Source organism: Tarenaya hassleriana, unplaced genomic scaffold (assembly GCF_000463585.1).
Source record: "Tarenaya hassleriana unplaced genomic scaffold, ASM46358v1 Cleome17, whole genome shotgun sequence".
Taxonomy (NCBI): Eukaryota; Viridiplantae; Streptophyta; class Magnoliopsida; order Brassicales; family Cleomaceae; genus Tarenaya; species Tarenaya hassleriana.
In genome coordinates, this window is record NW_010965122.1 from 2717825 (window position 1) to 2785470 (window position 67646).

General features: G+C 35.4%; 12 protein-coding genes across 19 annotated transcripts; 5 read left to right on the top strand and 7 right to left on the bottom strand.

Moving 5' to 3' along the window:
• Positions 1–3834: 3834 nt before the first annotated feature.
• Positions 3835–4851, bottom strand: LOC104810089. Its single transcript, XM_010536277.2, has 2 exons — positions 4219–4851; positions 3835–4021 (listed from the first exon to the last, which is right to left on the bottom strand). The coding sequence occupies exons 1-2, from the start codon at positions 4622–4624 to the stop codon at positions 3903–3905; spliced, it is 525 nt and encodes a 174-aa protein (XP_010534579.1). The 5' UTR covers positions 4625–4851; the 3' UTR covers positions 3835–3902.
• A 491-nt stretch (positions 4852–5342) lies between these two features.
• Positions 5343–7167, bottom strand: LOC104810186. Its single transcript, XM_010536384.1, has 4 exons — positions 7138–7167; positions 6951–7017; positions 5569–5757; positions 5343–5485 (listed from the first exon to the last, which is right to left on the bottom strand). Exons 1-4 carry the CDS (start codon positions 7165–7167, stop codon positions 5343–5345), a joined length of 429 nt encoding a protein of 142 aa, XP_010534686.1.
• Positions 7168–8094: 927 nt separating this feature from the next.
• Positions 8095–9249, bottom strand: LOC104810090. Its single transcript, XM_010536278.2, has 5 exons — positions 9188–9249; positions 8991–9057; positions 8761–8901; positions 8431–8622; positions 8095–8288 (listed from the first exon to the last, which is right to left on the bottom strand). The coding sequence occupies exons 1-5, from the start codon at positions 9215–9217 to the stop codon at positions 8131–8133; spliced, it is 588 nt and encodes a 195-aa protein (XP_010534580.1). The 5' UTR covers positions 9218–9249; the 3' UTR covers positions 8095–8130.
• An 8222-nt stretch (positions 9250–17471) lies between these two features.
• LOC104810091 lies at positions 17472–18420 on the bottom strand. Its single transcript, XM_010536279.1, has 3 exons — positions 18220–18420; positions 18057–18123; positions 17472–17829 (listed from the first exon to the last, which is right to left on the bottom strand). Exons 1-3 carry the CDS (start codon positions 18247–18249, stop codon positions 17534–17536), a joined length of 393 nt encoding a protein of 130 aa, XP_010534581.1. The 5' UTR covers positions 18250–18420; the 3' UTR covers positions 17472–17533.
• Positions 18421–27547: 9127 nt separating this feature from the next.
• On the bottom strand, positions 27548–28775 carry LOC104810092. The gene is made up of 4 exons (XM_010536280.1): positions 28659–28775; positions 28493–28559; positions 28279–28419; positions 27548–28193 (listed from the first exon to the last, which is right to left on the bottom strand). The coding sequence occupies exons 1-4, from the start codon at positions 28686–28688 to the stop codon at positions 27892–27894; spliced, it is 540 nt and encodes a 179-aa protein (XP_010534582.1). The 5' UTR covers positions 28689–28775; the 3' UTR covers positions 27548–27891.
• A 2347-nt stretch (positions 28776–31122) lies between these two features.
• On the top strand, positions 31123–34546 carry LOC104810094 (protein yippee-like). 4 transcript variants are annotated; one of them, XM_010536287.2, is made up of 7 exons: positions 31126–31207; positions 31333–31428; positions 32167–32210; positions 32391–32499; positions 32591–32646; positions 32787–32911; positions 33120–34546. In XM_010536287.2, exons 1-6 carry the CDS (start codon positions 31178–31180, stop codon positions 32869–32871), a joined length of 420 nt encoding a protein of 139 aa, XP_010534589.1. In that variant the 5' UTR covers positions 31126–31177; the 3' UTR covers positions 32872–32911; positions 33120–34546. The 4 variants fall into 4 exon arrangements, with proteins under 4 accessions (XP_010534585.1, XP_010534586.1, XP_010534589.1 ...); XM_010536284.1 differs by lacking the exon at positions 33120–34546 and having other exon boundaries at positions 31125–31207; positions 32591–32708; positions 32787–33053; XM_010536283.1 differs by lacking the exon at positions 33120–34546 and having other exon boundaries at positions 31123–31207; positions 32591–33053.
• On the top strand, positions 33400–34546 carry LOC109116538. The gene is made up of 3 exons (XM_019202163.1): positions 33400–33516; positions 33751–33898; positions 34008–34546. Exons 1-3 carry the CDS (start codon positions 33447–33449, stop codon positions 34192–34194), a joined length of 405 nt encoding a protein of 134 aa, XP_019057708.1. The 5' UTR covers positions 33400–33446; the 3' UTR covers positions 34195–34546.
• Positions 34547–34985: 439 nt separating this feature from the next.
• On the bottom strand, positions 34986–38315 carry LOC104810095. Of its 2 annotated transcripts, XM_010536288.1 has the most exons (10): positions 38204–38315; positions 37777–38066; positions 37479–37545; positions 37321–37380; positions 36923–37234; positions 36786–36848; positions 35762–35917; positions 35619–35675; positions 35297–35527; positions 34986–35227 (listed from the first exon to the last, which is right to left on the bottom strand). In XM_010536288.1, the coding sequence occupies exons 2-10, from the start codon at positions 37882–37884 to the stop codon at positions 35103–35105; spliced, it is 1179 nt and encodes a 392-aa protein (XP_010534590.1). In that variant the 5' UTR covers positions 37885–38066; positions 38204–38315; the 3' UTR covers positions 34986–35102. The 2 variants fall into 2 exon arrangements, with proteins under 2 accessions (XP_010534590.1, XP_010534591.1); XM_010536289.1 differs by lacking the exon at positions 38204–38315 and having other exon boundaries at positions 37664–38066.
• A 1808-nt stretch (positions 38316–40123) lies between these two features.
• LOC104810097 (protein yippee-like) lies at positions 40124–42112 on the top strand. 3 transcript variants are annotated; one of them, XM_010536290.2, is made up of 6 exons: positions 40124–40226; positions 40345–40440; positions 41226–41269; positions 41450–41558; positions 41650–41767; positions 41846–42112. In XM_010536290.2, exons 1-6 carry the CDS (start codon positions 40197–40199, stop codon positions 41884–41886), a joined length of 438 nt encoding a protein of 145 aa, XP_010534592.1. In that variant the 5' UTR covers positions 40124–40196; the 3' UTR covers positions 41887–42112. The 3 variants fall into 3 exon arrangements, with proteins under 3 accessions (XP_010534592.1, XP_010534593.1, XP_010534594.1); XM_010536291.2 differs by having other exon boundaries at positions 40125–40226; positions 41650–41705; XM_010536292.2 differs by having other exon boundaries at positions 40138–40440.
• Positions 42113–42794: 682 nt separating this feature from the next.
• Positions 42795–44919, bottom strand: LOC104810098 (peptidyl-prolyl cis-trans isomerase CYP21-2-like). Of its 2 annotated transcripts, none has more exons than XM_010536295.2 (8): positions 44702–44919; positions 44534–44597; positions 44381–44452; positions 43887–43934; positions 43764–43787; positions 43500–43682; positions 43349–43424; positions 42795–43253 (listed from the first exon to the last, which is right to left on the bottom strand). In XM_010536295.2, exons 1-8 carry the CDS (start codon positions 44780–44782, stop codon positions 43115–43117), a joined length of 687 nt encoding a protein of 228 aa, XP_010534597.1. In that variant the 5' UTR covers positions 44783–44919; the 3' UTR covers positions 42795–43114. The 2 variants fall into 2 exon arrangements, with proteins under 2 accessions (XP_010534597.1, XP_010534595.1); XM_010536293.1 differs by having other exon boundaries at positions 44381–44450; positions 44513–44597; positions 44702–44917.
• A 1556-nt stretch (positions 44920–46475) lies between these two features.
• LOC104810099 (phosphoinositide phospholipase C 6) lies at positions 46476–49428 on the top strand. The gene is made up of 10 exons (XM_010536296.2): positions 46476–46571; positions 46642–46914; positions 47022–47218; positions 47294–47429; positions 47520–47768; positions 47892–48103; positions 48191–48308; positions 48395–48547; positions 48637–48723; positions 48849–49428. Exons 1-10 carry the CDS (start codon positions 46476–46478, stop codon positions 49140–49142), a joined length of 1815 nt encoding a protein of 604 aa, XP_010534598.1. The 3' UTR covers positions 49143–49428.
• Positions 49429–50253: 825 nt separating this feature from the next.
• Positions 50254–53856, top strand: LOC104810100 (phosphoinositide phospholipase C 2). The gene is made up of 9 exons (XM_010536297.2): positions 50254–50650; positions 51338–51534; positions 51622–51757; positions 51847–52083; positions 52166–52392; positions 52507–52624; positions 52783–52935; positions 53050–53136; positions 53324–53856. The coding sequence occupies exons 1-9, from the start codon at positions 50351–50353 to the stop codon at positions 53615–53617; spliced, it is 1749 nt and encodes a 582-aa protein (XP_010534599.1). The 5' UTR covers positions 50254–50350; the 3' UTR covers positions 53618–53856.
• Positions 53857–67646: the final 13790 nt, after the last annotated feature.

A 67646-nucleotide genomic window follows, 5' to 3' on the forward strand; every position in this document is an offset into this window, starting at 1 on the left:
AATTTTTAAAAATAATGTTCTAAATGTATTGAGAGATTTTTTAAAGGTAAATACCATACTCCGAGAATGTTGGAGTCAGTATGGTTAGAGCCTATCGGTCTAATTAAACTTTTAATTAGATGTTTCTCCAAGACTATTATTGCTTTAGATATATAATCCATTGGTTTATAACATCTCCACACTAAATAAATATATATATGGAATTAGATATTTACCTTTTGGTTGATCGCTTGTTGGGGTGAATTGCAAAAATGACTTTAAATGTCATTTTTACTTCATGGCATGACGTCGCTTCTTTTTAAAAAAAACCAACATCATTTCATAACTTCATAATTGTATCTTTCCAAAAATACCCTTCCTTTTTTATTTAATATTTTTATTTTTAAAAAATATTTCAACCCTCTCTCCTCTTCGAGCTCTCTCTCTCTCTCTCTCTTTCCATCCGTATATGTCGAACAAACTACACTCTCTCTTCTTGCCCATTCTTTGATCTTCAAGTTCTCTTCATTTCCAATCTATTTTTCAACTAATTTATTGTGAAAAAACAATATTAAGTTTGGACATTTCATCGATTACACACAAATCTTAATAATAGGTAAATATTGTTTCAAAAATTCGTTATTAAATTTGGATTTGTGATTTGTTGTTTTGTTATCTTTATATTTAATCTAGATGATATAGATGAAGTAAATATGATATATGCATCACCATGATTCACGCTATTCTAACTGGTCGAAATCGTTAAATACGTGAAATTCGTCAAAATGGAAAAATTTGGAAAACTAGTCATACATACGTGTCAGAATGGTCAAACTGGTCGTACTTCTAACTGGTCATACTTTTCAAATTGGTTAACCTGGTTATACTCGCAAAATTGGTAACACGTTGGTCATAATCATCAAAGTGGTCAAACTGATCATACTCATTAAATTTATGATATGATATGATTAGTACTATGTTAACACTTTTAAAACGATGGATTATGCGATTTCGAACAGGTCTGACCGTCTGACCAAGGTATGACCGTCTGACCGTATGACCGTCTGACCATTTGGGTGCGGAAAAAAAATACCTAAATTAAATCTAAACGATTCGAAAAGTTGTATAGGGGTTATAAGATTACTTTTGCATCGTTTTGGAGTTCTAATTTCATGTAGAAAAAAAAATATCTCGACATAAGTCAATTGTACTCAATGTGTTACATAAACACTATTATCACTTTAAGTCTTCTTTGGAAAGAGTTACATTGAAAAACAAAAAATATACTCAATCCATAATCCATATTGCTACGACGATTTGAACTTGAAATATTTGTGATATGATATGATTATTACAATGTTAACACTTTTAAAACGATGAATTATAAAATTTCGAACAAGTCTGACCGTCTGACCAAGGTATGACCGTCTGACCGTATGACCGTATGACCATTTGGGTGCGGAAAAAAAAAATACCTAAATTAAATCTAAACGATTCGAAAAGTTTTATAGAGGTTATAAGATTAATTTTGCATCGTTTTGGAGTTCTAATTTCACGTAGAAAAAAAAAATATCTCGACATAAGTCAATTGTACTTAATGTGTTACATAAACACTATTATCACTTTAGGTCTTCTTTGGAAAGAGTTACATTGACAAACAAAAAATATACTCAATCCATATTGCTACGACCGATTTGAACTTGAAATATTTGTGATATGATATGATTATTACAATGTTAACACTTTTAAAACGATGAATTATGCAATTTCGAACAAGTTTGACCGTCTGACCAAGGTATGACCGTCTGACCGTATGACCATTTGGGTATGAAAAAAAATACCTAAATTAAATCTAAACGATTCGAAAAGTTGTATAGGGGTTATAAGATTACTTTTGCATCATTTTGGAGTTCTAATTTCACGTAGAAAAAAAATCTCTCGAATAAGTCAATTGTACTCAATGTGTTACATAAACACTACTATTACTTTATGTATGTGTGGAATGAGTTGTTGATGACATCGTTGTTCTTGGCACCATGAACAAAATCAGATCGGTTTGACCGATGTGCCATTTCGATAGCCAAAATTTCTATGATGATTTTCATCAAACATTTTCCATGCATTCTCAAATTCTTCAACTTTGGTGTGTCGGATCTCATTCTAAAGGAAACGTTTGACGAGTGTAAGCTTAAATGATATTGTTCATTCGAATCGAATCGAAGTGAAACCCTAATAAGCTAAAATTCAATATAAGAAGAACATGTTTGATCTACACTTTTAAATTCGTAAATTCATCATTTTTGAAAAAGTATAACTAGTCTAGCTCGTATAATCATATGAGCAGTTTAATGATATGATCAAAATATGATCGTTATGATCAAAGTTTGACCGTATAACCAAAGTCTGATCGTCTCACCAAAGTATCATCGGTTTGACCAAAGTCTAACCGTTTGACCGATTTTAAATTTAAAAAACGTGTTATATGAGATTATTATTATACCATATTAACACTTTTAAAATGATAAATTCATCAATTTTCAAGAAGTCTGACCGTCTGACCAAATTCTGACTATATGACCAGTGTCTGACCGTCTTATCAAAGTGTGACCGGTATGACCATTTTTAAATGAAAAATAAAGGTCTAAATTAAGTTTAAACGATTCAAAAAATTGTATAAGGGTTACAAGAATACATTTTATCGTTTTGGTGATCTAATTTCATGTATAAAAAAAATCTCTTAATATAAATCATATTCATTCAAAGTGTGACCGGCTAACCAAATTGTGAACGTCTGACCAAAATCTGATCGGTATGACCAAAGTCTGACCGATATGACCAGTATGACGTTTTAAGAGCCAAAATTTCTCTGAGGATTTTTATCGAACACTTTCCATACATTCTCAAATTATTCAATTTTGGAATGTGAGATCTCGTCATAGTAGAGAAATATGTCGAGTGTATGACGAAAATTGAGAAATTTGTTATTAGAATCGCCAACGACATCTCTTTGGAGAGAAAAAGAAAAAAAATACGTTTTGAATTTTTTTAAAAAAAGTGAGAGAATAAATTTTTCGAAGGTTTTTTTCACTATATAAAAAATTGCCACGTGTTCAATTTTTTAAGGGCAAACTAGTATTTTTGTCATTTTAGTTTTTTTTTTTAAAACCCTAAACGTAGAGGGTCATCCCTTGAAGTAAAGATAGACATTTGGGGTTATTTTTGCAATTTTGCCCGCTTGTTATGTTCACCTATGATTTTTGAAGGGTTTTCTACAAATCAAAAGGTAAACATGCCAAAGTTAAATAATTAATACTTAATCTCTAATCTTGTATTAAATGTACTTAATTTATTAATACTTAATCTCTAATCTTTATCACGAAGATGCAACATATTATGAAAAACTCCAGATGAATTGGCAAGATGCATGTATCAACCTAATAAGAGGTTGAAAATTCGACTCTTTAACCACTCATCTATCGTCCGTCGATTACGATCGATTTATCTTCTTCATACACTTTATCTTCTTCATACACGTGTTGTAGGCTCATGCGTTGGGTGGGGTTTACCTAAGATATAAACTAGGGTTTTATACGATCTCAAAATAAAAAGATGCAAATGTATAAGTCGTCGACGGTTGTGTATCATCATTTCCTATCGATTTTTAATGTACGGCAAAGGAATTAGTGAAAAGATTGATATGCATTTTATGGGTATCTTAAAAGATCTGTATCATTTTAATAATAATAGGTTTAGATTCCATCCCACAACTGTATAGCATTTTAACAGTCCATTCCGTTTCTACATGGGTTAAAAGTAGTAGATTCTAATAATTTAATTCGATATTTCAAAACAAATATGATATTAAAAAAAATATTTCCACCTATTCTAGAGCCGGTTCAACATTTTCTCCCGTCTCTCTCTATCTACTTCCCACATAACCAACATATAACACCCAACAGTAACAGTAAAAACATCAAACCAAACACGATCTCACTGTCTCCACGTCGTCCCACGGTAAATGCGAAACCTTCCTTTTGCTTACCTGCGAGAGAAGTTACCAGACAGTGATCAAAGTCCAAACAATCCTCAAATCATACATAAAAAAACCCCACCAACCGGTTTAATTAAAATTTTCAATTAGATGTTTGTGACACGTTGTTATTGCTTTAGATACTCTCTAATGGATGACAACATGACCACAGCAACAAATAAATACGAAGTTGGATTTCAAAACTTTACCTTGTGCGGTGGAAACTTCCTTTAACTTGTTCATCAAACCTCGGTTTGCCATGGATACTTCTTCTAGCTTTGCCGTCAAACCCTGGTTCGCCATGGATACTTCCTCTAGCTTTGCCGTCAAACCCTGGTTCGCCATGGATGTATCCTCTAGCTTTGTCATCAAACGCTGGTTCGCCATGGATGTTTCCTCTAGCTTTGTTATCAACCATCGGTTGGCCATGGACATTTCTTGCAGCTTGGCCATAAAACCCTGGTTTGCCTTGGACGTTTTCTCTAGCTTTGCCATCAACCCATGTTTCTCGATGGATAATTCCTCGAGCTTGGTCATCATCATACTCATTTGTCGTCTCATATCTTTCATCAGCTCTTCTATATTTGCTGGTTTCCATGGGTTTTTGTTTGCCATCTCTCTTCAACTCCTGCTGGTGACGTGGGAGGGTTTCCTATGTTACTTTCTGTATCTCCTTCTCTGAACAAGAAAAACAAGAATGGCAATATTCCAGAAAAAGATATCGAACAGAAACCACTGTTACTGTTTTACCGTAGGATCAGTCCGAGAAACCCCTGTTCTATCATCGACACGTGTTTAAAATACATCAAGTCAGCGGCACGTGTTAAAATATAATCCACGTCAGTAAACCAGATTTGAAATAAGCAGTTTATTTGGAGTCGGTTTATCCCGGTTGGAACATCAAAGTAGATTTGAAATAAACAGTTTATTTGGCAAAAAAACATCAAAGTATGTGTATTATACTACAAACATCAACATGATTTCTTTGTCTACAAAATTGATATGTATTTTATTTCGTTGTCTTATCTCCCTTTAATATAAGATTTAACTGAATTCGACATAAATAATAAAATAAATATTACGTTTTTCGAAGCACCAAAATGTGATATAAGAGTGTAATATCCAAGTCCACGTAATTGAGATTCAATTCTGCTGCCCTTTTGGCTATAAATGTCAATGCATTATAATTTCCAAACACAAACACAAGATTTCGGGTTGGGAGTTTTATGGGACCAATTTTTCTATAAATCTTAAAATTTACACCCAAAAAAACTGCATTATATATTCAATTAACACTTTCAATCACCAGTAATAAAAAAAATAAATGAATAACTTATGGGTTCCAAGAAAGCAAACACAATATTAAACAGACAACCGCTGGCTTGGGGCCGAGAATCAAATAGAGAATCAACAACAAAGCCGCTACAGTAATCTCTTTCTTTCCCAACGTAACCGTGCAATCACACTCTTCCTCAACTGTGACAGAGATAACATTTAAGAGCCCTCCATTAAAGTCTATATATATATATAATGAATTTTGCTTGCTTTCAAGATTTTACCTTGTCCATTGGACACTTGCTTTAGCTTGCTCATCAGACGGTGGTTCGTCCTGTATTCCCTCTTTAACTTTGCCTTCAGCATGCTCATTTCTCGTCTCATCTCTACCATCTCGTCTTCTATTGCTCTTGCCTCATTCGCCGGTTTCGGTTGGATCTTGCCTTTGATCTCTTCGCTTTCCCCGCGATTTCCTGTTTTGTCACACATTTCCTTTGAATTCGCGGAGAAACTTTGAAAAACAAGAACGCCACTTTCTACACAATGATCATATTGTTAAATATGACATGATTGTAGAAAAATAAAATGCGGAAATAAAATAAGACAAATAGAAAGAAACGAAATTACTTTTATTGCTACATCTCTTCTTCTTCTGGTTACATTATAATGAAAATGAACTACATATTTATAGGAAAATTAAGAAATAGAGTAAAAAGGAAATATAGACACAATGGAAACAAATCAGATACACAATATTTGGTATAATGATATTGTATCCATTATTATTCTCCATCATATCTCTAATCTTATTTTACTCCAATCATATATTCATTTTCCCACTTTAACATTCCCCCTCAAGATTGACTTTGAAAGAATGAAAAAAGTCAATCTTGAATCGATAATGCTATAAACCGCTCAGACATTTTCATTGTCTCAGGAAAAATTCATAAACCAAAATTTGTTCTTTTAGAGAGCATTAATCATTTTCAAATCACTTCGCTTGACTTTAAAGTTCTAGCTTTAACTCTTTTTGTCATAGCATCTTGCTTGATCTTAGAGTTTTTAGCTTTGACTTTTGTTTGTCATAGCACATCGTTTGAATTTGAATTTTTACTCTCCTTCAAACGATTTGGATATATGAACATCCAAAACGCTAAAGAAAGAAGAGATTAGAAAAAAAAAACATATAGTCCAGATCGCAACGCTGCTCTGATACCATGTAGAAAAATAAAATGCGGAAATAAAATAAGACAAATAGAAAGAAACGAAATTACTTTTATTGCTACATCTCTTCTTCTTCTGGTTACATTATAATGAAAATGAACTACATATTTATAGGAAAATTAAGAAATAGAGTAAAAAGGAAATATAGACACAATGGAAACAAATCAGATACACAATATTTGGTATAATGATATTGTATCCATTATTATTCTCCATCATATCTCTAATCTTATTTTACTCCAATCATATATTCATTTTCCCACTTTAACAATGATAACCTTATATTTTTTGGTGTTCTTATACATTAATTAATGGCTCTCATTAACAGGATTTTCCTTCTTTGTGATGGAGGGAATGTTTCCATTGCATGCGATTAGGGTTTACGAAAAAAAAAATATTAACCGATCGAAGAAAGAGCAAAAGAGGGGAAGAAGGAGATGACCTTCCCATGAACACCAACTGCGAGATTGATGAGAATACAAAGATATAACACTCCCTTTCAGACAATACTGCAGTATTCATCACCATTAAACACACACAAAAAAACCATAGAGATTAAGAGAAGGGAAGAAATTTAAAAAAAAAAAAAAAATTAAGGATATATACAATCTAACAATATGAGATTTTACGTTAACGAGGCGAGTCGCGAGTATCCTCATGATCTTTGCATTGTCTGTGAATTTGTTTGTGAAAATGGCGTGTGAAATATATATATATATATATATATATATATATATTCTTTTCTTTCTGATTTAATAATAAATCGCGTAAGGAAATAAAATAAGCTTGAGCATCAAGCTGAAATTGTGGTACAAGCAAGCTCAATGTAAGGAAATAAAATAAATATCTTCACTAGAGTAAAGATATTGGCTACACATATTTCTCTTATGTCATCAAATATATAATTTCCCTGTAAATACGGAAAGTTAAAAAGCTTTCGTGTAACGAGTTGTTTTTCCCACCACAAGAGTGAATTACTTAATAGCAACCGATTTTTACGTGATCAAACTTTATCTTAGAAAGCATTGCTAATTTTTAAATATTTATAATTTTGTAAATTCAAATAAAAAATTTAAATTTATTCAATAACCAACAAAAATAATTATCTTATAGTTTCACATTTTTTTTATAAAAATAATATATAAGATACACGATTTGTAGATATATAAAATCTTTGAACTGAACCTGATTTCTTTGTTTCCAAAAAAGAAATCAATCCAAAATCAAACTAGACCAAATAAGGAATCAGAAACCTAATCACAAATCAACCCATTCAGAATTTAAAACAAAGAATTAAAGAAAAAGGGAAAAAATATATATAGGCAAATGATTTTTAGGGAAAAAATGGAAATGGTAATAATGAATCAAAACGACGAAAATATTTGGTATGATAAAGTTTCTCTCGAATAAATTTTGACCTAATGTATCATAAATTTTATGGGAAAAAAATGGAAAGAGGCACGTCAAACAAACGTATAACCATAACCAACACGATGAGGATGATTGCTTGGAACAAAGAACATTATTTATTTCAATGATGTCAATGAATTATAAATTTCCAATACATGTGAGAGTTTTTGGATAGCGAGTCCGTAATGATACGATTCCCTCACAATTTATTATTATTTTTTTAATTTTACAATTAGGAAACGTTCATACGCGAAAGTAGAGACCCAAAAGATGGCTAACAATAAGACAGACCAGATCAACACGTACAACAGAACATTACAAACGAACTTAAGCCACGCGACAAACTCTCCACCCTTCTCTTCTTGCTTGCCTGCGAGAGAGAAACAAGAACTTAAGTCCCTTTTCTCATTTGTTTATGCTTGATTCCCATTCGGTTTCATTAAAACTTTTCTTTTTTTAAAAAGAAATTTCTCAAACATTGTTATATTCCTTTACATTTCATGATATTTTACCTTCACTTGGAGAAGTTTCTTGAGGATTATCAACTGGGTTTTGCGCCGTATTGGTTTTTCTGAACTTCAAGGAATCATCCTCTTGCTTTGTAATCGAACGTTGTTTATCCATGGCTTCTTCCTCTAGCTTCGTCATCATCATACTCATTTGTCGTCTCATCTCTTTCATCTCCTCAACTTCTCCATGATTTCCTGTTTTTTTTTTTAAACACAAATTCAACACCACAAAGCCTAATCCACCACACCCACATCGAGAAAACCACCGACCAATACCCCTAAGAATCCAAACAAAACGATAAAAGAGAAGAGCTTGTAGCTTTGTAGTCAAACCTTGTTTATCCACGGACACTTCCTCTAGTTTGGTCATCATCATACTCATCTGTCTTCTCATCTCCTTCATCTCCTCTTCTATTGCACTCAACCGTTTCCATGGGATTTTGTTTGTGATCTCTTCAGTTTCTCGAGAATTTCCTGCTTTTGACACATTTAGAAAAGAAAACTCCAAAAAAAAAAAACACAGATAAAAAAAGAAAAAAAAAAAAAGAGAAGAAAGACAGGACCTTCCCATGAACACCAACTCCGGGATTGATGAGAATAGAGAGATATCACACTCCCTTTCAGACAATACTACAATATATAAATCACCATTAAACAAAAACAAGTCAATGGATTAAGAGAAGAGGAAGAAAAGAATAATCATGCCCAAACAATCCTTATAGAGATTAAAGAAATCCGATCGAGCAATTTGAGATTTTACGTTAGCGAAGCGAGCCGAAAGAATCCGCATGTTCTCTGCGTCGTGGTGAAATTGCTTTGAAGATGGCGATGTGCATGCAAGTTAATTTTAGCTCATGTATATATATGAGATTTTTTTTTTTAAAATTATGTATCATGTGATGCACGCAAGAAACAAGCTTTACCTAAACCGGTTCTGCTTCTTACACATTTATTATATTTTCTATTTAATTTCAATGTACTTATCATATTTCAAATTTTAGTAAATATATAACTAATCCCGAGTCTTAAGGTCAAGACTCAAGAGGAACAACAAATATATAATTTACAATGCAAAAAATAAAAGTTTTCGTATTAAAGGGTCTAACTAATCCCGAGTCTTAAGGTCAAGACTCAAGAGGAACAACAAGTATGCCTAGTAATATGGTTCGTTTATATTATAAATCTAAATAAAAACTAAATTAAATTTCTTAATGATTATCAATATAAATAAAAATAATTATCTTATGTATATAAGATTCACAATTATATATATATAGTATTACCAAATTTCTTTGTTGACAAAAATTTCAATCCAATATAAAACTAGACCAAATTAGAAATCAAAATAAAACTAATCATAAATCATCCACAATTTCAAAGGAAGAAGAAAAGGAAAAGAAAAAAAAAATAAATCTAACGATTTTTTATATATATAATTTTTAGGAAAAAAATAAATAAATAATAATGAATAAAAAAATTTCAACCTTATCTTTTAACAACGCTAAGTATAATAGTTTTTTTTGTTTAAAATTTGTTTGGTCTTATCTCCGATTTGATATGATATGATTAATACGAAACTCAAACATGGAAATTTAATTTTGCTCCCACTTTTTGTGTTTCCTTTAATTAATAATGATAATAATAAAGATCTTTTTTCTATTAGAACTAAATACAAAACTCAAACATAAAAATTCAATTCTGCTCCTACTTTTTGTGTTTCCCTTAATTAATAATAATAATAATAATAATAATAATAATAATAATAATAATAATAATAATAATAATAATAAAGGGATTAATCCCACAAAAAACTCCAAACTTGTTAAAATATTTCGTATAAAACCCTGAACTTGCAATCTTCTACAACAAAAATCCTGAATTTGGTAAAAACTTCCACAAAAATTATAAACTTACAATTTTCTTCCATTTAAAACCTTTGACTTGTTTGACCAAAAATTTTGCTAATGTGGCACGATGGATTGCTGACATGGCGTTGACTGAGCTGCCACGTCAACGTCACGTCATCATTTTAAAAATTAAAATATTTAATAAAAATATATATGTACAAATATATATATATATAATATATATATATAAATTTATATATTTGATTATATATATATATATATATATATATATATATATATTTGATAAAAAATAATATATGTATGTTTGTATATAGGTATATATATATTTGTATATTTAAAATTTTAAATTATAAACTTAATATATATACAAATATATATGTATATATATTTGACCAAAAATTAGAAATTTATATTTAAATTTTTAAAATGATGACGTGATGCTGACGTGTCAACTCAGTCAATGTCATGTCAGCAATCCATCATGCCACATCAGCAAAATTTTTTGTCAAACAAGTCAAAGGTTTTATATGGAAGAAAATTGTAAGTTTGTAATTTTTGTGGAAGTTTTGACCGAATTCAGGATTTTTTGTGGAAGATTATAAGTTCAGAGTTTTATATATAGAACATTTTAACAAGTTTGGAGTTTTTTTTGGGATTAACCCAATAATAAAGATCTTTTTTCTTCGTTTTTGGCCCACTTTTTTTTCATGTTTACACGTTTTCCTCTATCAAGTAAAGACGTCAAGAATATCCCATCTGCCAATGCGGGAGATGTGAATCCAAGAAAGAGCACATGATTATTTTAAAACGATTTCATTTTTTGCATATCACCGAATATGTTGAACAAATCTAGAAGAAACATTAAGCCAGAAGCAAACAATCACCATATATGTTGATCAACCGGAAATTTCACCGAGTCTTCGCCCCCCTACATTCCCTCCAACATGTGAGATCGAACGGTCGACCTCGAAATACTTGCCAGAGGAAACCATTCGACTACAAACTTATGGATATTTAGTTTAGTTTTTTTTTGTTAAAGTTCGTACCCAAAAAGTTTCGAACTGGGGTGGATGATTTTTTTCAGTCCCCACTTCAACCAGTCGAACTATCCCGGGGATAGATTTGTAGTTTATTTTTATAATTAGAATTGTAACATAATAAGTAAAATCAAATTAAATAGAAAAAATTCTCAAACTCCTTTGTCTTTCCCTTTCTCATCTCTCTCATCAGCTCCTCTATTGACTAAAAAATGGATAATATTTTCTAAAAAAACTAAATTTGGTGTTTATAAATTTTTTCTAAAATAAAATGTATATAGATTTTTATTGCATTGTCTTTTAACACTAAAAAAACAGTTAACTAGCAACGAAATTAGCAACAAAATATATTTCGTTGCAAAGTTAGCAACGAAATTGCAACGTTTGTAGCAAAAAAAATTTTGCAACAATTTTGCAACGCAACATTTACATTGCAAATTAGCAACGAAATTTTTCGTTGCAAAGCTTTGCTAAAGCGTTGCAAAATCGTTAGTAAGTTATTACTATTTTTTTTTGCGATTAGCAACGCTTTGCAACACAAAAATTACGTCGCAAATTAGCAACGAAATTATTGCGTTGTAAAATCGTTGGTAAATCGTTGCAAAAACAATTATTGCAATTAGCAACGCAATAAAATCGTTACTAATTTGCAACGAAATTATTGCGTTACAAAGCGTTGCAAAATCGTTGCAAAATTATTTTATTGCAAATTAGCAACGATTAACAACGAATTTTGCAACGCAACAATTTCGTTGCAAATATTATCTTTTAATAATTAATATGATTTGACCGTAAAAAAAATAAATAAATTTGCAATGCAATTTCGTTGCTAATTTATAACGAAATATTGTTGCAAATCCAATTACCAAAGAAATTGCGTTGCAAAGTTAAAATAAATTTGTTGCTATGATTGATTACGATTTTCATGCTTATTGCAATGAAATTGCGTTGCAATGTTTTTCTATATATTCAACATCGAAACATAATCCATCAGCAACTTCTCACTTTAAAAATTATCTAAAACCTCTCTCCATCCCCAACTTTTAAAAAAAATCAAATAAAAATAAATTTTATTATTTTTATTAAATATTTATTTTATTATTTTTGTTAATTATTTATTCATAAACCTTAATTTATAAGTCTTAAATAAATTTTATAATTATAGATATATATATTATCTTTATTTATTATTTATATTTATTAATATTTTTAAATTAATTATTTTTAAATTTTAATTTAATTTTTCAAAAAAATCTGAAATTCTAAATTATTTTTTATTTTTATATTAACTTTACCAACGAAATTACGTTACAATTAGCAACAAAAATATTTTGTTGAATAGCGTTGTAATTTGCATCGAATTGAAATGTTATATTGTTTGCAACGACGAGTTAGCAATGAAAATTTTTTCGTTGCAATTTCGTTCATAACTCTGTTTTTCAACGTAAAAATTTCGTTGCTAAAAGACTGTTTTTTTGTAGTATAAAATTAACTTTTGCATTCTTTCAAAATCAATGTTGTGGAAAATCTTGAAATAGAAAAATAAATATGTGATTGGAAGAAAATATAGATTTTGAGATATTATTTTCATTAATAAAAAATATTATATTATATTTTTTTTTATAATATGTGATTGTCATGATTCAAAATCTGGGTGTGGATAACACTTGTTCTTCCACAACTATCATACCACCAACTTCTAGCATATTATGTTAAATATTATGTATTATATTTGTTTCTATTGTATCTATATTTCTTTTTTACTTCATTTATTAATTTTCTATAAATATATGAGTTATTTCATTCTAATGTAACAGAAAAAGAATAGATATAGAAATAAAGTAATTTTGTTTTTTTTTGTCTTTTTTTATTTAATTTTAACAATATTATTATTATTATTATTATGATCGATAATTAAATTACGCATAGATATAAACAAGTATAATGTAGTACAACACTATATATAGTGCAACCACCGTATAAAAATAAAATTTATAATTATATTTTATTTATTAATTATAAAATCAGCAATGATATACAAATAATGAAACAAAGTATTTCAAAATTTTATTTGTAAGAAGTGAACAATAAAATTCTGATGAATGGTTTGATTTTGTAAATATTTTTTTCCCGTAAGTCCCATTTAATCATTTTGCATTTTCAATGTTGGGTTCCGAACCATTTTTTCTGATTTCAAGCGTACCATCTCAAAAATCATACTGATACATTTATTTTGATGAAAGAAAATACATTATTCTTTACTTAACTTTAAAAAAAAAAAACAGAAAAACAGTAGTAGTTATCTTTCGTCATCCCTTCCTGAAATCCTTAATTAACATATTCTATTTCCTTATCTGACAGCTTTTTTTTTTTTGAACTTACAACTCAGTTATCATCATCATCATCATCATCATCATCATCATCATCCAAATCAAACTGAATCGATATTATTTGTGATTGGAAACTTATTTTTCTCCAACTTTTTTGTAGCACTGGAATTTTAGATATACGAGCACAAATATACTTCCAAAAATTAAAAATTTTGAAGTTTGTTTGCCCTTCGGGGCCTGGTGTAGTGGTTAAAGGGTCCATGATTCTCCAAAACGTCATGGGTTTGATTCCACTCTCCAGCGAGCCTGTCACCTTTTGGGTGGTTTACCTGTTCCATGTGGTTTGCAGGCTATTACGTGGAACCGGAGGGTTTATCACCGCGCCCGAAGGGCTGTGGTTGGGTTCCCGCCGTTACCAAAAAAAAAAAAAAATTCATGCGGAAGGCGCATCAAAAAAGGCATGAGGATCATATATGTTTCCAACGCAAGCGAAAGCCCTTGGATAGGGAGTTCCTATATGGTTCTAATTATCGTCAAACTAAATTATTTTTTTAGTGTTTTATATTATAAATCTATATAAAAAATCAAATTATAAATTCCTCTTGAAATTCAAAATTCTTTCTTTGATTAAAATTGTAATAAAATTTCCCTTGTCGCACTACGAATTCCTCTTCACGCATCATGCATTTTTCACCCCACCCCAAGAAACCGTCACTTCTTCTACCCAATATACCCATTCGTCATTTTTCTTTTCATTTTATGGTGGAATTAAAAAATATTAATATCTACGAGACTTTACAGAAAAATGCTTCTCCATAACTTTATATTCATAGGCGAGAACAACTATTCTTTTTTTTTTTAATGCAAATTTTACGCAACATAGCAAAACTCTTATTTTGTTTTACAAGTGAATTTTTTTTTTAAAAAATCAATTACTCAAGAAAATATTAGCAATTGCATCGATGTGATTTGCTTATTCTGAATGGAAAATGAACTATTAAGAAAATTACAAGCGAAAGCTTTTAGGTATCGAGTTGTTCGTACTGTTTTATTTGGTTTAAGGCGCATTGCGAGTGAACTTCTTAAATAACAAATTAGGTTTACATAACCAATAATGATATGATTTCTATTTAATTTCGTCTGTTATAATGTTAAAATTTATACTAAAAAGAAAATGCATATATCTGTTTCTTATAAACTCATTCAATTATCAACAATAACAAAACACTAATCAGAGTCCAAACAATCCTTAATCATATATCAGAACCCACCTCTTTTTTTTTCCATAAGAACTAAATACAAAACTCAACATGGAAATTCAATTCTGCTCCCACTTTTTGTGTTTCCCTTGATAAAAAAAAAAAAAAAAAAATTTCTTCATTTCTTTGGCCCACCTTTTGTTTCACGTTTACATATTTTCTCCTATCAAGTAAAGACGCCAACGCGAGAGACGTGAAGCCAAGAAAGAGCACATAATTATTTTAAAACGATTTCTTTTTTTTATATATGTATATATTATCATATTTTTCATTTAGTTTTGATCTATTATAATATTACAGTTTCTAGTAAAAAAAAATAGATATCTACTTAAACTCATTTAATTGAATATTAAAACAAATTACCATTATCTTATAATTTGTCAAGGATTGGAAAAAAAAATTATGAGATGCATAACTATAGATATATAAATCATATTACTCGACATGACAAACACGACTCCATTCCTCACCCACGATTGCGCAACGTTTCTTTTGCTTCTCTACTGCGTTCACCCGTACGTCTCGGCGGGCTTTTGTGCTCTTTCGTCAGCTCCTCTAGCTTTGCCGTCATCATAACGCATGTCCTGTCATCTCTTTCATCTGCTCCTCTATTGCGTCAAGCTGTTGAAGTAGGGGAGCAGATGAGAGAGATGAGACAGGACACGAGTATACATGATGAGACACGGGCATCCTGAACACGGGTCTATGATCTATCCCTTGCTGTGGAGATAGATGCCAATGTCGCAAGCAAGTTAAATATTGATCGCCCTTTTTGTTTTGGCTTATATATATATGTCTTCGAGATTTTGTTTTCCTCCTAATCTAATTATAAATATGTAAGGGATAAGCTTGGGCTGCACGGCGAGACTCCGGTGCAGACCTAAAAAGAGTTGTACTTTTTTTTTTTTTACATATAAATTCTCTCTTTAAACTTATTCAATTAAAACAAATAAAAACAATCATGATTGAAAAATGTAGGAGATGCACCATCATTAGTACGTAGTTGATAGAGTATATACTTCTCTCCAATATAAATTATAATCAACCACCATATAATTTTTTTTTTATTTGTTCTTATCTCCTTTATATATCAGATTTTTACCCGAAACCCCAAAATTATAATAATAATTTCCTTTCAAATTTTGTCGCATATGGTGAGCATTTGAATTCGTACAGCATATGTAACGATCAATTTAACCTAGTCGAGTACATACGTTTTTTAAATACACTTCTATGTCGACTTGTAATCTTAAACCTAATAAAAAAATAGTTTGGATACAAATGCATGGTGATGTTTTTATTCCCATTCACATAAAATAATATATACAGCTTTTTTTTTTTGTAACGGAATATTTTGAATCAAAGTACAAATTAATGTTTGGATCGTAATTTAGTCATATAACCCAATTCCTCGATTTCACTCTTTCAGACCATACCTGAATATTCATGACCAATAAATACAAAAACAAATCAATAGAGACGTTTGAGAAAATGCGGGAATTGCGTTCCTTCCATACCTCGTATTCAGCATGTTGGAGAAGAGTCTTGAGAAGAATGTTTCGCTTGATACCTTCAGGCTGCGGGATTGCCTCCATCCAAGGCCGACACATTGAGAGTTTAGCCAGTGAGTTCCTCCAAATCTTTGATGCAAGCCCCTGCCAAGTTTCAGCACTGAAAGAGCATTGGAAGAATAGGTGGTCATGCGATTCTTTCTCTTCATTACATAGGACATAAGTCAAATTCTGGACAATATTCAATCGACGCAGTCCGTGTAGACATCTTCTTTGCATCACCATCCAAAAGACAAAGGCATACCTTGCTTAAACCATATCATCTTAACCCAGTCCACTTGCGGTAATTCTTCCCGAAACAATTTCTATGTGCTTGACGCCGAGACCTTCTGAGTAGACTCATTATCTACCAATTTTCACTCATACATACGTTTTTTAAATACACTTCTATGTCAAATTGTAATCTTAAACCTAATAAAAATGGTTTTGATGTAAATGCATGACCATGTTTTTATTTTCATTCGCACAAATTACATACGGCTTTTTAGTTTTTTTTTTTTTGTTATAATCGAATGTTTTGAACCAAGATCCATATTAATTTCGGGGTCGTAGACGGGCCATATCATTTAGGATATAAGTCTCCACTGCAATATTCATGATCAATAAACACAAAAACAAATCAATAACAAATCAATAGAGATTAAATGTAACAAAAAATATATAAAGATTTAAGAGATGAGAGCAAATCGAGTTCTTGGGATCTTAATTAATTAGCGACACGGGATGAGAGAATCTGCATGATTGACCTTCTTGTCCCCCCTCTGTGTGACTTTGTTTTGAAGGTCGGTTACGCAGATAAACAGCGATGACCATCTACGTAGTACGTGCTCGTTTTGGCCCAATGGGCCTGGCCCAATAAACTTGTACCAATAACTCATTCAGGTATTTGATACGAGTATAGCAATCCAAATAATAATAATAATAATAATAATAATAATAAGGTATACGTAACCAAACTTGTAATCATTCTTTTTTTTTTTTTTTGGGTCTCAAAGATACCGAAAGAAAACTGCATTATAAAATTGAACTTATGGCCTGCAATTAATTAGTGACGATGAAAATAAACAAAAAGAGTATCGAGAATCCAACCGCTGCTTTATCACCGAAGACCAAATAAATAACCAACGCCCAAGTCGCTATCGTCAGCACTGCCTCGGTATCGCTCTTCATATCTTCCTTGAGCTTTGTAATCAAATCCTCGTTTGATTTGGACGCCTCCTGTAACTTGGCCATCGCCATACCCATCTCCCGCCTCATCTCTCTCATCTCCTTTTCTACGGCTTCTGTCCCATTCACCCGTTTCGGTGGGGTTTTGTCGGCAATCTCTCCAGGATCCCCTGTTTTTACCCAAATTCCAATGTGAATCCTAGAAAAAACTCGGACTAAATGATCATATGACTCAAATGGCGTGAACGAACCATATACAAACTGTAATTTGCCCTTTTTACATCAATGGCTCTTATGAACAAGATTTCCCTTCTTTGGCGTTGGAGGGCATGTTTCCATTGCATGCGATTAGCGGATTGAAGAAAGAAAAACAAAAAGAGGGGAAGAAGGAGATCACCTTCCCATGAGCACCAACTGCGAGATTGACGAGAATACAGAGATACAACACTCCCTTTCAGGCAATACTGCAGTATTCATCATCAATAGTTAAACAAAAACACCATATATAGTAAATAAAGATTCAAGAGATGAGAGGGCAAATCGAGTTCTTGAGATTTCACGTTAACGAGGCGGGACGAGAGAATCCGCATGATTGACCTTCTTCTCCCCCTGTGTGAGGCTTTTGTTGTGAAGCAAGTTATATATATTGGAGATTTTTCTTTTAGTAAATAAAATAAGTTTGCGTAGCAAGCTAAATGTAACAAACGCAAACATTCAGCGGAAGATTTTTCTCTAAATGTATAATTTCCTGTAAATACAAAAAGTTAAAAAGCTTTACGAGTTGTTTCTCCCGAGTCTTAGGGCGCCAGTAAAACTGAATCGCTTTATAGAAACCGATTTTTACGGACCTAAACTTTATCTTAAAAGCATATCTAATTTTTAAATATTTTATAATTTTATCGACTCAAATAAAAAACGAAATTAAACACAGATTCATTCAATAACCAATAAAAACTAATTATCTTATAGTTTGAAAAAAGAATATATAAGATACCCAATTTTATCGATGTCTAAAATCTTTGTTCTGAACCTGATTTCTTTGTTTAAAAAAAAAAAAAATCAATCCAAAATCAAACTAGACCAAATTAGGAATCAGAAACCTAATCACAAATCAACCCACTCAGAGAGTAAGAGAAAAAGGAAAAAGCATTGGCTAATGATTTTTCAGGAAAAATTTAAAAGGTCATTAGATAATAATGAATCAAAACGGTGAAAATAATGATGAATTACTTGAGGAGAAAATTTTGGTATGATAAAGTTTCTCTCGAATATTGTTTTTGGATGGGCGAAAAAGATGTGAAAATTGACGTTGGACGTTTATTGTTTCTGAACTGAACCATCCAAAATTTTCAAATGGTAATTTTTTAAAAATGTTTCAAAAACCGAAAACTTCTTAACGAAATAATAAAAACTGAAACCGAACCAAACTTAATATGATATACTAACCGATCAATACATCTTTTTATAGAGCTGAAAGAACTGAACCGAAGAATTACTAAACCAAATTTAAATCGAATATCGAAACGTTCACTCCTAAATTTAACCATATTAGTTTTTCTTTGCTTAGTCTTTTATCTTTTCTAGATATCGAATTTATTGAATCCAACCTTATTTCCAACCATCTTTCAGAATTAATTATAAAAATGTTTATCAAACATTGTTACTCGTTACATGCCCCAGAACCTAACTATTTTTTTATTAGAACTTAATAAGATGTTTCTCGAATACGTTACTCCATTAGATGCTCTCTATTGGTTTAGAACATTTACCAACTGTGATATATGATCAATACCAAAGTCAACGTCATAGAAATTCAATTCTGCCCCCATTTATTGCGCTTTTTTGGCCAACCTTTTTTTTTTTTACTTTTATACATTTTTCTTTATCAAGTAAAAACGCCAAAGACATCCCACCTGCCAATGCAAGAGACGTGATGAGGTTTTGATTTCCATTCACAGAAAATATACACGATTATTTTAAAATGATTTCATTTTTTTACATATTATCATGTTTTTCATTTAGTTCTGATTTATTATAATATCATAATATCTAATAAAAATTAAATATCTATTTAAACTCATTTAATTATTAATTAAAACAAAGACCATTATCTTATAATTTGTTAAGGTTTGAAAACAAAATCATGAGATGCATAATTATAGATATATAAATCATAGTATTCAACTTGACAAACCCCAATTCATGCCTCACCTTACCGATGAAAGAAAACATATAAAAAAAAAAGTGTGAGGAAGAAGAGCTCCATGAAATAGATAAACACTAATTTTTGGGAAAATTCTTAAGTTTAAACCAATGCCACGTAAAAAATATCTTATGATGGAAGACGTGAAAAGATTAATTATATATATATATATGTATATATTATATAATTAATATATATTATATGTTAAATATAATCGTGAATAATGGAGTTGGTCGGACTCTAATACCATGATACGACTCAAAGCGCAATAGAAAAATGTTTCTGTGTCTATTCATGTGTACACGAGAACAATATACACAGAAGGCATTCCGCCCTTAACCTAGCTATACAAAAGGAAATTGCAGACGGCAATATGGAAGTTGCCAAATTCGATTGATACACAATCTATATCCTCCAATGTATACATCATCATAATCATCATCATTTTTTTCTATAAAAACTAAACGGAAAATGGAAAAATAAAATATCAATTAGTAACAAAATTTTAGTTACAAGAATTTCAGTTGGTTTTTGTTGAAGTATGAAAATGAATATGTGATTGGAAAAAAATCTAGATTTTGGAGGAACACAATATTATGTTAAATATTGTGAATCATATTTATTTCCGTATATCTATATTTTCTTTTATTTCATTTGTTAATTTTTCTATAAATATGTGAGTTATTTTCATTGTAATGTAACAAGAAGAAAAAGAAATGTAGCAATAAAGTAATTATGTTTCCTTTCTGTTTGTCTTATTTTATTTCCGCATTGTATTTTTCTACAGTTTTCTACAAATCAAAAGGTGAACACTCCAAAGTTAAATTATTAATTATTAAGCTGTAATATTGGATCTAACTTGAGTAGCTCCACCTGTGAAACGGAGACGCAAAACGTCTATCCCGCCCCTAGTTCGAATATCAAGTTAGGGAGGGAGCGTATAATTCAAATCACATGGCTGATTTTTGTAAAGATGATTTTTAGGGGAATTATGTAAAACAAATGGTCAGTAGATAAATAATGAATCAAAACGGTGAAATTGATGCGAATAGACACATTTAGCGAATAAATCTCCGAACAAAAGCACGATAAAAGAGGGGATAGAAGGAGAGAGACCTTCCCATGAACATCAACTGCGAGATTGACGAGAATACAGAGATACAACACTCCATTTCAGGCAATACTGCAGTATTCATCGCCATTAAAACACACACAAACAAAAACTATAGAGATCAAGAGAAGGGAAGCGATTTGAGATTTTTACATTACACTACAAAAAAATAGTTATGTAGCGCTGTCGCAAACGGAATGCGACGGAATGCGACGGATTTATTTCCGTCGCTATAGCGCTGTCGCAAACGTATAACGGTTCTTGCGACGGAAAAAATCTGCGTTTTGCGTATACACCTATATACACATACATTCATACACATACATTACACACATACAAATATACATACACATACATATATATACACATATATTTTCATATACACATTCATATATACACAAACACACATACACATTCACACATATACACATATACACACATATATACACATACATAAATACTCATATACATATACATTTCACAAACACATACACATATACATTTCACAAACACATACACATACATATAAACACACACATATACACATATATTCATATACACATACAATCACATATACATACACATACATATTCACATTCACATACATATACACATACACATACATAAACACACACACATACACATTCACACATACATACACATTCACTTACACACATATATAAACACACACATACACATTCACACATATATACACATTCACTTACACACACATACACATACATAAACACACACAAACACGAACACACACATATATATACATAAATACATATATATTACCTTATGGGAGAAATTTGGCGACCTTTGGAGAGATTTAGAAGAAATTTGGCGATTTTTAGTTTTTTTTTCGGAAATCTTTGAAGTCTGATGAAGAAGACGACTCGTGGTTTTATATTGCGTTTTGCGACGGAATTTTCCGTCGCAATCCGTCACAAAATGAAATTAATTTACGCGCCCAAAATTCAAAAAATTTCGTCGAAAAACGAAACCAAATACATTGCGACGGAATATTTCGTCGCAATTTTTATTTTCCGTCGCAAATAATCTATTTCTTTATTGTGACAAAATTATCCATCGCAAACCGTAGCAAATTGCGACGAATTTTGCGACTGTTTGCGATGGATAATTTTTTTCCACATTCTGTCGTAAAATCGTCACATTCCGTCGCAAATTTCGTCGCTATATGTAGGTTTTTTTGTAGTGTTAGCGAGTCGAGTCGTGAGGATCCGCATGTTCTCTCGATTGTTGTGAATTTGTTGTGAGATGGCAATTTATATTTCAATTCACCATCTTCGTGTAACTTTTGTGTGTTTTGGTATTTGATTATGAAGAGAAGAACAAAAATAATTGAACTAGAATAAAGAAGAAGAAGTGATGACCGAAAATGTTTGCATAAGTTGAGACGTTGTCTCTTATATTTTTCTTATTAATTTACATCAATATAAAACTATATTTATATACAAGAGGGTAACGGATATATAATATCAAGAAATAATGTATAATATCCTAAATGGAGAGAAATCTTATTTGTCACCATAATGGAATTTAAATACAAAAGGAAAGAGGACCAACGGCTATTGCGAATATGGAAGGTGGAGCTCTTATGGAAATAGTCTTGATTGTCTTTTGTTGGTAATGTGTTGATTGATTATATGAGGTGATTTGGCACCGTCTAGAATATTCCATCCATGAGTGACGTTGCCTGGTGACTTGGCTACAATCTTTGGGTGCTCCATGCATTCCATGCAAACCCTTTGGACGTCTATCACGTGTTTGATAATCGTGTCTTCAACATTCCCCTTCAAGATTGGTTTGAAAGAATCTCGAAAAACCAATCTTGAAAAACGAATGCTTTTTTGATTGTGTTGATTCGTGCTCAAGCGTTCCTTCTTTTTCAACGATAGTTCCTTTGATTTCATGAGCTGAATATATGCCACTTTCAGCTTTATTTTCTGCATCCACTCAAAGAACGTGTTAGTAAACATAAGGGAGGCCGTAGCACTCCGTTTTGAAATAAATTTTAATTTAAACTTTTCTACATTTTTCATATCAAAGAGTAACAAAAATAGTATTCTAGTGTGATAATATGCAAGTTTTAATGCCATTTTCTCAAGGTATACTAAGTGTTTATCATAAACTTCAAATGTATCATATAAGATCTTAAAGATAAATGAAAGAGAGTTACCGAGTCTAGATTTGTTGAAACTTATAGGGAACATCTCCTTATAATTTTGCTCAAATGTTTATCTTGATGTTTCCTCATGTGTCGTGGCCTTTGTGTTAGAGAAGTGTATGAGGGTTCCATCACATTCCCCTCACTCGTAGACTTCTCTATACAATAATTCTTCATGGAATTTATTTTCATGTTCTGTTCAAAAACACTTAAACAACCCAACATATTATTTGCGAAAGAGATATCGATTTGAATAGGGCAAAGGAAGGGACTACAAACTCTATCTTGTAACCACATGATAGTAGTTCTCGGATTTTGTGTAAGAGATGGAAAGGGATATATGCTCATTTGGGTTTCTTTTCCGGGGTTCTTCTCCTCCTTTGTTAGATCCTCCAATATGACAACCGATTCACCTTGTACTTTTTCTTCCTCTTTGTTTGTATCCGGCGCCAAAGTCTCCATGTAGATCGAGCTTTTTGTAGTTTCTTCATGGTTTCCTTAATTACGTCAACAAACTCATTAGAATTAAAAAGAAATTCAATGAGTGGAGAAGTTAACCGAATATTGTGTTCTTGGAGGTATGTGAACAAAGCCTCCTTGACTTGTAATGGGAGTTGATCAAGGATGTCTTCTTGTACATCCCATCCTCTCTCACAATCTTCTTCTAGGTATGGTTCTTCATCCATACACATTGCTTGGAGGTCTTCGATAGAAAGCACCTGAAATGCTTCCACCTCTTCCTTGGTTGACCATATTTGTTCTACCTCGCCGTTTTCATTCTCGATGTAGGTGAAATGATTACCTTCTTCATCTTCTAAAGGACCATAACAACTATCCCAAGAACTCCACATATTATTGTAGAGAGTGGTGGATCGTGGCTTGAATGAAAGGCCAACGAAACACTTTAAGAAAAACCTCCTTTTGGCTTGAATGAATGGCCTAAAAGGGACAAAAAAAATATGTATGTATAAAACGAGCAGGATCCTCTTCGATATATTCAAAATCGAGAGGGAATATGCTTTGATTTTGCAGCGGAACGAAAAACACAAGGTCCTCTGGAACTTATGCTCTGATACCATGTAACTTTTGTGTGTTTTGGTGTTTGATTATGAAGAGAAGAATAAAAATAATTGAACTAGAATAAAGAAGAAGAAGTGATGACCGAAAATATTTGCATAAGTTGGGACATTATCCCTTATATTTTTCTTATTAATTTACATCAATATAAAACTATATTTATATACAAGAGCGTAACGGATATAATATCAAGAAATAATGTAAACTATCGTAAATGGAGAGCAAATCTTATTTGTCACCATAATGGAATTTAAATACAAAAGGAAAGAGGACCAACGGCTATTGAGAATATGGAAGGTGGAGCTCTTATGGAAATAGTCTTGATTGTCTCCTGTTGGTAATGTGTTGATTGATTATATGAGGTGATTTAGCACCGTCTATCCATGAGTGACGTTGCATGGTGACTTGGTTACAATCTTTGGGTGCTCCATGCAATCCATGGAAAACCTTTGGACGTTTATCACGTGTTTGATAATCGTGTCTTCAACACTTCGTTAATTTGGTGTGTGTATATATGTCTGAGTTTTTTTTTATCTAATTAAATTATAAATCAAATAAAAAAAATAAGATTGGGCAGCACGGGCGAGATTCTGGTGAAAGCATAACAAAAGGAATTTTTGAGGTAGAGATTTGTTGCGCATATTTCTTTATCTCATCAAATATATAATTTAAAATACAAAAAAAATAAAAGTTTTCGTATTAAAGGGTCCAACTAACCCCGAGTCTTAAGGGCAGGTAAGCCTTGCTCTACGGACGGTTTTATTTTTTTGGTAATTTTTATTATAAATCGAAATAAAAAAACTAAATTATAAATTAAAATTCATTCGATTATCATTATAAATAAAAATAATTATCTTATATATATAAGATTCACAATTATATATATATATATATAGTATTATTCAACCCAATTTCTTGGTTGACAAAAATACCAATCCAATATCAAACTAGACAAAATTAGAAATCAAAATAAAACTAATCAGTAAATCATTCAAAATGTTAAAACTAATCAGAAAATGATGATGAATAAAAAATATGGATCTTATGTTTTAACAATCTTCTCAGCAGTTGAGTATATTAGTTTTTTTTTTGTTTTTTTTGTTATCTCCTTTAGATTTCGATGTTATATGATATGATGAGTAATGCCAAACTCAAACATGGAAATTCAATTCTATTCCTACTTTTTGTGTTTCCCTTAATAGTAGTAGTAATAATAATTAGGGGTGGGCGATCGAGCGGATTCGGTTATTTCAGGTTTCGCGTATTTCGAATTGAAATATTCATATCTAATCGAGTATATTTTTTTTAATCGATTTGGTTCGAGTTCAGATCGGATCGGTTCGGGTTATCCAAACAAAAAATAATAAAAAAACTCAAACAATTATCTTATAAAAATAACAAAAACAACATTAAAATACACGCATATTTCATTTTTTTATATACCATGGTTATAAAACAATATCATTGTACTAATTTTTCTAATTAGATTTAGAATGTATTACATATTAATTGATGATATATGGATGGATAGACGGATATATTCGGTTATGATTAATTAGGGTTCGGTTTATTCGGTTTATAGTTATTTCGGGTTCGGATATTTCGGATTTGAATATGCATATCAATCGGGTATATTATTTTAATCGGTTCGGTTCGGGTATATATCGATCGGATTCAGTTCGCTTATTTCAGGTTCGGTTATTTTGTCCATCTCTAATAATAATAATAATAATAATAATAATAATAATAATAATAAGAAAGATCTTTTTTCTTCATTTCTTTGACCAACCTTGTTTTTACATTTACACGTTTTTCTCTATCAAGTAAAGACGCCAAAAACATCACCAACGCGAGAGATGTGGAAGTGGAACCAAGAAAGAGCACGTGAATATTTTAAAATGATTTTATTTTTTACATATTATCATGTTTTGGAGCAATGACAAAAAAAAAACATGAACTTTGTCTTTTTTATTTAGTTGTGATTTATTATAATATTACAATTTCTAATAAAAAAACTATATATCTACTTAAATTCACTTCATTATCAATTAAAACAAAGATCATTATCTTATAATTTGTCAAGGTTTGAAAAAAAATTATGAGATGCATAATTATAGATATATAAATCATATTATCCATCTTAAATTGGAGTATAGATATCATTATGCTCAATTTATCCAAAAACATACGAGTTTTTTTTTGCCAAACATTTTTGTAAAAATATCTGCAAATTGATGGAAGGTCGAGATGGCGAGTAATAATTGTGTTGTCAGTGATATGATGACGGAAAAACTGACAATCGACTTCTATGTGTTTGGTGCGGTTTTGGATATTTATCATAAATACAAAAAACATAATGAATCAAAAGAATTTGATCTTTACATTATAATCAAATAAAATTTATCTCGAATATATTTTGCCTAATGTCTCACATTAAATCATAAACTCGATATACGGTTTTCACACAACAACATGACATTTAACATCGTCAATTCAATAATAGAATAATAGAATCTGACTATTGAATGAATATAAACTCTGATGATATGTCAGAATTAAAAAAAAAATTAAAAATGCTTCATAAACAAAATTTGAAAAACATTTTTTTATCAATTAAAAAATGTATATGAAAAAGTATCTACTACTTATATTTGGAGAATAATTAGTAACTCGTTTAATCGGAATTTCTTTAGCAATTTTCGTACATTTTTCTATCCTACAACAACAACAACCATAACAACAACAACAACAATAATAATATTATTATTATGATTATTATAATCGATAATTACGCATAGATATAAGCAGGTATAATGTAGTACAACACTATCAAAAAAATATATATATTGCAACCACCATATAAAAATAAAAATTATATTTTTATTTATTAATTATAAAATTAGCAATGATATACAAATAATGAAACAAAGTATTTCAAAAACTGATTTTGAAATTCTAATTAATGATATGTAATAACTGAAAAATAAAATTTCGATGAACGGTTTGATTTTGATATTTTTTTCCCTTAAGTCCCATTTAATCATTTTACATTTTTAATGTTGGGTCCCGGACCAATTCGCTGATTTCAAACGTACCATCCCAAGAACCGTTCTTATATATTTATTTGATGAAAGAAAATACATTATTCTTTATTTAATCTTTCAAAAAAAAAAAACCCATCTTTTATCATCCCTTCCCGTGCGTGGATTGAAATCCTTAATTAACATACTCTTTCCTTATCTGACAGCTTTTTTTTTTTTTTGAACTTACATCATCATCATCATTTATTAACATACCGAGGGCATCGGGTCGAAACTAATAGTAGACGTGTCACCCGATAGTGGAACCCACTCTTTATTTTTGGGCCGATGGGGCCCATGCTTGCTCAACATTAACGTCTTTTTGTTGCGATTGCCCGACTAATGGGCCCTGTCTTACTCGGATCCACTCGGGTCGCCCACCAAATCAATTGATGGTGGCATGTTTTGTGAATATGCCCCATTCTCTGATGGGATTTTATTTTTCTCCAAATCAAATATACTTTTCTGTTTGAATAAAAAACCGGAAAAAAGGCATGAGGGCTCATGTATGTTTCCAACGCAAGCGAAAGCCCTTGGATAGGGAGTTTCCTACATGGTTCTAACCATCGTCTACAGACGGCCAAGCGCAACACACAATATGAACAACATTAAAAGAGGAGCCAAAGGAGACGGGAAATGCAGCAACAGAGGGGACATAAACAACAAGAGCGCAAAAATCACACCAACCTCGAACGTCGTTGTTCCTTTGGATTTCTCTTTACCTTCGCTCGGAGAGGATTCTTGAGGACTATCGACTGGGTTTTGCGCCGTATTGGGTTTTCTGAACTCTAAGGAATCTTCCTCTAGCTTCGTCATCATCATACTCATTTGTCGTCTCATCTCTTTTATCTCCTCAGCTTCTCCGTGATTTCCTGTTTTTTTTACACAAATTCCGTGAGATAACACCAAAAACCCTAATCCACCATACCAAGAGGGATTGTAGCTTTGTGATCGAACCTTGTTTATCCATGGACACTTCCTCTAGCTTGGTCATCATCATGCTCATTTGTCTTCTCATCTCCTTCATCTCCTCTTCTACTGCACTCAACCGTTTCCATGGGGTTCTGCTTGTTCTCTCTTCAACCCCTCCATCATTTCCTGTTTTTGACACATTTAGAGAAGAAATCTCCGGGAAAAGAAAAGCACGATAAAAGAGGAGAAGGAGAGAGACCTTCCGATGAACACCAACTGCGAGATTGATGAGAATAGAGAGATACAACACTCCCTTTCAGACAATACTGCAATATTCATCGCCATTAAACGAAAACAAATCAATAGATTAAGGGAAGAGAATAAAAAAAGGTTGAAGATATACGATCGAACAATCGGAGATTTACGTTAGCGAGGCGAGTCGCGAGGATCCGCATATTCTCTCCGTTGTTTGTGAATTTGTCGTGAGATGGCAACTTGTGTGTGTATATACACCTTCGTTTTGGGGTGTGTGTATTTACATCTTCGAGTTTTTTTTTGTTGTCTAATTTAATAATAAATTTAGTAAAAGAAAAATAAGCTTCGGCTGCACGGCGGGATTGTGGTGAAAGCGTAACAAAAGGAATTTGTGAGACAGATATTTGATGCCCATATTTCCTTATCTCATCAAACTAAATTATTTTTTAGTGTTTTATACTATAAATCCAGATTAAAAATTAAATTCTAAAATTTCAATTCATTCAATTATCAATATAAATAAAAAATAATTAAGGCTAGAGATGCTTTTTATTTTGGGTTTTTTATTTACGATTTTGGATTTTGGTTTTTAGTTTTTGGTTTTTTGATTTTGCATTCTATAATATTTGAAAACTAAAAAAAGTAGTTTTTGGTTTTTCATTGATTTTTACATTAAGATGGGTTTCAAAGTTTTTAGGAAAAGTAATTTTGTAAAAATTTGAATGATAATTTTTTTGGTTTTTAGATTCTAAAAACTCCCAAAACTGCAACCATTTAAGGCCTAAAATTTATTTTTCTTTAACGATGAGGTTCTGATTTCAGTTCACATAAAACAATGAACAAATGGCTGTAAAACAGCAATTGAAATTCAAAATTTGTCGCACTGGGGGCATGTGTATACGGTGATAATCAGAGTCCGTACGAATCCTCACGCATCAAGCATGCATGCGATTGTACGTACATTCTGTTACACGCCATTCCAAAAACTGGAATTTTGAATAATTTTGTGCAGATAATTACAGAAAAAGGGGCAAGGCACGTGACATGCATCAAACGAAGCTTAACTAACACATGGAAATATCATATTCGATTCACGTTGTAACCAAACTTTTTACCATTTTTTTTTTGGGTCTCAAAGATACCGAAAGAAAACTGCATTATAAATTTGAACTTATCGCCTGCAATTAATTAGTGACGATTAAAATAAACAAAAGGAGTATCGAGAATCCGACCGCTGCTTTATTACCGAAGACCAAATAAATAACCAACGCCCAAGTCGCTATCGTCAGCAGTGCCTCGGTATCTCTCTTCATATCTTCCTTGAGCTTTGTAATCAAATCCTCGTTTGATTTGGACGCCTCCTGTAACTTGGCCATCGCCATACCCATCTCCCGCCTCATCTCTCTCATCTCCTTTTCTACGGCTTCTGTCCCATTCACCCGTTTCGGTGGGGTTTTGTCGGCAATCTCTCCAGGATCCCCTGTTTTTACCCAAATTCCAATGTGAATCCTAGAAAAAACTCGGACTAAATGATCATATGACTCAAATGGCGTGAACGAACCATATACAAACTGTAATTTGCCCTTTTTACATCAATGGCTCTTATGAACAAGATTTCCCTTCTTTGGCGTTGGAGGGCATGTTTCCATTGCATGCGATTAGCGGATTGAAGAAAGAAAAACAAAAAGAGGGGAAGAAGGAGATCACCTTCCCATGAGCACCAACTGCGAGATTGACGAGAATACAGAGATACAACACTCCCTTTCAGGCAATACTGCAATATTCATCGCCATTAAACGAAAACAAATATATATATAAAGATTCAAGAGATGAGAGGGCAAATCGAGTTCACCATCTAGGTGCTCGTTTTGGGCCCAGACCAGGCCCATTTTCTGGCCCAATAAACTTACATCAATACCTCGTTCATGTATTTGGCAAGTGTATGGCGGCAATCCCCGATACTGATATGGTGATTATTGATAGAACAGAAATAAAGGGTATCAGAGATGAGATTAGCGAAAGAATAATATATATATATAACCGAGTCGTGTAAAAGTTAAACCTTTTAATTAAATCCTATTTATAAGGTCGAACCCGAGAAACATGTCTCGTAAATTTGCCACGTAATGACAAAAGACGGCCAATAAAATCTTAACAAGTGGCAGATGCAGCACAAACATCTTATCATTTTTTTCTCTCAATGATAAAATGAAAATAAATAAACAACGATTATTGTGACAAAAGTTTGGTCCGAATCATTTGAGGGGTTTGCTTCTAGAGACTATAACCAACCACCGCCAATTACTTTTTTTCTCTGTACAAATTAAGTGGAATACATGTCAAAGTTAAATTATTAATAATTAAGCACTAATCTTGTATTATTAAACGTACTTAGCCTTATACGGATGTCTATTCTAATTCCTATGTACTTTTTGTGGGATAATGGCTAAAAACTGTCATGTGAGATTTTCAAGAAACCAACGATAACGACGCTTGCTTGAACAGTTTTTCATTTTCTCGCTAACTTGAACTAACTATATATACACACACATAAATATATATACATATATACGTGTAGTTTATTTTCTTTTAATATACTTTTCAAGCCGAAGAGAAAAATAAAGTGAAATAAATGGGAGAATACGTTATACCTTCCCCAGCCACATTTCTTGTTAACTACACAACAGCGATGAGAGAGAATAAAGTTTGCACGAGAAAGGAACCGAGTCCCATCCCTTTTTCTCACGCAGATATCGATTTCTTTGCTTAATTCGACCTTCTGATTCTGGGGTTTTACGTTCGATTTGACTCACGGAGAGGGAGGTTATTTTGTTGTTAATCCAGATGGGGAGGCTGTTCGTGGTGAATCTGGAGGGGAAGATCTATAGTTGCAAACACTGTAAGACCCATCTTGCTGTGTACGAAGACATCATCTCCAAGGTTTGTCTCTTTGATCTGAGTTTCGTTCCATGTGTTCTTCTTGACGATTTCCCGGCATTTTCATCTGGGTTTGTGGTTCCTCTGTTCAATCTGGTTACAGTTATGCATGTTGTTCGATTGAGTGGATCTTCCTTTAACCCAGATTCTGTTTAATCGGATACTTATATTATGTCACTTCATATTGTTTTGTGTAAAAGTCTGGATTTTCACACGTGTGTGATTTTGCTGCCGTGTTCAGTTCCAGGAAATGAGAGATGGGATGAATTGGGTAATCCCAGAAATGGTTTATTGTGTTTTGTGAACTGATGTTTTTGGTGTTAAATCTTAGTTTGAATCTGTAGAGAATTGATTTGTATTTGGATTCTCTCTGTAATCTAAGATCGAAATCTTCAAGTCTGAGACTTCTTCTTTCACATATCAATTAAAGTGATTCTTCAGTGAAGATTAGCTTCAGTGATCTTAGTTAGATCACATTCTGGTGTTTTAGCTGAATGATCTTGAAGAATATCACTTTTGGACAAAAGCTGAGTGCTGAAAGCTAATAAGCTACCAATTTTGAATCGAAAATTTTAGCCGTGGCTCCACATTTGCTGTTCGTCGAGATAGTCTTTGCAGTTTTCTGAACAGCGATCGTGTAAAGATTCCGATGCCTTCAGGAAGAAGACCGACACAAGCTTCAGTCATTAAAGAAAGTACTGACATTGCGTTCGTGTCTTTGTATTGTGTTCCCTTATTCAGTCTTTTCACTGCAGGCATGGGAAGGCCTATCTCTTCAATAAGGTGTAAGTGCTTCTGATTTTGTTTTAGGCACCAGTAGTAGATCCATTCACCACTTAAATAGTTCTGGGTGCTGTATACAATAAGCTCATAGCCTTAAGTTGACCGTAGAGATTGCATTCTGAGAAGGAATCACGTGCTTCTAACGATCGCTCTGCTTCTATTTCCCGTCGATGATCTGATAGTGTGAATGTTTCGATGGGGGAGAATGAAGACAGAATGATGATGACTGGATTACATACCGTAGCTGACATTTTCTGCGTCGGATGTGGATCAATCGTCGGTTGGAGATATGTAAGACTCGAAAGTAATCACCCCGTTTCTTCTGCCTTTGATCGAGATTCCTGGTGGGTGACTAGAGTTTTGGTTGGCGTTTCGTTTTCAGGAGATGGCCCATGAGAAGAGCCAGAAGTACAAGGAAGGAAAATCGGTGCTTGAAAGGTCAGTCCTTAGATTTGATCGGCAGCATCTAGTGATAGATGTCATGGATTTGATTCAAGATGGTGAGTTTTGCCTTGTATTCGCGCAACAAAGTAAAGGGTTAGATCGGAAAAAGATGGTTTATGTTGAATTTCGAACAGATTTAAGATATCGGGACCCGATGGAAGCAACTACTGGATAAGCCATGGAACTCATGTAGGTGGAAGTGATGCTGATGATGCTTGACCTTTGCACTTTCTCTCCTGCTTACATGATTCAATGAAATGTACATTCTCCAACCTTCTTCCCCTGTTGTAATATCATCATTCCAATTGTTAAACTGGCAAAAGCCCTTGTACCAAAATTATTCTGTGGATTTCAATCTGAATCTTAATTCTTACATTCAATAAAAGTCCAGTTCTGTTCAATGATCCGGAAACGTGTTCTTGATGAAGTCTCATTGATCCTTTCTGACCAAACTCTTTTGATTTTAGATGGTCTGGAACATATGGCGTTTCTTTACAGGATTAATTCGCCGCTGTCGGAAATGATGACTCTGTTTCTGGGGACGCGCCGTTCTCTCTGTACCCTGGGATTCGACCTTGTGTACAACATCCATGCCCGACAAGACCTTCCCGAACACAACGTGATGTCCATCTAACCTCACAAACAGAAATCACACAAAGGGTTATGCTCCAGTGCGAGACCTGTCTTAAACCCATAATCACATTGACAATTCCATGTTCATGTCTTATACCAGCTTGTGGTGACAGTCGTGATGAAGAAGTGAGATCCGCTAGTGTCTGGACCAGAGTTTGCCAATGATAGAACTCCTGGAATTCACAACTCTGTTGATCAGCATCCATAACACGAAACTTGCCGAAGCTACAGGTAGGTAGGCCTATTACCAAGACCGGTGTGTTTCAGATTGAAGTCCTCATCGGTCTGTTGAACAACATGGTGGGATGTTGGAAAGTGGGTGCATAACCTTTACATCGCATTTAGGCTTATGGAACCTCACATAATTGAGTTTCAGTTTCTCTTGTGAACAGGGGTTTATGATCACACCCTCTTTTGTCACTTTACTAGTTTTTTGTTTACTCTTGCAATGTTCTGTCTTTGCAGCTTCACTTCACGCCTTACATCATGCTTCTGTACAAACCAAAGAAGGAATATCTCCATCTGCCCTTCAATGCAAGCAACAAGCTTTATTTGATAATTGGCATACAATTGACATGTGTTCACATTGCTGGAGTATTGTTGTATCGTCGAGGAAAGTTGTCTCATATTTATGCACAAGGGAACTTCATTCGACATTCTACGGTTGTGGTACTGACGGGATGAAAATTTGTTCGATGTGTGCGTGTGCTTGTGAAATGCAGCCTAAGCAAATCAGTGAGATTAAGGAGAGCTAGGAGGAAGGATGCAAGGTCTGCGCAGATCAAGAGGAGCAACGAAGTCACCAAGTACCTCTGCACTCGATGCGTGTTTGGCCAAGAGAAAGCCGGCAAGTTGAAGCAATCTCTTCCTCCATCAGAATCTCTTTATTGGGTTTGGCCTCTTCAGTGAAGATTAGCTTCAATGATCTTTCAACAAATTCATCATCCAGAAAATTTCACAAGAGCTTCGGTGCTACTGTGTTCTGATCATCATATTTGGCCTGAGGATGTTGATACACCATTTCGGGCTTATGTGAGGAGAAAGATCAGCAAAGGCCACGTGGAGGGAGGCAAGGGAGAGACAGAGAAGCAATTCGTTGGGAAAAAGATGACAGGTGGCACTGGAGAAGAGGTATTAGGGGTATTGTAATTACCTACTAGGATTATAGCTCTCTGCTACGGTTGTATGGGGATTGGCACCTTTTGTGTGTATAGCCATCTCGTATATATATATGCTAGTAGTCTTTTGGGTTGGGTATGCATTTTGTGATCTGAAAGTGCAAGGTAAAGGGGGTGAGGGAGAGTCTCACAATAATCAACTCTCATCTTGTATTGGTGTTTTTTTTCCGAATCAATACATTATCGGTTTATATTACAACGTTGTTCTATCAGATGTAAATAAAAGTTTTAGAACCAAAGGTAAGGAGTGAATTCTCTCATCATGATACATTGAGAAAGTTGATTTTAATCTAATCCACTCAGGTTGACGAAAGAACATATCTACTAAAAGGTCGTACCTTGACTGTTTTCTAGTTTAGTTATTTGTTTTGAATTGGTACTCGAGTCTTATGGGTTATAAAAACCTAGATTCAATTTCTTATTTCTGTTTAATAAGATCAAAGGAGTTATGGCTATTACGAAAACACAAGTCTTTGTTTCGTTTTCTTCCGAAACAACAATAACATATCAAGCCTCTTCCCATCCACATAAGATTTAAGATAGATTTATAGAGTAACAAATATAAATATCTTTTAAATAATTAGGTTATAAACGCAGTTTCAACTGACTAGGTATAATATCAATACCGCAACACAATCCTCACATACCGAACACCCACATAACGAGCTTAATGTCTAGGGCAATGAAGGAGCCTAACAGGCACACTCGACAAGCTGAAATCATCTTCTTCTCCATTTGGCTCTGATCCGTCTTCTCTTGACCCACTGAGACAAACATAAATACAATTAGAAACTAAAGATTTTTCTGTACTTAAAAATACACCTTAATATCACCTTCCATCTCACTCTTCAGCTTCATAACATCCGCTCTCATATCCTCCATCTCCTCCTTCAGTTTGAGCTCCATAACATCAGCTTTGATGTGGCTCATACCATCCATGATCTTCCTGATATCATCTCTCACACCCTTTATCTCCCCCTTGAACTCACCCCTCAGGGTATCATATATCTCATATTTCATATCATCCTTAAATCCATCGATGCCTTTCTTCCCATCACAGCTATCTGTGGACAAGTCTCAGATCCATGAAACAGCATTTAGCCCATTTGTCCGGCAAAAGAGACACAGAGAAAATAAAAGATGGAGGTCCTCTACCTTTAGGCTGGACCGCTACCGAATTGTTGTTTGGTTGAGGAATAAGGACGCCATGTCCTGTCAGAAATATAAACATTACATCAGAATCTAAAAAACAAAAAAAAAAAAAAAAAAAAAAAAAAAAAAAAGATGAAGGAGAGAACCGGATGAACAAATACGACGCTGAAACATGACTCTCCCATTCCAACACCTCTGAGAGAGAGAGATTTTCTTCACCAATCTAGCTGTAAAGATCCTCATGACAGTGGTGGTGATGAGCACAGCAGTAGCACCAAGGATTGCCGTCGGAAGAGAGACGTCTGAGGGGACGTTAAAATCAAGAAGACAACCCTAGAAACTTGACTCTCATGGGCCTAAATTCAACTTATAAAAAAAAAATTGATGGGCTCATTTATGGTATTTTTACAAAAATTGGTTAGTAAATTTTGTTAGGGATATATTTTTATTACTTTTTTTTATTATATATATATATAGAAAATTACTAGATATAGTTTGAATGTCCATTAAATAACAATAGTTATAACCTAATTCACAAACGTTAACTCTTTCATATTAAGATAATATATATACATTATATATTAGAAATTTTCCAATTTATACAAAAATATACTTATAATAAATTATAGATATATATAAAAAATCCGTTTTTATACTTAACCTTACACATACTTAACCTTACACGGATGTCTATTCTAATTCCTTTGTACGTGCTTGTACAGTTTTTCATTTTCTCGAACGAACTATATATACATATATAAATACGTGTAGTTTATTTTTTTAACATACTTTTCATATATGCGTGTTTGGCCAAGAGAAGACCGGCAAGTTGAAGCAATCTCTTCCTCCATCAGAATCTCTTTATTGGGTGTTAGTTTCTGTAAGTTGTATTATCTGGGTCGTCGTGGATTTGCAAACGTTTGAATTGGTATTGAAACGATTGGATCGAATCATGTAAACACAAAGGCCATATATGTGATATATGCAAATGCCTAAACACCTAGATGCATGCACACACGCTAAAGAATCGATGGATGCCATGAAAAGGGTAGGCTGTAATTTGGTTATAAAACGTAGTTTCAACAGACCAGGTATCATATCAAATACCGCAACACAATCCTCACATACCCAACACCCACATAACGAGCTTAATGAAGGAGCCTAACAGACCTGTTTGGCAAGGTGAAATCATCTTCTTCACCATTTGGTTCTGAACCATCTTATTTTGACCCACTGATACAAGCATAAATACAATTAGAAACTAAAAATTTGTCTGTACTTAAAAATACACGTTAATATCAACTCACCTTCTGTCTTCAACTTCATAACATCTGCTCTCAGATCCCTCATCATGGGTTGCATCTGGTTCTTCAGTTTGAGCTCCATAACATCCGCTTTGATGTCCCTCATCATGGATTGCATCTGGTTCTTCAGTTTGAGCTCCATAACATCCACTTTGATGTGGTATATATCATCCCTAAGCTTGCTAATATCATCTTTCAGACCCTGTATTTCCCCCTTGAACTCATCCCTCAAGCCACAACATATCTCACGTTTCATATCGCTCTTAAACCCATCGACGCCTTTCTTGGCGACAGAAGCCACTTTGGTCCAGATACCTTTCGAGAAGTTCCATATACATAAAATAGCTCATTTGTCTGAGGGAGGGAGGGAGAGAGAGAGAGAAAAGAAAAGGATGGGCTACCTTTAGATTGGTCACTTGTCGGATTGTTGTTTGACGGAGGAGGAACCGAGATACCATTACCTGTCCGAAATATAAAAATTGTATCAGAATCCCAGAAACCCAGAGAAAACAACAAAGAAGAGAAAAGAAAAAGATGAAGGAGAGAGGAAGGAGAGAACCGGATGAACGGATGCAATGACTATATATGACTCTCCCATTCCCACACATCCGAGACGGAGATATTTTCTTCACCAACAAGTTCATCATGAGGAGGAGCAGCAGAAAAAGAAAGAATAAGAGAGTGAGAAGAGTATTTTAACAAAAAGAAGAAGAAGAAGAAGAGCTCGTTATATAGAGCCTATACCTATAGAATCGGTTTGTTAGTGTCAGAGACCGTTCGCCCCCGATATATGTATACACATATACATACACAGACAAAAAACCGTAAGAAAAATGCATAGAAAGAAAGGGACAGACCTGAACTTTTTTGCTGAGATATCCCTCTCTAGGCAACCGCTCTCTCTCCCGACACACTAAGAGATCGTAAGCCTCCGGCCGGCCACCGCCGCCTGCGGTCATCGCCATCTCCGATTGCAGTAACAGAACGACAAAGACGAGAAACAAGACACAGTACCATTTTCGAACCCGAAGCTCTCTGGTTCTTCACCTCCCCCGATCGCCGTCGTGGTAACAACAAGGGTTTGTCCGAGGGGTGCTAAAATCATGAAGGGCAACCCTGGGCTCTCATCATTATTTGGGCTTTGGGCCTAAATTCAATTTATCAAACATAAACATTACATCAGAATCCGGAGAACACAACAAAGAAAAGAAAAAAAAGAAAAAGATGAGAAAGAAAACCGGATGAACAGATACGATGCTTAAACATGACTCTCCATTCCAATACCTCTGAGAGAGAGAGATTTTCTTCACCAACCCAACATCAAAGATCCTCATGACAGTGGCGATGAGCAGCAGCAACAAGGATCACCGTCGGAAGAGAGGAGTGGTAACAACAAGGGTATTTATCCGAGGGGCGTTTAACTCATGAAGACAACCCTAGCTAAATTCAACCTATCAAAAAATAATTGGTAGGCCCATTTTATGTTATTTTACAAAAGGCCCAGTTTATTTTGTTTGAATTTGATGTTTTGGTTTGGCCCGACTTGACATTTGCATCTTTTAAAAATATTGCCTACGACAACAATAAAAAATATGGAAAACGTTAAAAAAATAATCTGTTCTGGAAAGGATATGAATTGCAATCGAAATTGATATCAGTTTTATCCGGTTTAATCTCAACTGCTATTAAATTGGTTTTCTGATTAACATCATCATCATCATATATATACATATACATATACACATATTGCATAGGTGAATCACAGGTGTCTCCTAATAAGAATAGAAATTTTTTTTTATACATTCTTATCTTTTCATTCCGATATTTTCAATCAATAAAGTAATAAATTTTCAATTAAAACATAACATAAAAAAGGTTAAGATTCATGAGTGAATAGCGTTCATTATATCATCGTATTAACACAGGAGTTTAATACGGATTCCGTATTTAATATCTATACCAACTGGTTCATATATCTCCATTTATTTGTTTCTAATATCACATAATTTTCAGGATTCTAAATGTTTCTATTAAAAATTTATTAATATCTAAATTAATTAATTAATAATTATGATATCGTTTATAGAATTTCTAGGTGACATTCCTTTATCTATTTATTATTAAATACATTTACGTAACTGATGTTTATGTAAATAATAATTAGAATCAATTAACTTTAATGTTTTATAAATATAGTTTTTACAGATTTTTTTATTTATAATAAATACATACATTAATTTATACCTATAATCATGTTTACTATATAATAACTTGATTTCGTGTTCTCGCCCATTCTTCTCATACCTGAAATTTTCTAAATTCTTCATTTTTTTCTTACATTCTTCATTGGTAGTCATGGTACTCGGTGGAACTAGGTACCGGATATAGGAGGCAGAAAATTAGAACTACGATGATAATGTCTTGGACGATATTGGTTGACGGTTTATTAGCATATGATAATTCAGATCTGTGTCTGAAGATTCTTCATGTCATGGAATCAAAGCGTTGTAATCCTCGGCTTCAGACATGTGTCGTACTGTCCAAAGTGAACAAATCGACGGAAGCAGAGCAAATTTCAGAAGAATTTTAGAATCACAAAGGTAACATAATATCTCATTTTTTGTATACGGTTTATGGTTGTTCCTGTCCAAAGTGAATAAATCTGGCATATAATCGAATCGTGTAAAAGTTAAACCTTTAATTAAATCCTAGTTATAAGGTCGAACCCAAGAAACACGTCTCGTAAAATTGCCACGTAAGGCCAATAAAATCTTAGCAAGTGGCAGATGCCCCACATGTCTTGTAATTTTGTTTCTTAATAATAAAATGAAAATAAATAAACAACTATTATTGCGACAAAAGTTTGGTCCGAATCATTAGAGGGGTTTGCTTCTAGAGACTATAACCAACCAACCACCACCAATTACTTTTTTTCTCTATACAAATTAAATGGAATACATTTCAAACTTAAATTATTAATAATTAAGCACTAATCTTGTATCGTTAAATATACTTAGCCTTACACGGATGTCTATTCTAATTCCTTTGTACTTTTTGTGGATAATGGCTATAAACTGTCATGTGAAATTTTCAAGAAACCAACGATAACGACGCTTGCTTGTACAGTTTTTCATTATATATACATATATAAATACGTGTAGTTTATTTTTTTAATATACTTTTCATATATGTATCGACGTCAAGCCAAAGAGAAAAATAAAAGTGAAATCAATGGGAGAATACCCCAGCCACATTTCTTGTTAACTACACAACAGCAATGAGAGAGAATAAAGTTTGCACGAGAAAGGAACAGAGTCCCATCCCTTTTTCTCACGATTTCTTTGCTTAAGTCGACCTTCTGATTCTGGGGTTTTGTGTTCGATTTGGCTCACGGACACGGAGGGTTTTTTTTGTTTTTAATCCAGATGGGGAGGCTGTTCGTGGTGAATCTGGAGGGGAAGATCTATAGTTGCAAACACTGTAAGACCCATCTTGCTGTGTACGAAGACATCATCTCCAAGGTTTTGTCTCTTTGATCTGAGCTTCTTTCCATGTGTTCTTCTTGATGATTTCCCCGAAATTTCATCTGGGTTTGTGGTGTTCCTCTGTTCAGTCTGGTTTGCAGTTATACATGTTGTTCGATTGAGTGGATCTTCCTTCACGATGATTCTAGAAAAACCCGGATTCTGTTTGATCGGATACATATATTATTTTTTGATAAAGTCGGATACATATATTATTGCTATGTCACTTCATATTGTTCTGTGTAAAAAGTCTGGATTTTCACACGCGTGTGATTTTGCTGCTGTGTTCAGTTCCAGGAAATGAGAGATGGGATGAATTGGGTAAAATCCCAGAAATGGTTTATTGTGTTTTGTGAACTGATGTTTTTGGTGTTAAATCTTAGTTTGAATCTGTAGAGTGTTGATTGGTATTTGGATTCTCTCTGTAATCTAAGATCGAAATCTTCAAGTATGAGACTTCTTTCTTCTTTCACATATCAATTATCGTGATTTTTTCTGGGTTTGGCCTCTTCTGTGAAGATTAGCTTCAATGATCTTAGTTAGATCACATTCTGGTGTTTTAGCTGGATGATCTTGAAGAATCTCACTTTTGGACAATTTTGAATCGAAAATTTTAGCCGTGGCTCCACATTTGCTGTTCGTCGAGATAGTCTTTGAAGTTTTCTGAACAGCGATCTTGTAAAGATTCCGATGCCTTCAGGAAGAAGACCGACACAAGCTTCAGTCATTAAAGAAAGTACTGACATTGTGTTCGTGTCTTTGTGTTGTGTTCCCTTATTCAGTCTTTTCACTGCAGGCATGGGAAAGCCTATCTCTTCAATAAGGTGTAAGTGCTTCTGATTTTGTTTTAGGCACCAGTAGTAGATCCATTCACCACTTAAATATTTCTGGGTGCTGTATACAATAAGCTCATAGCCTTAAGTTGACCGTAGAGATTGCATTCTGAGAAGGAATCGCGTGCTTCTAACGATCGCTCTGCTTCTATTTCCCGTCGATGATCTGATAGTGTGAATGTTTCGATGGGGGAGAATGAAGACAGAATGATGATGACTGGATTACATACCGTAGCTGACATTTTCTGCGTCGGATGTGGATCAATCGTCGGTTGGAGATATGTAAGACTCGAAAGTAATCACCCCGTTTCTTCTGCCTTTGATCGAGATTCCTGGTGGGTGACTAGAGTTTTGGTTGGCGTTTCGTTTTCAGGAGATGGCCCATGAGAAGAGCCAGAAGTACAAGGAAGGAAAATCGGTGCTTGAAAGGTCAGTCCTTAGATTTGATCGGCAGCATCTAGTGATAGATGTCATGGATTTGATTCAAGATGGTGAGCTTTGCCTTGTATTCGCGCAACAAAGTAAAGGGTTAGATCGGAAAAAGATGGTTTATGTTGAATTTCGAACAGATTTAAGATATCGGGACCCGATGGAAGCAACTACTGGATAAGCCATGGAACTCATGTAGGTGGAAGTGATGCTGATGATGCTTGACCTTTGCACTTTCTCTCCTGCTTACATGATTCAATGAAATGTACATTCTCCAACCTTCTTCCCCTGTTGTAATATCATCATTCCAATTGTTAAACTGGCAAAAGCCCTTGTACCAAAATTATTCTGTGGATTTCAATCTGAATCTTAATTCTTACATTCAATAAAAGTCCAGTTCTGTTCAATGATCCGGAAACGTGTTCTTGATGAAGTCTCATTGATCCTTTCTGACCAAACTCTTTTGATTTTAGATGGTCTGGAACATATGGCGTTTCTTTAATTTTTGCAAACTCGAAAATCTACCGCCGCTGCCGGAAAAAAAATTCAATTTTAACCCACTTTTCGGTTGGAAAAATCCAAAATACCCTTTTCTTTTTATTTTTTGCGATCTTATTACGACTAACATGTAACTGATATACAACTAAAATAAGACCGATGATTTTTTTTGCTACCTTTTTTAGAATCAATTGTAACTATATTTAGAATTAATTACGAAATCGTAATAACGAAGTTGTTTTCGAACCGATAAAATATCGTGTATTCATTAAGGTTAATTTCGTCTTTTTAAAGAAAAAAAATATATTATGTTTTTTATGGTGTACACGTGAAATAGGTGCGACCCAAATGGATCATTTGAGTAAAAAACCCTCCACTGTTGTGATAATAAAATCTTCATTTTGTATGTTTGTCCCTTTTTTCTGTTATTTCAATTCAGTCCTTCATGAATGCGAAAATTAATCGATTGTAACGGTAAAATTTATATCATATATAAGTTTTTATAAAATGAATTTTTTCGACAAAATTGAATATGAAATTATTTGTTTTTACATTAAAATGGTAGTTGAATTTTCAATACAAGATTACAAGTTACACAGCTACCGAACTTTCTTCTGCTCTTACGTTTAACAATACACGATTAGTGTTTAATTTGTATAGAAAAAAAATATACAATTGGTGGTGATTGCACTTTCTCCTGTTTACTTGAAATCAAGGAAATGTACATTTTCCAACCTTCTTCCCCTGTTATAATATCAATCCGAATCCTACATTCAATAAGACCCTAATTCTGTTCAATGATCCGGAACGTGTTCTTGATGAAGTCTTGTTGATCTTTCCGTTCAAACCCTTTTGATTTTAGATGGATCGAAACATATGGCGTTTGTTATAGTTTCCACAAACTCGAAAATCTACGGAGTTAATTCGCCGCTCTCGGAAATGATGACTCTGTTCTTGGGGACGCCGTTCTCTGAACCCTGGGATTCGACCCTGTGAACAACATCCATGCCCGACAAGACCTTCCCAAACACAACATGATGCCCGTCCAACCTTACAAACGGAAATCACACAAAGGGTTATGCTCAAATGCGAGATCCGTCTAAAACCCATGATCACAATAATAACTTCATGTTCATGTCTTATACCAGCTTGTGGTGACAGTCGTGATGAAGAACTGCGATCCGTTAGTGTCTGGACCCGCGTTCGTCATTGATAAAACTCCTGGGATTCACAACTCTATTGATCAGCAGCCATAACACGAAACTTGTCGAGGCTAGAGTTAGGTAAGCCTGTTACCAGGACCGGTGTGTTTCAGTTTGAAGTTTTCGTCGGAGAATTTATCGCCGTATATAGACTCTCCACCACGACCATCACCTCGCGTGAAATCACCACCCTGAATCATAAAGCTAGGAATGATCCTGTGGAAGGTGCTTCCTTTGAAATGAAGAGGCTTTCCACTGTTTCCAAGTCCTTTCTCCCCTGCAATGTAACAGAATCATACATCAAACTGCAAAAGGGCTTTATGTGTTGAAGAGGTGGGAACAAAAGTAACTTGGCTACCCGTGCAAAGGGCTCGAAAGTTCTCTGCAAAAGAAGTTTAAGATTTCAGCAATGATAATCACTCTCCCGGGACAAGAAGGGAAGACCAATGTGATCGATTCTCCACTTAAATGCAAAATCAACCTGTGGTTTTAGGAACTATCTCCCCGAAGAGGCCCATGACAATCCGACCTGAAGATCAACGAACAAACTCACCATTAACGACCGGAGATTCCAGAGCTTCAACCCAATGGCTTTACGTGTTACAAAGATCCGTGAACGAGAGAAAAGGTATTTGGAAAAGAAGCAATGTTTCAAGCTCAAAATTCAACATGCCTAACCGCACGACACCATTCTAACTACAACCAAATAGACAAGCCATCCGAGAAAAGTTAAGCCTATCCAAATGCTTCCTAAACAGTAAAGTATCAGCATCACAAATAGCAGAGAGCCGACCCAAGTCATGGAAGATGCCACCTTTCACATAGCACAATCAATCTTATAAACATGCTTAATGTTGCAATATCCTAGAAAGGTTCATACTGCAAGAGAATCAAGAACAGAACTCGAAAAGGTTGCAGAGGTTCACAGGAAATGAAACTTCAGATGCAAAGACCAGACAAGAGTTTCATGTGTACCTGCCGGAGATCCATTGATCTCAATGTCAAAGTAAACTCTGTGGGTGACTCCTTCCAAATTCTCTCCAACCTAAAAAAAAATCTAATAAATTTCCATCATCAGAAGCAATAATCACAACACCTGAATCATACCGTTTCAACCAAAACAGATCTGATCAATATCAGCATCAGCAATCTTCCGATTCAGCTTAGGAGCCCCAACATCAGTCAGTTTCATCTACGGAAAATGCAAAACAATCACCAATACGTCGAGACCCAAATTCTAGAAATTGAAATTTCCCAGGAAACAAACAGAAAGCGGAAGAGAAATGACCAATTCACCTGAATGAGAGCTAGTGTAACGAACAGGACGAGGACCCACATGAGAGTGAGAGAGACCAATCTCGTCGCCGTGATCGCCATCTCCTCCTCGTTACGATTCTCGAATTCAAGTAGATCTATCTCCGTAGACCAGCATAAATCTCAAAACTGATGTCCGACCACAAGATCTCGGTGTGTCGGAGCAAGAACCAGATCGAGGTGATTGACTTTGACGGCACCCGTTAAGGAGCCTTGCATATTAGCCGAAATATTAAAAAGGACCCCTAAATTATGGAATTGTTCATAAAAGTCTTTATATTAAAATAATTACAGATTAGACCCAACTTGATGTGAAATATTAAATGATTTGTAAATTAAACAAAACAAAAAGGGTTTGGTGAGTCCCGTGTACGATGATTTGAACAGATCTTTCTCCAAAATAAATTTAGATATTGTTTTTTTTGTAACTAATTTAGATATTATTTCACCAAAATGAATTAGAAATATCTAATCATGATTAACTGAAACACTAAAGTTTAAAGTTGAGACTGTGGATTCGATTTCTTTAACCGCTCAGTTTCGATTGATTTATATGCTTCGCGTGATTTGCGGTATATTGCGGGAAGCCAAAGAGTTACTGTTTGATATGTTGTCCATGTTGTCCGATCCACGGGAATAGGCAATATCTGGTTCAAAGGGTTGTGCCATGGATTCCCAACAAAAAGAAGTTTAAAAGTTTAGAGCATGCAAAAATAACCACATACGTATGTTATATGAATCGGTAGTACCCAAGACGTTAGTAAAATATAAACAAAATGTTCGATATAAGATGTGCTTACAACGCCCTTAGGGGCCTGGTGTAGTGGTTAAAGGGCCCATGATTTTCCAAGAGGTCATGGGTTCGATTCCACTCTCCAGCGAGCCTGTCACCCTTTGGGTGGTTTACCTGTTCCACGTGGTTTGCAGGCTATTACGTGGAACCGGAGGGTTTATCACCGCGCCCGAAGGGCTGTGGTTGGGTTCCCGCCGTTATCAAAAAAAAAAAAAAGATGTGCTTACAACAATAATTTACTTATGTAACATGAAAAGAAAATATATATATATATGAAGAAATCATTGTATCCCCTTCTTTTTTTTACTATAAAAAAATATAACGGTGGAAAGGAGTTACGTGCCTTTTGTGCGCGCCTGTAAATTTTTTTTTACCATGATATCAGATCATCAGATTTATGAAGCATAGTCAGTTTGGAAAAATCTAGAAGTGAACAAGATCCAACACAAATTTATTTTTTCCTTAGATTGGAATAAACCACTAACTTTTTAATTGCAATAAAATAGAAAATGAAATAACTTTACTAAATAAAAGGAGGTGAAATGCCTAAATTAAGAAATTCTCTTATTAGAAATTAAATCGGGGAAAAAAACCCCAAAAATGTTAGAACTTCATATAAAGAAAGACGAGGGATAATGCCCAAAGGATTTTGATAATAACCTTTACCCCTAAAAAAATAAATTGATAAAACAGTGAAAAGAAATTAGGGATAAAATGTAAAATTTCCAAAGACCAAAGAGAAAATTAAAAACAACAAACGGGCACGTCGAGACAAAAGAGACGATCCCGCTTCAAAACCTCCTCTTTTATTCTCTCTCCCCCTCTCCCCTCTGTTTTCTTCCTCTTTCAATCCCAGTTCTTCGGAGAAGAACGCAACAAAAGAATTCAAAAGCTGAAAACCCTAGAATTCGAATCCGGAGAAGGGTCGATTTTAGGAAGTTTTGACCAAAAACAAAAACAAAAATGGGGAAGGAGAAGAAATCGGAGGAGAAGAGCGACAGCGGGAGTTACAACTACAAGATGTTCAAATGCTTCAACCGCAAATTCAAGATCAACGAGGTGGAGCCCACCGACGACGTACAACTACAAGATGTTCAAATGCTTCAACCGCAAATTCAAGATCAACGAGGTGGAGCCCACCGACGACGTCCGCCAACTGTCGACCCGCTTCGCCTCCGGTGACGGCGGCGATTCCGGCGTCATCGGCGCTGAGCAGCTCTGCCGGTTCCTGGAGGAGCACCAGGGAGAGAAAGGAACCACCGCCACCGAGGCTCAGCATATTATCGATGACGTCATCAGACGCCGTCACCACGCCACCCGCTTCACCCGCCACGGCCTCGACCTAGAAGATTTCTTCCATTTCCTCTTCTTCGACGATCTCAACCCACCCATCACGCCTAGCGTAAGTGGGTCGTGTTTTTGTTCTCCATCGTTGCTGTTTTCCCGGTTTTCTGGTTCTTCTGGGTTGAATTTGAAGATATCGTATATTTGTGTATGTGAATTGAGCAGGTGCATCAAGACATGACTGCTTCATTGTCGCATTATTACATATATACAGGACACAACTCGTATCTTACGGGCAATCAGCTGAGCAGCGATTGCAGCGAGGTACCAATCATTAAGGCCTTGCAACGAGGCGTTAGGGTCATCGAACTCGATCTTTGGCCCAACTCCACAGGAACAGACATCAATGTTCTTCATGGGAGGTAACATTTGTTCAAGGCATGTCCTGTAATGGTCTGAATTGTAGGCTTGTGCATTGATATGATGAATCTTTTCAGAACACTCACTACGCCCGTGCCTCTTATCAAATGCCTGAAATCCATAAGAGACCACGCCTTTTCCAGTTCGCCTTATCCGGTTATAATCACGTTAGAGGATCACCTTACATCAGATCTTCAGGCAAAGGTTGCAGAGGTAGACTTTTCTTGTATGATCCTGATTCCAAATTTAGAACCGTTTTCGTTTGGTGGAAGGATTGAGTTGTGTTTCTGTACATGTAAGTAGATGGCTACTCAGACATTCGGAGAGATGCTGTATTACCCTGAATCGGATAGCTTAGAAGAATTCCCTTCTCCGGCTTCACTGCTACATCGGATAATTATATCAACCAAACCCCCAAAAGAGTATCTCGAGTCCAGGAACCCGATCATCAAACAGAAGGAGAACGCATCTCCATCATCCGAGGAGGAGAGCGCTGGAACCGAGAGTATGCAGACACTGGAAACTGTCTTGGAACTAGAATGTTATAACAAGGTAACAAAATTGCAGTTTTCGGTTTTCATATGAATATTTGATTCTTGGATTGTAGGCTGTTGCATAACTAAGATTCAGTGGAGTTCTTGTTTGATTCCGTGATCCCTTTTTTTGTATAATCAGCTGAGTGACAGTGATCAAGACGAAGATGCCGGTGAAGATCAGAAGCAGGGCCCTGCAACAGAGTACAAGCGGCTGATCACGATTCATGCTGGGAAACCAAAGGGAGCGGTGAAAGACGAGATGAAAGTGGTGGTTGATAAAGTTAGACGTCTCAGTTTAAGCGAGCAGGAGCTCGACAGAACTTGCTCGTCCAATGGCACGGATGTCGTAAGGTACCTTTGTATAATCGGGTTCTCTCCTCATACTATATATGTCTACCATTACCTTGCTTGCTATGCTCATTTCGACCGGGTGTCCAGATTTACACAGAGGAATCTGCTTAGGATATACCCGAAAGGGACGCGATTTAATTCTTCAAATTACAAACCACTCGTTGGATGGACGCATGGTGCACAGATGATTGCATTTAACATGCAGGTTTGAGTACAACCCTCCATTTACAATCCCTTCGTATCTGTGTATCAGACAAGATGTCATCGATAATTTTAAAGAATATCTTCCAGGGATATGGAAAATCGCTATGGCTGATGCACGGGATGTTCAGAGCCAATGGGGGTTGCGGATATGTAAAGAAACCCGACTTTCTGATGGATCAAGATCCGAAGGAAGAAGTTTTCGACCCGAAAAAGAAACTCCCCGTAAAGCAGACGCTAAAGGTAAGTATCATCATCTTTTCAATCCAATCCCCATATTTTCAGATTCAAGATTCAAGATTCGCCCTTTGCTTATCTTCCGTTTTCAACAGGTTAAGGTATACATGGGAGATGGTTGGCGCTTAGACTTCAGCCACACTCACTTTGACACATACTCTCCTCCCGATTTCTACACAAAGGTTTCTACTTACGCGCGAAATTCCGATACCCATATCACCCTTTTATATCTTCACCGATCTCTCTCCATCTCGGAATGTTCTTTCCCCGAGAAAGCAGCTGACGTTATCTATACATGAAACTGCAGCTATACATAGTCGGTGTTCCTGCAGACAATGCGAGCAAGAAAACGAGGATAATCGAAGATAACTGGTACCCGATATGGGACGAGGAATTCAGCTTCCCATTGACAGTACCGGAGCTAGCATTGCTTAGGATCGAAGTAAGAGAATACGACATGTCGGAAAAGGATGATTTCGGAGGGCAGACATGCTTGCCCGTTGCAGAGCTGAGACAAGGCATTCGAGCTGTCCCTCTTTACGACAAGAAGGGCGAGAAACTGAAATCGGTGAGGCTTCTAATGCGATTCGTATTGGAATGACACACAGTAATTCGATAAGATAACGAAGAGTTTGTATGAGAGAGTATCAGAGCTTTTTGGCAGAATTTGTGATAGAAACAGTGTATGTGGTCTTTGGTTTCGGCTCGGTTTGAGTTTTGATCTGAGGCCTGAAATTGTATGGTTAGCTTTCACCATGTTTATTTATTTATGTATTTTTATTTTTTTAATTTATTTTGGTTAAACTCTCGAGCTTGTTCTCTCCCCAAAGTTGTATTTAACCTATGGCAACATTCATTATGGGAAATGTGATTACGCAAGTTTACGATTTTTCTTTCTTGTACCGGCAAATTTCGTGTCTGGAGGAGATATTGGTCGGACCATTTGAAAATATTACGGGATTTTAATTATATTCGATCATATATATATTCCCATACTATCATTTAGTTCGATGTCGTAATCAATAGCCTCTCACTATTTATATTATCAGAATCGAACCGAATAAGATATAACCGTAACTAAATCGAATTTGATATAAAAATCGAACGGTTATAATTTTTCTAAACCCAAAAAATAGAATCCAAATCTAGCCAAACCGATTAAAAAATAATCAAAAAATCGATATTTTAAAAAAAAAATAAATTTTGACACAAAAAACGAATCTGAACCAAACCAAATGATAGCATTTTTTTTCTATAATAGAAATGACGGAATCTGAATATAACTAATCCAAATCCAAAGAGAAATTCGAAATAACCACACATAACAGATCTTATCTCATACAAGTCAAAATTTAGCCATATAAATTATATTTATTGTCTGACAAAAAAATTTGTTTATTTTATGATCGGTTAATTAGTTGCCGACAACAAAAGAAAAGATTCAATGGAGCTTTATGAGAGGGACACTCCAAGGAGAATTTTATCTAACTCTTTTAATTACACTATTTCACATCTTTATTTTTTTGTCGATTGTAAAATTCGATCCCAATTTCCATTACGCAAGAAACGAACCTATGCGATTAGCATAATTAATAAACTAAAACGGCCTCGTCCACTCGCGATCGCGTGGCCCAATGAAAAGTTAACACGTGGCACTGCTGAAGTTTGCCCCATCCATTCCCGTCTTTATTGAGAACCCCAATGATTCGAACCACCTATACGAGGGACGAGATCATTTCCAAGAACCCTAAATTACTTTTTGTTTCCACATAATTCGTTGCATTAATCGGATTCGGGGTCTTCGCATCCATGTCGAAGCAGACATACAGAGTGTGTTTCTGCTTCCGGCGGAGGTTCCGGCATGCTGTGTCGGAAGCACCGAAGGAGATCAAGACCCTGTTCCAAAGGTATTCGGAGAATGGCGTGATGACCGTCGATCATCTCCATCGGTTTCTAATCGAAGTCCAAAAGGAAGATAAAGCCACGAGAGATGATGCTCAAGCTATTATCAATGCCTCCTCCTCTCTTCTTCATCGGAATGGTCTCCATCTTGATGCTTTCTTCAAGTACCTTTTTGGTGATAACAACGTTCCTCTCTCTCCAAGTGAGGTAATTCTCTTTTATCTTGTGCTTTGATTTCCTGACTGAGACAATGTCTGATCTCTGATGGATTTCTTTTGGTGTTCCTCCGTTTGGAAGCTGATAAAAAAAATGGTGGTGGGCTTAAAAAGAGGTGGTTGGACTGCCACCTTAATTTGTTTGGTATTTCGTGGAGTTTGATTCAAATGTTTGTATGAATTTCATATTTCTGAACTGGGTTTTCTTTGAATTTTCGGTTTGGTTGCTGAGAAAACAGTGAGAAGCAACTGAGAGTCTCCTTTTGCCCCCCCCCCAATCTGTCGTTTTTTTTTGTCTTTTCCTTGTTTGCTTCCTCTTGTGTTGGATTGAAACTCTTTCATGGGAGTTCAAGATTTTCTATTTCCGACAGGGGCTTTCATTTCCGTGTTCTTTTGCTGTGAAAAGTAGAACCCTTTTGGAGAATAGGAGTCGGAGGGCATGTACTTGCTAGTAAAGTGACCGGGCAAGTTTTTGCCTTCTACTGTCCATTAGACATTGACATTTCCAGGAAAGATAAAACTTTGCTTCTGCTTCATGCCAATGAATCAGATTGTTCGCCATTTTTGGTAGAAATATAAATTTGTTTACTTTTGTTAGATTTTCTGTTTTCAAAAGAACATATCTTGTGTTCGATTGATCAGTAATACTGTAATACGTGATTCTTTATCTGATTTTCAGGTGCATCAAGATATGAATGCTCCTTTGTCACATTATTACATATTCACCGGCCATAATTCATACCTTACTGGTAATCAGTTGAGTAGTGACTGCAGCGAGGTTCCTATCATAAAAGCATTGCAGAAAGGTGTTAGAGTTATTGAATTGGATATATGGCCGAATTCCAACAAAGATGATATCCACGTCCTTCACGGAAGGTATGGTGTGAAAGTATTTTTATTTGTACCTCTTGGTTAATGGTTATCCAATTAAGCATATTAAACCGTACTGACCCATTGTAACAGGACACTCACTACACCCGTGGAGCTGATCAAATGCCTTAGAGCTATTAAAGCTCATGCCTTTGATGCATCCGAGTATCCTGTTGTTGTAACCCTTGAAGATCATCTTACCCCAGAACTCCAGGCTAAAGTTGCTGAGGTGGGTGTATTTGTCATTCCTGTGAGAAATGTTTTATTTCGATGACCGCAGCAATATTTAGAAAATGCCACCTTTTTGTCGGATTCTAGATGGTTACCCAGACATTTGGTGATATCCTGTTTACTCCTCCTGTCGGAGAATGCTTGAAGGAGTTCCCCTCGCCAGAATCTTTGAAAAAACGGATTATCATCTCAACCAAACCACCGAAAGAGTACAAGGAAGGAAAGGATGAGGATGGTGAGAAAAAGGGTAAAACATTGGGTGATGAAGAAGTTTGGGGAAGAGAAGTTCCAAGCTTTATCCAGAGGAACGCAAGTGATGCCAGGGTATGTGAAGTGATTCCTGTTATCACATCCAATTTTTTAAAATGTGTATATACTTAACTTGGTGTTTTCTTTAATGTGGCAGGATGATTTGGATGGAGATGAGGACGATGACGATGATGATGAAGGAGGAGACAAATCTAAGAAGCACATGCCGCCTCAGTATACGCATTTGATTGCAATCCATGCTGGGAAACCGAAAGGTGGAATACTTGAATGTCTAAAGGTGGATCCAGACAGAGTGAGACGGCTTAGCTTGAGCGAAGAACAGCTTGAGAAGGCAGCTTTAAAATATGGGGAGCAAATAGTGAGGTATTTTCAGTAAATATTCACATATTGCAAGGATATCTAGTAAAGTTTTGGCTAAGTTCTACAGTACTGTATGAATTCTGTTGGTATTGGTCTGTTAATCATGGTGTAAACCAGGTTTACTCAGCGTAACTTGCTTCGCATTTACCCCAAGGGAGTAAGAGTTGACTCATCAAATTACAATCCGTTTGTTGGCTGGAGCCACGGTGCTCAAATGGTGGCATTCAATATGCAGGTGTCTTTTGCTCTCCCTTAAAATTTTCTTCAGGAGAATTAAATTTCCAGAATTTCCCAGAAATTTAGGTTTCATTCAGTCTTGAAGGGTTGTACTCTGTTTCATCGGGTAAAACACTTGCACGGATTTGGATTATTGTAATGCTTTTCCTTGTACAGGGACATGGAAGATCGTTGTGGTTAATGCAAGGAATGTTTAGAGCCAATGGTGGATGCGGATATGTGAGGAAACCTGATATCCTACTGAAATCTGGCCCAAACGACGATGTCTTTGATCCGAAAGCTACTTTACATCCAAAAACAACCTTGAGAGTGAGTTTTCTGTTTCGCCTCACCTCATCTCGGCTTGTATAACTGCAGTCATTTCGTGTCATTGAACCCCGATAACCCTGATGTATGTGCATCGTTTTATGTTCATATCTTCAGGTAACTGTGTACATGGGTGAAGGTTGGTACTATGATTTCCGCCACACACACTTTGATCAATACTCCCCTCCGGACTTCTACACAAGGGTAAGTCCATTTCCTTTTAAGTAGAGGGTTATGTTCAAAGTAGAATCCTTCCTTCTTTCGTCCATTCAAGATGTCTGGCTTTTAGCCAGAAACTGAACATAGTATACTCAAAAGAAACTTTGAGTGTTTTCGGAAACTGAGCAAGTGTTAGATGTTAATATATGACAGCAAAGTTGAAAACTTTCAGGTTGGGATAGCTGGAGTTCCAGCCGATTCAATAATGAAGAAGACGAAAACCCTAGAGGACAACTGGATACCTGCATGGGACGAGGTTTTTGAGTTCCCATTGACAGTTCCCGAACTCGCTCTCCTGCGTGTGGAAGTGCACGAGTATGATATGTCTGAGAAAGATGATTTCGGAGGCCAGACATGCTTGCCGGTTTGGGAGCTGAGGCAGGGAATACGTGCCATTCCTCTCCACAACCGCAAGGGCGAGAAGTACAAATCTGTCAAGCTCCTTATGAAGTTCGAGTTTGTCTAAATCTTCAGACAGGTACGGTGGTAAACTACTCTGTAAAAAAACTGAGTTTGTGAGTTCGGTTCAGGGTTTAGTGTTGTGAAAATTTGTTGTTTGTTTTGTGTCTTATTATGTGAAATATGCAGAGAGAGAGAGAGAGAGAGAGAGAGAGAGAGAGAGAGAGAGAGAGAGACTTTGTCGTGTGTGATGTTTGTATTGTTTACAATGGATGATTACTGAATTTGATATTCCATGTTCATACCCTTTGCATATAAGCCATTTGGTATTTTGTCTATTTTCGAATAAATGTTGTTTTAGATCAATGTGTGTGATAAATAGAAGACAGAGCAACAAATAGATAAATAAATAAATAAATAAAAAAAAGCGATGTAACGGAGGATAGAAATTTGACCGCTAATAAAATTGAATTTTAAAAATCAAAATCCGATCAGCTTTGCCCATCGACGTGTAAATTTATGAAACTAATATTTGTAAATTAGTCGTTGTCGGACCAATCTTATTTTCTTGATATTTATTTTTTCTCGGTTATATCAAACACTCCCGAAAACATTATCATAAACTTCTCTAAAAATATACAAAAAAATAATAATAAATAAACATCTATTTAATTCATAAGAACAATCAATGAACTAGATATTGCTTAATAGATAAGAATTATTGTATCTGTTTTCATGAGATTATATTCTCTCTTTTTTCTATTTTGGAAATCCGTTTCAAATATAGTCGTTCAATCATTAAGGAAAAAAATCAATCAAATACAAAAAAAAAATATAAATAGCACAAAAAGCTATATCCAACCCAATCAATTTCAATATCATATAAAATTGAGGATAATGTTAATATTAAGGACAATTGTAAAAAAAAATCATGAACTTTATATATTTGACAAATGAATACACAAACTTTCATTTTGATAATAAAATACACCGATTTTTATATTTAAAAAAAATAACAGAACTATCAATCATATCATTTGTTTAATAAAACTATGTCATTAATTATATTTAGTGAATTTATTATTAACCTTATTTAGTGATTTTGTTTTTTATGTTCAAAACATAATATATATGATTAGTGAATTTATTATAAACTTTGTTTAGTGATTTTGTTTTTTGATATTCGAACCCAGGAATTCAACAAGCCAAGAAATCGCAGCAAGATCAGTCAACAACTTTGTGCTTGATCCCGATGTTCAATATGAGAAGGTATAGAGAAGACACTTGTGTCAACATACACGTTAATGGCGTATTGCTTTTCAGCGTCCATACAGGCATTACTGTATTAGCGTTGTAAAGTTCTGAAGAATTCCTGGGACTGTGTTGCCGCTTTCCATTGCCCTCTCCTCTCGCAAAATATCTGTCCATAATGTCAAACGCAAAGGGAATGAGATCGGGTGATAATACCTATAGTCTTCGACCTGCAAGCAGCAAAGTAAACTGTACATACAGCGATTACCTTGTTGTGAGCTGCTGATCCTCCGTACTGAAGGGCGAGAGCGTCACCCATTGTCTCATAAAGTCCCATCAAATCTTCGGCGAGGGGATTTTCTAGATCGATATCAGTAGTTTCCATAAACCCTAGAGCATGAAGCTGACACCCGAGAGCTGCCAACCCATACGCATATTGAGCAACGTTGGTGCGGTCTAAACAGTCTATGCAATTTGTCTTCAAGACTCCTTTCTGAAACATAGTCGTTTTCACTAGGTGGTCCTCTTTGGTGGCACTATCATCGTTATCGTTTTCCGTTGCCAATTTTGAAGCGGTTTCAGCTTTTCCGAGAAGGTCGTTTGTGGAACATTCTCCATTGCTTTTCCTACAATCAATTAGAGTGAAGGAGCAAGCTTCGTAACAAAACTACAGAAAAATCGATAGGATCTGTTACAGATGACTTTCACTTGAAGGCAATTAAACGTTACATTTCGAAAAAGGAACTATACTAAAATCAACCAGAAAAACTTAGGATCTGATATGTTGTCAATACAAGAAAGACGAACAACATAGGGGGTACAACCATACACACCCTTTACACCCTTTATAATCCTTTACTGTATGGTAGTCCGCAGACAAAAAGGAGTTATATTAATGTATTAAACCGGATTTATTCTACTAGTTACTCAGAACCACTGGTTCCAAGGTTATCTGAAACTTATTGAGAAGGTGATTCATTTGCTTATGTTACGCTTATGTAATGTTTATGTAAACGATTATGTCGTGTTTATGTAATATTTATGTAAGCGATTACATCAGGATGATGTAATACTTATGTAAGGAGTTGTAGAAGTTTGAATTTGTGTGTGTTAGGTGTGATTGAAGAAAATAAGGATATGGTAGGTGTGATTGATGGGTGAGATGTGTGGTTATGATGAGAGTGGTAGGTTTGGAGTTTTAGAATAAATAGGGGGTGTTGTATGAAGTTTTTCATATCAAACTTTCCTAAGCATTTCTCTCTAAACATTTCTCTCTCTTTTCTCTCTTTGTTTTCTTACAAAAGTTCAAAGCATAAGTGCTACGAATCTTCAATATTTTCTCATTTTTCTTTCTTTGCACTATGCACTAGAGAAGAAAAGATAAGAAGCTTGTGAATGATAATATAATACAAGCTTCGTAACATGGTATCAGAGCCGACTACGGTTCAAGAGACGACGCTGCACTAATCCAAGCACAAGGAAGAGCACTAGATCGAAGCAAAGACGCACCACGAAGCACAACTTGCACGAAGAGCACTATGGCGGTAAACATTCAAAACATTCAACCCGTTGCTATTTTCGATGGTCAAAATTATGAGTTATGGGCCACGAGGATGAAGACGACGTTGATGCTGAGAGAGTTATGGGACGTCGTTGAAAAAGGCGTTCCATCACAACCATCGGAGACAACAGAAACTCCGATGAAAAATCAAGAGGCAAATCTCACAAGATGGAGGGAGATCAAGATGAAGGACATGACGACCCTCCAACTTCTACAAAATTTCATCACAGATTCTGTCTTCCGAAAGGTGATAACGGCCACGACATCAAAGGAGGTGTGGACCAAACTGCAAGAAGCATATCAAGGTAACGAACGAGCCATACTTGTTCGTTTACAATCTTTACATACTCAATTCGAAAGTTTGAGAATGAAAGATGGTGAAAGAATAAGAGCATATACGGATAGAGTGATGGATATTGCGAATCAGATGGAACAATTGGGAGAAGGAAAGAAAAACTTTGAAATCATAAGGAAGATCCTAACAACGATGCCAAAGTCATACGCAACTTTGGCAGCGTTGATGGAGGAGACGAAAGATTTGAGAAACATAAGTGTCACAGATCTGGTTGGATCTTTGATCGCACATGAATCAAAGTTCCTACTGGATGAAGAAGAAAAATCAGAAGGAGCTTTTCCAGCTCGATCAAAGAATCAGAAAGGAGGTAACAAAGGTCTCTGGAGGTTTAATCCAAAAGGGAAGAAATGGTGTGGTTATTGCAAGAAAGATAATCACGCTGAGGAGGAGTGCTACTTCAAAAACAAGAAGGGCAAACAAGACCAACAAGTGAGGAGGTCGAAAGAATGCTATACATGCGGAAAGCCAGGACATTTGGCTCGAGATTGCAGAAGGAATCAAAATCAACAGGCTCAAGTCACACAAACAGATGGCATGAATGAACAACTATTTACGGCGCGAGATGAAGCAATGATCGCCCAAGGGGAAGACGTGTGGCTAATCGACAGTGGATGCACAAATCACATGTCCAAAGATATCCGGTACTTCAATAAGATAGACCGAGATATCAAGATCCCTATCCGAGTAGGGAATGGAGCCGTAATCTTGACGGAAGGAAAAGGAGATATCATGGTAAACACGAAGAAAGGTGCAAGAGTTATCAAGGATGTGTTCTATGTTCCGAAGTTGGACAAGAACCTACTCAGCGTTCCTCAAATGCTCCTAAACGGGTACGAACTCAACTTTAAAGAAAGTAGTTGTATAATTCGTGATCCTATGGGAAGGAAAATTGCCGAAATACAAATGCAGAGGAAGAGCTTTCCAATGCAACTTGTAAGAGCATGCGAGTCTTCCTATACGGTTAAAGAAGATTCGATGGCTCAACTGTGGCACCGAAGGCTTGGGCATAATAGTAACTCATACATGCAAAAGTTACTACAGAAGAATATGGCGAAGGGAATCCCTAACTTTGGCAACTACAATGAGGTGTGTAAAGCATGCCAATTAGGGAAACAATCAAGACTCGTGTTTCCATCATCTTCATCAAGAGCTCAAAATAAGCTAAAGCTAGTGCACTCGGATATATGCGGCCCGATGCAAACATCTTCGCTTGATGGAAGCAGGTATTTCCTACTCTTTATCGATGATTATTCGAGAATGACGTGGATATACTTTCTGAAAAACAAGTCAGAAACATTTGGGGTGTTCAAGAAATTTAAGGCTATGGTAGAGAACCAAGCTGAAGGAAAAATCAAGATACTCAGATCAGATCGAGGAGGAGAGTACACATCGCAAGAGTTTGCCAGATTCTGCGAAAGTCAAGGTATCTCGAGGCAGCTCACGGTGGCATACTCTCCACAACAAAATGGAGTAAGTGAAAGGAAGAACCGGAGTGTTATGGAGATGGCACGAGCAATGCTGAAGGAAGCCGGAATGGAAAACAACTTCTGGGCAGAGGCGGTATACACTGCAGTATACTTGCAAAACAGACTACCTTCGGCGGCATTGGAGAATACAACTCTGATTGAGGCATGGACTGGACATAAACCCTCACTAAGTCACTTGAAAGTGTTTGGGTGTCTGTGTTATGTTCATGTACCAGATGAAAGGCGAACAAAACTAGAAGACAAAGCGGAGAAAGGCGTACTCATTGGGTACAGTAGTCAAAGCAAAGGCTACAGAGTTTACTTGCCGGAGAAGCAAAGAGTTGCAGTTGCAAGAGATGTTACATTTGATGAAAGTCAAACATGGGAGTGGAGCAAAAGCTTAGAGAAAGGAAAAGGTATTGCAATTTCTGCACCAGTTTTCTATAAGGATTTGAATGGAGAATCAAGTGGTTCTACATCCACCAACACTGGAGAAGATACTCCAGAAGGGAGTTCATCAGAACCTAGAAACCCGAAGACGAGATCTATGAAGAAGATACATGAAGTCGCTCCAAGAGTGTTGGACTATTCTGCAGACATGATGAAAGCATGTTTCATGTGTTCTGTAGAACCAACTAGCTTTGAAGAGGTTGAAAGTTATCCAGAATGGAGAAAAGCAATGGAAGAAGAAATCAACATGATTGAGAAGAATAACACTTGTGAGTTAGCGGAAAGACCCGAGAAGAAAAAGGCTATCACGGTGAAGTGGATCTACAAACTCAAGACTGCTGCAGATGGATCCATACAAAGGCATAAGGCTAGACTGGTTGTAAGAGGGTTCAGTCAGAAGTACGGTGAAGACTACACAGAGACGTTTGCACATGTGTCAAGGTACGATACCATCAGGCTCATACTTGCGATTGCAGCACAAAAGAGGTGGACGCTACATCACATGGATGTGAAGTCCGCATTTCTAAATGGTGAACTTGAGGAGGAAGTATTTGTGGAGCAACCTCAAGGATTTGAAGTAGAAGGCAAAGAGGATCATGTACTGAAGCTAAGAAAAGCTTTGTATGGTTTGAAGCAAGCCCCAAGAGCGTGGTACAGCAAAATTGATGGATACTTTCTCAAACAAGGCTTTGAGAGATGTCCATACGAGGCGGCGGTATACATCAAAAGGCTTGGAGAGGATATCTTGATCATATCACTTTATGTGGATGATATGATCATTACCGGAAGTAGTGAGGAGAACATTGGAAGATTCAAAGAAGAAATGGTGCATCACTTTGAGATGACAGACCTTGGCAAGATAGAGTATTTCTTGGGCATGGAAATAAAGCAAAGTTCAGATGGAGTTTTCTTATCCAAGGAAGCTATGCGAAAAAATTACTGGAGAAGTTCAAGATGTATGACTGTAAGCCGGTCAACACACCACTTGAGCCGAATGGTAAGAACATTGACGTGGAGGAGGAGAAAGAAACGGATGCAAAAGAATATCGAAGCATGGTGGAAAGTCTGTTGTACTTAACGGCCACAAGACCGGATCTGATGTACGCTGCAAGTTACCTTTCAAGATTCATGAGCAAACCGGAGATGACGCATTTCAAACAAGCAAAGAGGCTTACACTTCAAATCCGAGAACACTGTACTGTTGCAGGGATACTGTGATAGTGATTGGGCCGGAAGTCAAGATGACATGAAAAGCACAAGTGGTTATGTGTTTAAGATAGGAGGAGCGATATTCTCATGGCAGACACAAAAGCAAGAGGTGATCGCACAATCAACGGCGGAGGCAGAGTACATTTCAGCAGCAGCAGCAGTAAACCAAACCATATGGCTAAGGAATCTACTTGATAGCTTGGGATGCAAGCAAGAGGGGAGCACACCGATCTTCTGTGATAATAGCTCAGCTATTGCCATTGGAAGAAACCCGGTTCAACATCGAAGGACAAAGCACATCAACATCAAGTATCATGTGGTCAGAGAAGCGGAGCACAATGGAGTTATCAAACTCACATATGTCAAAGGAGAAGAGCAATTGGCAGACATCTTCACAAAGGCACTAGGAGCTTCAAGATTCGAGGAGTTGAAGAAGAAATTGGGGATGACGCGCAAATGAATCAAGGAGGAGTATTGAGAAGGTGATTCATTTGCTTATGTTACACTTGTGTAATGTTTATGTAAGTGATTATGTCGTGTTTATGTAATACTTATGTAAGCGATTACATCAGGATGATGTAATGCTTATGTAAGGAGTTGTAGAAGTTTGAATTTGTGTGTGTGTTAGGTGTGATTGAAGAAAATAAGGATATGGTAGGTGTGATTGATGGGTGAGATGTGTGGTTATGATGAGAGTGGTAGGTTTGGAGTTTTAGTATAAATAGGGGGTGTTGTATGAAGTTTTTCATATCAAGCTTTCCTAAGCATTTCTCTCTAAACATTTCTCTCTCTTTTCTCTCTTTGTTTTCTTACAAAAGTTCTAAACATAAATGCTACGAATCTTCAATATTTTCTCGTTTTTCTTTCTTTACACTATGCACTAGAGAAGAAAAGATAAGAAGCTTGTGAATGATAATATAATACAAGCTTCGTAACAAAACTACAGAAAAATCGATAGGATCGTGAATCGGATACTTACTCCAAGCCGGATCGATTCTGCACACCTTCAGCTCTTAGATCAGAAGATAGCTGACAGCAGAAGATGCCAGTCAAGTTCATCGCATAAGCAGTAAGCTTGCCAAGAATTCCCAACACGTTTGTAGCTTTGCTGAAAAAAGGGTATACCCACTTTCAGTAAGAGACATTGTTCTTCAAACAATTAACAATAGAAAGAAAGAAAGTAGCATATGAAGTGGTGTTCATCATTTTACTTTATCGAGTGTTTATGCAAATCCCAATGAAGAAGCCTTATATGTTCCTCCTTGCTTAGCCCTTTGTTTATGAATCTAATGGCATTCGCAAACTCTGCACGCAGAATAGTCTCATGAGGCCTCTTTTTACACGTCTGTTAACAGTCAACATATTAAGAGTTAGCAGGCAGATTATATCAGAATCTCAGCATTAAAGTGTATAAGAAGATCATACCGTTGATGAGTTAAAAAACTGACCTTTATCAAGTTCAATATAATGATTGGATTTCCATATCTTTTCGCAAGCTTTTCGAAATGAAGTCTAGTCGCCTCAAAGTTTGGGTCTTTCCGGGACACTGTAGACAGATAATACAAATTATCAAACGAGTTTAAAAGACAAATGCCGAGCTTTAATGGTCAGAGAACACATATCATACATATTATATCGGGTTTATTCTTTCCTTGTTCTTTATCCCCCATTCTTCTCTTCGCTTCGCCTGTCTGTATTCTCTCTCCATGTCTCTTCCATGGCGATCGCTGCGGAGACGACACTACAACAGAAGAAGCTAAAGAAGAAGGTTCAAGTTCACAATTTTGAAATCCCGAAGCTTCTTGTTTTGGTTCCATTTTTGTTTCTATTCAGGGTATGATTTTCTTCTTTCTCTGTTGTTTTTTTTCCTTGATCTCTCTCTCGGCGTCTCTTCCATGGCGATCGCTACGGAGACGACACGGAAACATGATAAGGTAAGGAACAACCTTCGTCTGGTTCTTAATTTCGGAACCCGAAGCCCTTTTTCTTCTTGGGATGACTGAAATTTTGTTTCCATTTTCGATTTTCTTGTTGTGTAGCCTGAGGTGCTTCGAGAAATCCATGCGAATTTGGGTTTAGGGTCTTTTTCCTATGAGGTACGGACGAGACCGAGAATTAGGGTTATGAAATTCTGAAAATTTGTCTTCGTTATGGAATCTTGATTCGCAAAGCCGGATGATGAAATCAGAGACAAGGAGGGAGTATCAATGAAGCTGGTGCTGTAGTCTGACAGGTAACACTTGTCCTAGTGGATTCTACGGCTTGTTTTGCGAGGTCGACCTTTTGGGTACAAGTTTAACTTGCTTTTGCATCTGGTTTCTTGTTTTTTTCTTTTGGGGTAAAACCTTTGTTTCTAGTTTCCTGAATTCAGATTTCTTTTATCAAAGATTTGACTCTAGACATTACGTTCTCTTAAGAACTTAAATCACAGTAACATATGCGAAATTTCTGTTAACATAGCATCATAATGTTACGCTATTGTTTCGGTGATACTCACTCTCGGTGTCCCGATACCTGCGACGACATCATAGTTGTCTTCAAGTCGTGTTCAGGTTTGTGAGTTTGACATTTTTTGTGCTGCAAACTAAACTACTGGTTCTGGTCAGGTTGACGTAAAGGAGTCGGAGCGAAGGAGTATAGGTATTTCAGTGCTTGAAATCTGCAAACCCTTGGTTCTCAAGTTATTCCAATGATGAGACATTACTACCAGAGTAAAGATCCATTTCCAATAGGACTGTCATCCTACTGCAAAGTAAAAGGAAGAATTTTTATAGGTTTTGTTTCACAATGTTCTTTTTCCTTGTTGCATACATTAACGTGTACAAAGTTTACGCACATGGACATTGTTAATAGATTGAAAAAAGCTTTCATGTTATGTATGACTTTATGGCTTATGTTGCGAGGTAGAGATGCTCATGTCTTTTTGGGTACAAGTTGAACTTGTTTTTACATCTGCTTTCTAGTTTTCTGAATTCAGATTTTCTTATCAAAGATTTGACTACATTAGGCGTTCTTTACTTATGGTACTATCTATAGATTGATGGATCTATATTGATGAAGTTCATTGGAAATGGATTTCTTGATGTTTTTTCTTGCATTGCTCTCAATGCAGTTCAAAATGCAATTTCTCTTCAAGGAGGATGTGGTCTTTAGTATAAATGACTTTCTCCCAGGAATACGCCTTCGTCCTGAAATCATGGTCGGCGATTACAGGTTTAGACAAAATGGTTATTAGGTTATTGCTGGCTAATAAATAACGATATGACTCCTGAAGTTTGGAACCAGAGCTGTCTTACGTGGTTCTTTGTAAAATGCATCAAGCGGTGCGGTGTAAGTTCAGAAGGTATACGTGGTCCTAGCTTTAGGTTTAGACAAAATGATTTTTCTCTCTCTTTTTAAAATGTACACCAACATTTTACTGTCAACGCAAAGATTACCCTGTTGAGCTAATCTGTCCGCTGTATCACAAGATGTTAAAGCAATCTCAAGAAAGCTACTAAAATACGATGAAAAAGGACTTTTTCCATTTGTTGGAATGAAGAATAGAGCATTTTTTACAGACTAATTTCTTCGTTTCTATAAAGAAAAAGGGTTGTTTCAACTTGGTATATCTGCAACAGAAAGAAGTAAGAGCTTAGGACAAAAATTCACACCAGTTTCATTAACAATTTCTTAAAAAAAGCATCCGGAGAGTGAACGATAGGGAAGAATTGAGGATGGATTAGCTCAAAAGACTTTGCGTTGATAGTAAAATGTGAGTACATTCTAAAAAGATAAAGAAAAATCAATTTCGATGGGCTCAGTCCAAAGAACAGAGAAAATATAAAGTTAGGATCACTTATACCTTCACAACATCCACCACACTGATTGATGCATTCTGCAGAGGACCACGTAAGACAGCTCCGGCTCCAAACTTCAGGAGTCATAAAGTTATTTATTAGGCAGAAATAACCCAATAACCATGTTGTCTAAACCTGTAATCAGCGACAATTTTTCAGGACGAAAGGTGGATTAATGGGAAAGGGCTTTTTCCATTTGTTGGAATGAAGAGTAGAACATTTTTTACAGGCTTATTTCATCGTTTCTATGAAGAAAAAATGTTGTTTTAACTCGGCGTATTTGCAACAAAAAGAAGTAAGAGCTTAGGACAAAAATTCACACCAGTTTCATTGCCAGTTACTTAAAAAAAATTACCTGGAGATTGATCGATAGGGAAGACAACTATGACACGACTTGAAGACAACTATGATGTTTGCAATGTCAATTCTTTCCTATCGATCAATCTCCAGGTAATTTTTTTTTAAGTAACTGGCAATGAAACTGGTGTGAATTTTTGTCCTAAGCTCTTCTTTTTGTTGCAAATACGCCGAGTTGAAACAACCCTTTTTCTTCATAGAAACGATGAAATAAGCCTGTAAAAAATGTTCTACTCTTCATTCCTACAAATGGAAAAGGCCCTTTCCTAGTAATCCGCCTTTCGTCCTGAAAAATGGTGCTGATTACAGGTTTAGACAACATGGTTATTGGGTTATTTCTGCCTAATAAATAACTTTATGACTCCTGAAGTTTGGAGCCGGAGCTGTCTTACGTGATCCTCTGCAGAATGCATCAAGCAGTGTGGTGGATGTTCTGAAGGTATAAGTGATCTTAACTTTATATTTTCTCTGTTCTTTGGAATGAGCCCATCGAAATTGATTTTTCTTTCTCTTTTTAGAATGTACTCACATTTTACTATGAACGCAAAGTCTGTTGAGCTAATCCATCCTCAATTCTTCCCTGTCGTTCACTCTCTAGGTGCTTTTTTAAAGTAATTGTTAATGAAACTGGTGTTATTTTTTTGTCCTAAGCTCCTACTTCTTTATGTTGCAGGTACAACCGAGTTGAAACAACCCTTTTTCTTCATAAAAACAACAAAATTAACCTGTAAAAAAATGTTCTATTCTTCATTCCAACAAATGGAAAAAGCCTTTTTTTCATCGTATTTTAGTAGCTTTCTTGAGATTGCTTTAACATCTTTGTGATACATAAAAAACGAAAATATCTAAGCATGTACATAATGTGTATCTAGCAAAGACATCTCCTATTGATTATGAGACTTGTCTTTTCTATATATATTTCTTGTAGTAATCTGTGTAGTGATTGGTTCAGTTGAGCACGCTTGTCAGGCTTGTCACTTGAAGTATCGGTTACAGTGGATGGTGGAAGTCTGAGCTCAGACTTATAAACGGTTCATGTGTAGCACCGGTGGTGGTATAGGTTGAACTGCACTTTATTCTTGCATACTCTTGATATAGGGATGTTTGCTCTTTTCTCTAGCATCGGAGGAAGTGGTAGTCTCACTGGCAGTGGAGAGAGCGATGGAAGGATTCATTTCCATTGGTCAGCCATTCCTATTGGAGATGACTGTCATCATATTGACGAAGTTAAGGGTATAATTTATGTAAGGTTTGTGCTAAGAAATTTCTTTTCCTTTTTTTTTCTGTGTTATGCATTTGGTTTACAAAGTTTACACATGTGGACGTCGTTGATAGGTTGAAACACTTTATCGAGTGATGAGAAAGACTATAAAAATGATAAGTTTTATTGCTGCAATTTTTTTTTGTTTACATTCTCGGGCTATCTCTCTGTGTCATGCTATGTGATTTGCTATAATTGATTAAAGGGCAGGAGCGAGTATCAACGAAGTTGGTGCTGCAGAAATGGTAATGAAACTGATGTGAATTTTTGTCCTAAGCTCTTACTTCTTTCTGTTGCAGATACACCGAGTTGAAACAACCTTTTTCCATCAAAGAAATGATGAAATTAACCTGTAAAAAATGCTTTATTCTTCATTCCAACAAATGGAAAAAACCTTTTCCCAGGAATCCGCCTTCCTCCTGAAAACATGGTCGGTGATTACAGGTTTAGACAACATGGTTATTAGGTTATTACTGGCTAATAAATAACTTTTTGACTCGTTTGGAGCCGGAGCTGTCTTACATGGTCCTTTGCAGAATGCATCAAGCGGTGCGGTGTAAGTTCTAAAGGTATAAGTGATATATGCAGATGATGTATACGTAAGTGTATTGCTATTTTATCTAAATACAAAAAAGTACTATTAGAACACAGAGCAGATTGTCTTCTTGCACATTTCAAGCGGTGTAAAGTCAAAGTGAGTGAATTTCACGGAGAGAAATTACAAGAACTAACAGGTATGGTGTTTCACTTTCTTTTTGCTTTGAAAAATACAAGAAAATAGGGGAACATAACAATCGATGATTTTTGGTTTAAAATTCTGGTTGCTACTATGCCAGATTTAATGTTTGGTTATCTTTATTTCTTCCTTGGCAGTGATGAAAAGAGAACAAATATTCCTCCTCCGATCTATAAGAGATTTCCCCTGGCTCTAATATTTGGAGGCGATGGAAGTCACATGGCCACATTTCGTTTTGGATATGTGATTCAAATGGTTACATTACTTTCAATTAGATCATATAGAAGGTTGTTTCTGAAAGCTGGTTGCATTAAATTTGATGGACTTCTTTTCCCGTGCAGCTTTAGAGAGGCTTCAGCAGATGTGCACAAGAGATGGACTCATAAGTGATTTTGATATTTGGAATGAGGAAAATTCGGCCATGTCTATCTAGCGAGAGAGAAAACGAGTCAGTATTATTCGTTTATATTTTTCTCTTCCTTTGAAACAGTATCCATCACTTTATTTCTCATAGTTGAAATCCTAAAGATTCATAACTTCTAAGTGTCGTTATATCTTTGATTTCTTTATCGTGCTAACCTAGATGTGCTTTATGATACGTCGCAATCACGTTGTGGCTCCAAAAGTTTTGTTCAAGAGCCAACTTCAACAATCTCATTTTAAAAATCAACTTCAGAGGGAAGTGGAAATACAGTTTCTTTGGCATCCCAATACATTGCGGTTGTACGGTTATTTCTACGATCAGGTTTGCTTAACTCATTTGGTATTACTTGGTTGTTAAGAAAAAGCGACCTGACATCTACGGTATATGTTCAAACGGCACTCTTCAGTTCTCAAGGTATTCTGATCACTGTCTCTCGTTATCATTGTTCTCCACTGTTTTGTTCTACCGTTGAAATGTATTTTCCCGTATCCCTTTCTTTAGTTTAGGAGTCATCTGTTATACATTCCAATAGCAATCTTCGGGTACATGGACATGGTCTAGAATCAAGCAGGTGGTAGAGACATTGTCGAAGAGCAACATCTGATTTTACTTCTCATTTACAACATCCACGTAAGAAACTGTTTTATGGTCTAATTTCCACATGCAAGGCAGAATTTGATTGTTTAAGGACTTCAAGGAAAAAAGTTAAAAGAGTCTTGTATTTTTTTGGGTAATAGCATATATTGGATCGTGATTGTGGCGTATCCTTGGAATCCGCCTTGCTGATATATGCATTGTTGGAATTTGATTGCTTAAAAACACCTAGGAAAAGAGTTTAGAACAATCTTGATTTTTTGGGTAATAGTATAATAGGTTCAGTCGACATGGTTATTACAGGTTATTGATGACTAAAAAATAACTTATGGCTCGTGAAGGTTCGAGCCAGAGCTGTCTTACGTTACGTGGTTTTATCTTTTTCGTGAAAATTTACACCAGTAGGCGTTACTGTCAGGCGAAGATTGCTCTGTTAAGCAAATCCATCCACCAGAAAACTGGAATGTCAATTCTTCTCGGTCGTTCACTCCCCTAATGCTTTTTTTTATTCTAAGTTGCTGCTTCTTTCCGTTGCAGATATGTCGAGTTTAAGATATCAATGTTGAAGGTCTCATCAAAAGATCTGTTACTCA

Coding starts and splice junctions, on each gene's coding strand:
- LOC104810089 (XM_010536277.2), bottom strand. CDS start 4,624: ATGGCAAACAAAAACCCATGGAAACCAGCAAATATAGAAGAGCTGATG. Junction 4,022..4,218: donor GGAAGTTTCCACCGCACAAG/GTAAAGTTTTGA, acceptor CTTCTCTCGCAG/GTAAGCAAAAGGAAGGTTTC.
- LOC104810095 (XM_010536288.1), bottom strand. CDS start 37,884: ATGGCGATGACCGCAGGCGGCGGTGGCCGGCCGGAGGCTTACGATCTC. Junction 37,546..37,776: donor ATCTCAGCAAAAAAGTTCAG/GTCTGTCCCTTT, acceptor TTGTTGGTGAAG/AAAATATCTCCGTCTCGGAT. Junction 37,235..37,320: donor GACAAGTGACCAATCTAAAG/GTAGCCCATCCT, acceptor ACTTCTCGAAAG/GTATCTGGACCAAAGTGGCT.
- LOC104810092 (XM_010536280.1), bottom strand. CDS start 28,688: ATGCGGATCCTCGCGACTCGCCTCGCTAAC. Junction 28,560..28,658: donor TCGCGACTCGCCTCGCTAAC/GTAAATCTCCGA, acceptor TGAATATTGCAG/TATTGTCTGAAAGGGAGTGT. Junction 28,194..28,278: donor AGTGTCCATGGATAAACAAG/GTTCGATCACAA, acceptor TAAAAAAAACAG/GAAATCACGGAGAAGCTGAG.
- LOC104810094 (XM_010536283.1), top strand. CDS start 31,178: ATGAGAGAGAATAAAGTTTGCACGAGAAAG. Junction 31,429..32,166: donor ACGAAGACATCATCTCCAAG/GTTTGTCTCTTT, acceptor TCCCTTATTCAG/TCTTTTCACTGCAGGCATGG. Junction 32,500..32,590: donor CAATCGTCGGTTGGAGATAT/GTAAGACTCGAA, acceptor TTTCGTTTTCAG/GAGATGGCCCATGAGAAGAG.
- LOC104810090 (XM_010536278.2), bottom strand. CDS start 9,217: ATGCGGATTCTTTCGGCTCGCTTCGCTAAC. Junction 9,058..9,187: donor TTTCGGCTCGCTTCGCTAAC/GTAAAATCTCAA, acceptor TATATATTGTAG/TATTGTCTGAAAGGGAGTGT. Junction 8,623..8,760: donor AGTGTCCGTGGATAAACAAG/GTTTGACTACAA, acceptor AAAAAAAAACAG/GAAATCATGGAGAAGTTGAG.
- LOC104810097 (XM_010536290.2), top strand. CDS start 40,197: ATGAGAGAGAATAAAGTTTGCACGAGAAAG. Junction 40,441..41,225: donor ACGAAGACATCATCTCCAAG/GTTTTGTCTCTT, acceptor TCCCTTATTCAG/TCTTTTCACTGCAGGCATGG. Junction 41,559..41,649: donor CAATCGTCGGTTGGAGATAT/GTAAGACTCGAA, acceptor TTTCGTTTTCAG/GAGATGGCCCATGAGAAGAG.
- LOC104810186 (XM_010536384.1), bottom strand. CDS start 7,167: ATGAGGATACTCGCGACTCGCCTCGTTAAC. Junction 7,018..7,137: donor TCGCGACTCGCCTCGTTAAC/GTAAAATCTCAT, acceptor TGAATACTGCAG/TATTGTCTGAAAGGGAGTGT. Junction 5,486..5,568: donor GCAAGTGTCCAATGGACAAG/GTAAAATCTTGA, acceptor TCTCTGTCACAG/TTGAGGAAGAGTGTGATTGC.
- LOC104810099 (XM_010536296.2), top strand. CDS start 46,476: ATGGGGAAGGAGAAGAAATCGGAGGAGAAGAGCGACAGCGGGAGTTAC. Junction 47,430..47,519: donor TTCAGGCAAAGGTTGCAGAG/GTAGACTTTTCT, acceptor ACATGTAAGTAG/ATGGCTACTCAGACATTCGG. Junction 48,724..48,848: donor CTCCCGATTTCTACACAAAG/GTTTCTACTTAC, acceptor ATGAAACTGCAG/CTATACATAGTCGGTGTTCC.
- LOC104810091 (XM_010536279.1), bottom strand. CDS start 18,249: ATGCGGATTCTCTCGTCCCGCCTCGTTAAC. Junction 18,124..18,219: donor TCTCGTCCCGCCTCGTTAAC/GTGAAATCTCAA, acceptor TGAATACTGCAG/TATTGCCTGAAAGGGAGTGT. Junction 17,830..18,056: donor CAGTTGGTGCTCATGGGAAG/GTGATCTCCTTC, acceptor GGGTAAAAACAG/GGGATCCTGGAGAGATTGCC.
- LOC109116538 (XM_019202163.1), top strand. CDS start 33,447: ATGATAGAACTCCTGGAATTCACAACTCTGTTGATCAGCATCCATAAC. Junction 33,517..33,750: donor GAAACTTGCCGAAGCTACAG/GTAGGTAGGCCT, acceptor CTGTCTTTGCAG/CTTCACTTCACGCCTTACAT. Junction 33,899..34,007: donor AGTATTGTTGTATCGTCGAG/GAAAGTTGTCTC, acceptor TGTGAAATGCAG/CCTAAGCAAATCAGTGAGAT.
- LOC104810100 (XM_010536297.2), top strand. CDS start 50,351: ATGTCGAAGCAGACATACAGAGTGTGTTTCTGCTTCCGGCGGAGGTTC. Junction 52,393..52,506: donor TATGGGGAGCAAATAGTGAG/GTATTTTCAGTA, acceptor GGTGTAAACCAG/GTTTACTCAGCGTAACTTGC. Junction 52,936..53,049: donor ATCCAAAAACAACCTTGAGA/GTGAGTTTTCTG, acceptor TCATATCTTCAG/GTAACTGTGTACATGGGTGA.
- LOC104810098 (XM_010536295.2), bottom strand. CDS start 44,782: ATGGCGATCACGGCGACGAGATTGGTCTCTCTCACTCTCATGTGGGTC. Junction 44,453..44,533: donor TGCTGATGCTGATATTGATC/AGATCTGTTTTG, acceptor AGATTTTTTTTT/AGGTTGGAGAGAATTTGGAA. Junction 43,254..43,348: donor ACGACTGTCACCACAAGCTG/GTATAAGACATG, acceptor TCCGTTTGTAAG/GTTGGACGGGCATCATGTTG.